Source organism: Chenopodium quinoa, unplaced genomic scaffold (assembly GCF_001683475.1).
Source record: "Chenopodium quinoa cultivar QQ74 unplaced genomic scaffold, ASM168347v1, whole genome shotgun sequence".
Classification (NCBI taxonomy): domain Eukaryota; kingdom Viridiplantae; phylum Streptophyta; class Magnoliopsida; order Caryophyllales; family Amaranthaceae; genus Chenopodium; species Chenopodium quinoa.
The window spans coordinates 640,079-712,167 of record NW_018742552.1 but is presented as its reverse complement, the minus strand read 5'-3'; the positions used below and the strand labels follow the sequence as shown (position 1 = coordinate 712,167).

Genomic DNA, 72,089 nt, shown 5'->3' with positions numbered 1-72,089 from the left:
AAGACCATCCGAAATGCATCAAAAATATAGGATTTTTACATGTAGGAAAAGCAGGAAATATCTTTCGCAACTACAATCGAAAAGATACTACGTAAATCGGAAAAATTAGTAGAACACAGAAAACTACCACGACGCGCAGGAACTGTCGCGCAACGGCAGCGTCTGTCGCTATGCGACAACTTTATAGCGGCGCGATAAATTTGTCGCTGCGCGACGAACCCTGTCTTCTTGCACCGAGTTCTTGCGACATCGAGTCAGGAGTTTGCCTTCTTATTTTGACCGATTCTAGTATTGTCTCGCCGGTTCTACTTCCGGATTGAGTTTTTCATTCTTTTCTTAACCCATATGTGTTCTACTTATGGCCTTAGCCCCTGGGAATTCACGCTCCATCCACCCTAACGAACGCTCCATGCAACGATGGGTGAATCCGAGATTGTGAATTCACCAAACCATGGAAGCAAGTCTAACTTGCGAGGTCCCATCCATCCACGCCAACCCTTCCAAAGGTAAGGCTTCCGCACGATGCATATGGACTCATAAACATGGACCCTCTTTTGACTACCTTAATCCTTGAAATTTAGAGAACTAGAGCCATGGTTAGGTTGCAAACTCATTGCATCATGTTGTGACTACTTGACTACTTGTGCATTCCTTACTTATGCATATCTTACTTGTGATTAAACTAACCTCTTGTATTGACTTGTGTTTGTAAATAAAGTCTTAACAAACTAACCAAGGACTAAAGAGGACTTTGTATAATTAATTGGTTAATTAATTTGAACTTATAAAATCTAAACATACTTGACTTAGAAAGACTATAGGCTTATACCTTTGAAAGAATTACCGAAAACAAATTAAGTTAACATCCCGTTATTCGGTGCAAAAATTCTATTTATGCCGCGAAACGCCAGTTTCATCGCCACGCGATGGTTCGGTTTCTTATTTCCGAGGCTTTATGTCGAGTCAAAATTTCATGAGTAATTAATTTAATGTATAACCAAGGTCTTACCTTAGTCTTTGTTTGAGTCTAATCACATAATTAGTCCATGGTCATTACATGAGTTTTGAGCATGTCACTTTCACTCACGAGTCAATGCACACACTTTGTATATGTCTTTCACCATGACCATGTCTAGAGTCTTGTGTGCGTTTTTCCTTCATTTTTAGGGGGGTAAGTCAGATATTATTCTCCCAACATAAACCAAGATTTCTTAAAAATTTGATCCCCATACTTGATTCCCAAAATAGGCACCCATTTTTTGCCTTTTCAACCCAATAAAAATGAGAGTCAATTAGAGTCAAGTCATTAAAAGAGTCAATGGTTTAATTTTACAGCGCTTGGTCAAGGAGAGAAGGGCGTTTAATCAAGGACAACACTTTCATTCAAGTACTACTCTTTGATAAACTGATTCGGCGCAGAAAAAAGTTCGTAATAATGGCCAGTCAAGAAGAATTTGAGAAACTTTAAGAAACTGTGAATGGACTTGCCGAGATGCTCAAGGGACTCACCACTCGAGTCGACGACCCTAACAAGCAAGTGTCAGTCGAAACCATCAAGCGCAGGGAGGATAGGTTGAGTAAAATCTCTAATGATTACAAGTACTTTGGGATAAGTTCTAAGGGAGTCTTAGTGGATAAGGAAGTTCTCTGCCAATGACGTTCCAAAATTCAAAGCTATCGACTATCCTTACTTCCATTTGAGGGCATTTGAAACAATCATGGAGATCAAGGGAATTGACAAGAAGGTTTCCTCTCACTCTTCCCACATACTTTCTCTTGAATCAGTATGCCAGCAATGGTTCTTCTTCAGGAGTGCCGAGAAGATCATTACTTGGGATTCTATTACGCAGGCTTTTATTGATAGATACAAATGTATTATTCAAATAGAAACTGATCATAGGGAAATTGAAATGCTTAAACAAAAAGAGAATGAAGGTTTCACTACCTTTTACAATAAGTGGAAGGAAACTTCCGCTAGGATGATCGAAGTTCCAAGTGAGAAAGAATCTGTAAGGATGTTCATTAAGAACCTCCAAGAAAAATAACAAAAGCATTTAAAATAGCAATGCAATTTAAATACTTTCAAAGCTGTTTACAACAGACGCAGTGAAATTGAAGATGATCTCGCAAAACAGAAAGTTGCTAACAATAGTAACAACAGTGGCTGGAAAGGAAAGAAGAACGACAATCCTTCTTCTTCCAAAAACACCCACTCTAGCAACAATGTTAGTACCTTTAATCTAAATGACGTTCTAGCCATGAATAATCAAGGGCAAAGAAAGCAATTTAGAAGAGAGTTCACCCCTATTAGGATGCGCTATGATACTGCCTTCGATCATCTTCATGCCAAGGGACTCATCACTCCCATTGGACCTATTCAAGATCCAGCACCTGAAAAGAGAACGCCTAGTTGGAATCCAAATCCACACTACAAGTATCATCAAGGTAGGGGTCACTCTATTGAAAATTGTTGGAAATGAAAAGAAGCTATACAACACTTAATTGATAACAACAAACTTCCAGTGTAATACCCCGTATTTTTATATGTATTTTAATTTAAATAAGTATTTCTTAAAGTATTTAAATAATTCAAAATGAATTATTTATGGTTTTTATTAATTTAAAAAGAATTATTTAATAATCTTGAAAATATTTTATTTTATGATTTGGAAATATTGGGGCATATTATTTTATAAATAGATAATTTTTAAAGTCAATGGTATTTAATGAAAGTCAAAATACTAGTTTTGTTAGGAAAGGGATCATAAAGGGTAGAAAAGGAATTTTAAGTAGGAGGGATATTGAGAGGGGGTATAAATACCTATCATATGCCTAAGGTGGAGTGCACCCAAAGGTAAACTCTCTCTCTCCTCTTATTTTCTTTTTCCCTTAATTTTTCCCCTTCCCCATTATTTTAATTTTATTGTTTTTAATCACCACAACACACACACACACCACACACCGGCCGACCACCAACACACGCCATCACCGGCCGGCGACCACCACCACCACCAGCCCTCGCCGGTAGCAGCAAGCAGCCATGGTGGTTGTGTGCACCGGTGGTGTTCAAAAAAAAAAATTATTATTGTTTTTGTTTTTAATTCAATCTAGCCTTAATCTAATTATTATTTTTGGGTTTTGTGATGATTTTAGGATGTTTAATATTAATTATTTTGTATATAAATTTTCAGTTTAGGTTTTGAATTAAAAAGCCCCAAATTGAAAACCCTAGGCTTCTAAATTATTGTTTATTAATGAAATTTGATTGTGGTTGATTAAAACTATTGAAATTAATGTTTTTAAACTTAATTACAGCAAGTTTATATGTTTTAATAATGCTGGAATTTTTATATATAAGCTATAATTGTTTCTTGAAAGGATTTTTAATTACCCATTAATTAGGAATAAAAGTAAGGGTTTAAAATTAAATTTCAGATTATTTAAGAGGGTTTATGAGTGATTTTAAGAGAGTATATATTGCTTGAAATTTGTGTGGAAGAGGTATTAATACTTCTTTGTAATTTTGATTTGTAAGAGACTTTTAAGTGATTGATTTTATTTAGTCGTGGCGATTTAGAGATCATATTCAAGGTACGATCGCGTACTTGGTAATTACTTGAATATGTAGAAGCATGCTAGGCTTTGTGTAATTAAATCCAAGTAGTATCATGATAGGTGTTGATTGGAATTTGTGGATTGGTTTGATGTTGGTGATTGAATTTGTGATGTATAAGTTATTTGTGATGAATTGGTGATTGGAATTAGTTATGATTGGCATGTTGGTTATATAATACACTTTTATTATTAGCATGTTAGAGAGCATGTGTAATTAAACTAAATGTTTAATTTGGTTTGGAATATGAAAAGGAAATTTTATTATGGTTCATAAATTTTTTATTGATGCTTTAAGCATGGGAATTGAGCTATCTAGTGTCTTAGTACACAAGAATGAATTATATTTGCGGTGCTTATGTGAACTTAAGGTGTTTCTAACACCAGGGGATAGGATTTGCGGCGCATTATGCGTTTAAGGTGTCTTTGACACTGAGGTAGATTAAGAAGGGTCCAACTATTAAATTTATGTGGTCACTAATTATTCAAGAATTAAATTGGTATGTTTGATTGCTTGAATGATTTACAATGTTTGATTGTGCCGTGGTTTGAGAGTCATCACCAAGTGTAATAATATGTAAACAACGTAAAGTGAAAGAGATTACGCACCAAAACTCTTGGAACGTATATACCTTGAGTATGAACATATGGGGGTGTTATGCGACTTTAAATTTGACCATAACTTCTACTGGGAGTACAAGACGCTGTATTTTCCTTTTTTTTATTATTATTATGCACAGGACGTCCAGTCACTTCATGTGACATTTGCCTACCCGGTTAGCTCTCGGTGTAGTTTACCTCAATTTATTTGAGGCAGGGATTTGGTTGGAAACCCGTTCGATGTGTAATCCAAAAAATTAAATGAACATTGGTGTTGGTCTAGTTAAGTATTGGATGTTTTGTATGCTTGTAAACAGGTTTTACACGGTAAGTTGTGTGATGTTAGGATGAAAGGATGTTAGTGTGTTTTATTACGCTTATGTACTCAGCATTGCTGATTGTGTGTTTGTATGTTTGTTTGGCCTTGTCTTTACCTTGGCTCTACGACGACCCATTTTTAATGGCGAGTAGTGGGGACAAGTAGAGAGAAGCTTTTTAGGTGATAAAGCGTTTTCATGAAGGGCATGAGTGAAGAGCGAATCATGCTTAATTCCCATAGGAATATGATGTGTTTTATTCGCTTTGAATATTATCTATTTTATTCTGCTCATTAGACTAAAGCAAAGGTTTTTAAATATCGTTTGGTTTTAAGGGCCTACAATGGTTCCAAGTTTTAGGTTGACTTTGTTTGACTTTCGTTTAACTTTTCTTTCGTTGGGTTTGACTTTTAAAGTTGACTTGTTTTAAATGGTTTTTTTAAAGATAGTCTTCCGCTGTGTGTGTCTTTGATATTTTCCTTAACCGTTTTCACAGTGGCGGTAATGTCTTAGAATTTCCTATTTCGTATTTTGAAAACGGAAAAATAGGTATTTTAACGGAAAGGAATTTCTAGGGTGTTACAAAGTGGTATCTGTGAGCTTAGGTTGAGATTTTATTACCACTAAAGCTAAAAACGTGTTTTAAAGTTTTTGTTTAAACTTGGACAAGTGCTTATTTAATTAAGTATTTTAAAATAGGGTTATTTTCACTTATTTTAATATTTGGGAATCGGAAAAATTTATTTATTATTTTTTAAAAAGGTCCGAATTTTTTTTTATTTTGAAAATTCCGATTTTTTTTAATTAGACATCCGAATTTTTTTTCGGGTGTCCGAAATTTTTTTTTAGTGGCCGAATATTTTGATATTTTTCGAGTTTATTTTTGAAAATTAATTTTAAAAGAAGAGTCAAAAATAATTTTTTTTTCTAATTTGTTCATTTTGCAAGAAAGCAAGGATTGAGGTAAGTATTATGTGTTAAAAGCTTTTAAAAGCATGTTGGTGAGCTTGGGTAGGAAAGAATTTGGGCATATAAGTTAGAATTAATCATGTTCTTGTATGCATTAAATTTTAAGTTGTGATGTTTGATCATGTGAATTGATTGGAAGCATGTGAATATATGATTAGAAATAGGAGAAATTGTTTTATTGAACATTGAACCTAATTCATGCAAGAACTGTATTATTTTATTTTCTTTGGGAAGGGAATTCTTTTCTAAACCTTTTCCTTTACAGGATGCCAATTCTTCCTAGCAATCTTTCCCAAATTGGTACTCTAATGAAGAAAGACTATGAACATCCGTTTGACTATGTCAACAAAATTCAAATATATTGTTCTCACATGAGCAATGTCTTAGGAGACAAGCACTATGATCTTCCTGATCGTGTTTCTGCTATGATTATTCATTGTCTTCCAAATGAACCCCCATATCTTGTTGTTAAATCAAATTTCTCTGATTTCTAGTTACCAGGGGACATTCCAAACTACTCTAAATATAAAAATTTCTATGGACAGTGGTACCCTGATTACAGATACTTGATTTCTTTCCTTGTTAAAGTTGAGAAAGATTATTGTCAGCACTTAAACATTCCATATCCCAACTACTACTATAATATTCCGGCAGAGAATAATTCCCCTTCCGCTAATCATCAGTCAAGAAGCTCTTTTCCCACTCAGGGTAATCAAATAGGAACAGGTGGAGGGCAAGAAGATGGAGAGATGATGCATGAGTAGAGTAACCAGACTGTTGATAGTTCCATTTTGGAAATTCCAAATCCCAATCCACCTCCAACTCCAATTATAATTGATATGTCATCTGATGATGAGGAAGATGAAGAGTTTGCCCAAGTAGAGCAAAAACCAGAGTCATCTGAACCAATGGAGGAAGAAGATGACCCTGAATTCGATTCTGGAAGCTACAAACAATCTACCAACAAGAAGGATAATGTTCGAAAGGGTTAGATTTTTGTAGTTTCTTTTCTTTTAGGATTCTTAGATTCATTTCCGCATTTTAATTATTTCAGTTCCAGTAAAGTAATAAGTGGCATGTCCACAGTGAGCCAGTAAACTTATGTAGTTGCATAAGTTATTTAAATTCATTTCATTTCAGTATTCCATTCATTTTCTTACTCATCAATTAAATCTCATTTATTTCCATGTCAATTAATTCATTTTATTGACAAATAATTAATTTCGTCCTCAAATCATTCATTTCGTATCACTACTCCAATAAGCCATTTCTTAATAAAAAATGTTCCAATAATTCATTCTAAACTTTGGGTATCCATGGGAATTAAATTTTATTTATTAATGTGATGCTTTATTAAATGTGTGGTTGGTTAGCAATCAATATTTGGTTGTAAAGCTGCAATTTTTGGGAATTTTACTTTCTGTAAATCCCAATTTGTTAGCTTAAATTTTAATGTGTATATGTCAAGGGTGTGAGTTAGATGGTTGAGTGTATAACTTGAGAGCTAGCCAAGACCGGTTATAGTAAAGACCCCTTTGTATTAATTCAGGCGAAGAAAGATGACAGGAGGGAGTGGTAACAACAACGATGGAGGAGAGTTAAGTGAAGTTGTGAGGCAATTAGCAGCTATTGCCCAACAATTAGCAAGGAACTCAACCAATAGTGCTGATGCTTAGGGAGAGCTGTTTAAGAAGGTGCCGCAGAGTAAGCCACCAACCTATAAGGAGAGCCTAATCCAACTATAGTGGAAAACTGGTTGAGGGAGTTTGAGAAATTGTTCGGGGCAATAGGGTGTCCAGAGAACTCGAAAGTAGGTTGTGCTACCTATTACCTTAGGGGTGAAGTTGACCTTTGGTGGCAGCTAAATGAGGCTACCATTAAGGCATTACCTGGATTTAGTTGGACTATGTTTTAGGAGAAGATTAGGGACAAGTTTTACCCTAGCTTCTTACAGAAACAAAAAGCTGAGGAATTTTCTAATCTTGCTATGGGGAATATGTCAGTTACTGAAAACTACACCAAGTTTATTGATCTGTCACGATTTGCTAAGGAGTCTGTTTCTACAGAAAAGTCTAAGGCTAGAAAGTTTGAGAGTGGTCTGACTACTGATTTGCAGTTAAAGCTGTGCGGTCAAGTATTTGAAACCTTGGATGAAGTGTATAGAGAGCTGCACACCTATATGCCTTAGAATTAAGAAAAAGAAAGAGATAGCTGAGATAGAAGGCAAAGAAAATAGAAAAGAGGTGGGACAGAATTCTGGAAATCCACAAGGTAACTAGAACAACTTTAAGAAGAAAAAGTACCATCATAATAACAACAACAATCGCCAAGGTGGATGGAACTTTAATGGTGGAGCTAGGAACTCTACCTAGGGAAAAAAACAGGGGAGCAAGGCATTTCTATTGCAAAAGGTGTAAGAACGACCACCCTGGAAGGGATTGTGAGGGGAATTTGGTTACTTGTCGTGCTTTCAACAAGTTAGGACATAGGGAGTATGAATGTTTCTCCAAGGATTCCAATCGAAACAAACAGAGCAATAATCAAGTAGGGGCTTAGAGAAACTTTCAGGGAAGTAACAACTATTTTGGGAACAAGGGGGCACAACAGAATGCGGCGTAAACCAACAATAATAATGGGAACAATCAACAGAAAGGTGGAGCTGCAGGAAAGTTGAATGTTATGAGTAGGCATGAGGCTGATTCCAGGAAAGATGTCATCACTGGTACTTTTTCTATTAACTCTATTCCTGTTAAAGTCTTGTTTGATTCTGGTGCAACTTTTTCTTTCATTTCAAAGGCCATTGTTTTGAAGTTATCAAACTATTTGAAAACCGTAGATGAGGTAAATTTGCCTATAGTTATTTCTACGGGTGGGGTAGTAAAGTATAACAAGACCTTTAGAGACGTGCCTTTTGAAATCAAAGTAAAAGTGTTTTTGTTCTCATTGAGTTTGGGTTGAGTGACTTTGATGTCATTTTGGGAATGGATTGGTTGAGCAAGTACAGTGTAGAGATTAGTTGTTGATCGCAGGAAGTGAAAATGACTACAACTGATAATGAGTTGGTGACATATTGGATACATGGTGAAACCAAGTGCCCAAGGATCATATTTGTGTTAAAGCTGGCAAAGTATATTAAGAAGGGGCATCCAGTGTATTTTTGTAGTGCGAGGAATATGGAGCATGAGGAGACAACTAAGCCAGAGGATATAGAAGTAGTGGATGAGTTTTTGGATGTGTTTCTAGAAGAAATTCCTGGAATTCCACCTAAAAGGGAAATTGATTTCACAATAGAACTAGTTCCAGGAAAAACACCAATTTCCAAGGCACCATATCAAATGGCACATGCAGAGATGAGTGAGTTAAAAGAGCAATTGCAGGATTTATTAGAAAAGGGTTATATAATACCAAGTGCATCACCATGAGAAGCGCCAGTATTATTTGTGAAGAAGAAGGATGGAAGTATGAGGTTATGTATTTATTATAGGGAGTTAAATAAGGTCACCATAAAGAACAAGTACCCATTACCAAGGATTGATGACCTATTTGACCAGTTGTGAGGCGCAACAGTGTTTTCTAAGATTGATTTAAGGTCTGGATACCATCAACTTAGGATTGCAGATGAAGATATTCCCAAGGCTGCATTTAAAACAAGATATGGACATTACGAGTTTACAGTAATGTCATTTGGATTGATGAATGCTCCAGCAATCTTTATGGACTTGATGAATAGGGTGTTTCATCCATTTATGGACAAGTTTGTGGTAGTGTTCATAGATGATATATATACTGGTGTATTCGAAGAGTAAAGAAGGACATGTAAAACATTTAAGGGCAGTTCTGCAAACACTAAGAGAAAACAAACTTTACGCAAAGTTCTCTAAGTGTGAGTTTTGGTTGGAGAAAGTAGCATTTCTGGGCCATTTTGTGTCCAAAAATGGGGTAGAAGTAGATCTAGCCAAGATCGAGGCAGTGAAAGGTTGGCCTACGCCAAAATCAGTGTTGCATATTCACAATATATTAACCTCCTTTACATAATTACATTATGCTATATATAGACACTATTAATTACATAAATATTGTTTAACAATTAGAATAAAATATTTAATGTTAAAGATTTTTTTATTAATAATTTAAATCCTAAATCACTATTATTAGTTTTTTATCTAATAGTTTAAATTACACTCAATTTGCTGATTTTCTTATGTGGCGATTGATTAATTCTGAAATAAAATGTAACTTTATTCATGGGTTAAGATAATGTCTTTGTATATATATGATATATCTTTTGTAGGATATTAGAATAAATTTTTAATGTGAAACTCTAATTTTTGTTTATTATTTAAATAATTTAATTTCTTAATCACTATTCATAATTATCTTTACCTGACTCATTAAAAATAAACTCTCAATCTGATTCTTCAATTTTCCGACTCATAAAAATACAATCTTAAATCTGATTCGTCCATTTTGCACATATGACAATTGATTTTTTTAATTCTAAAATAAAATATATGTCAATCTCATTTTTCTTGGTTAAAATAATGTTGTCTTTGCTTATGTGGTGCTCCGAATGCTCCCGAAAAATGTCTCCTTTATTTATATATATATTAGATTATTGATTAGTATTTGCTAGTCACCTAGCCCTGTAACCAACTATATATTTATGGTTCCTTTATCATTAAATTTGATATAAATACTGATTTAAACGAAGGAAAAAAATATATATTTTTTTTCATTATCAAAAACAATTAAACCTATATATATACGCTATCTCTGGTTTGTATTACATTCAACTTTAAGACTCTCGTGGACTCCAAGACAAAATTTGAGAAAGAAAGTTTAGGATTATATTTGCATGTGACTAGAAAAGAGGGATAGAGAAAATCAGGAGGAAGAAAGTGAGCACCAATTTTAAAGAGGAGGACCAATTATTGGAGGGGAATTTTTGTGGGGACCAAAAATCAAGAGGGAGAATGGAGACCAGTTTTAAAGAGAAGGGAAAACAAATTTTTTTTTTTAGAGGGGATTTTTTTGTGGGGACCAGCTATTTTGAGGGGAACTATTTGTGGGATATCGTTTGCTGATGTTTAGGAGTGGATTTGTGTTTCCCTCCTTAATTTCATCCAAATTTTTCCCAAATTAAAAACTTTCACCCTTTTTCATTTACCCTCCATAGTACCTCATTAAATTTGAATACACAATATAAATTCATTGTCAACCACGTACGCACCACATTGTCCACCATAAATTCTTACAAAACCAAAGAGAATATTCCAAACATGTCCTTTAAAATAGAACTTTAATTAATTTAGTCCTAAAAAGGGCCTTTTCCATTAACAGCATTAGCACCAGAATACAACAAGAGGGACAACAGCAAAAGGGAGAACAACTTCACTTCTTTCCTCCAGCCTTTTCTATCTTCATCATCCTTCCAAGAATCAATCTATTAACATCAAACAAAAACATGAAAGATTTTGGTTTTTTTTTAGTATTGACTATATTTTAATGGAGGAAGAAATGGGGCAATCAAACATAGATCCACTCACACAATTTGGCAACCAGCATGAAGAGACTCTTCAAAGGAATTGGCTTAAACCAGAAATGAATTTTGCTACAAGAAGGCTACTAAAGCTCCCTAAAGGAGCAAAAGCCAAACTAGCAAAATATTTTGGTGTGCACAAGTTGACCACCATAAGAATTTACGCAAATTTAATCAAACAAAGAGAACAAGGGGGAGTGGTTGATGTAAGGACTAAGAGTTTAGGAAAATAAGCCCAAAAACCAAGACAATTCTCAGATGAATGGTTGCAATCAGTCCCTCTTTGTTTGAGGACACCTGAAAGAAGCTAAGGTGGAGCTCTCAAAGTCAGCCATGAATCTATGCATAGACTGAAAAAAGGGGACTCTTAAGAACCCACACCAGCAACAATCATCCAAAACTAACATTAAACCATAAAGTAGCAAGGATCAATTGGGAGTTGTCACACATTCAGCCAAGAGAACCAATAGCATATCCAACATTCATCAATATGGATAATGTCATCAATATTGACGAGAAGTGTTTTTTATACTCCAAAAACAAGGAGGTTTTATCACCTTCATAAGGAAGATTGACCATTATAAATGTCAACATTCGAAACAATTTAAATTGAAGGCTACGTTCATAGCTCTTATTTCAAGGCCAATTACAAACACAAGTGGCATCATGACATTTGATTGAAACTACCATATTTTCTCTTTGTTTACTATCAAAGAACCAATAAGAAAACAACAAAAATAAAAGTGCATTTACCATGAAAACCAAAGCTGTCCAGCATGTCAATTAAGGCAGTGATCGAGCATATGCTAATGGAGATGGTGATTCTAACAATCATTGCAAAATGGCCAGCAAATAGAAGTAAGGTAATCTACATTCAATAGGATAATGCAAGGCCACACCAAATATCAAGAGATGATGAGTTCATGGAAACAACAACACAAAATGGTTTCAATATAAAATTGGTATACTAACCCCCTTAATCTCTTAATATGAATGAATTGGATTTAGGATTATTTAAGTTTATTCAATTTTGGCAATATCAATCATTCCTGATACACTTCCTTTTTCAGGGATGCTATTTTTATCATTCCAGACTTTTGTTTTGTTTTTGAAGAACGTTCTGAATCATTCTCCGTCCTTATCGATCTACTTGGACTTTTGTTTTCAAAACTTACGTTTCTCCAAAGTAAGTCAAAGTGAGGGCTTCTATAGACACCTGATTGTGTCTCCTTAAAACCCAAACCTAGTGATGAGTACCTTTCACGTCTTTGATTAACTAGTTCAGTAAAAAGTTGAAGAGTCTCGCGAAATACCCTTAAGCCTTGACCATATTTCTAACCTTACCTTAAATGTTTTAATCTAAAATCATTCATTTCGTGTCTTTAAACCCAAAATCATTCGTTTCGTGTCCTTTAAACCATTTTCGTGTCCAAACCTTAAAAACGTCCAAATCAGATTATTTTGGTCCATAATCCTGGTCCAATTATTGTTTAGTTGGATGGGGCTTGAAAAGATGTAATACCCTGGCAATTTCCTTCTTTTAAAATATTCCTTTTACTCTAAATAAAACCCTTTTTAGATAATAACCAAAATATTACCGCCACCGTGATAACGACTAAGACTAATTTTCAAATTCACATAGCGGAAGTCTAAAATATAAATCAACTTTTCAAAATAAAACTTGAGTTCACAACCTCAAAACAAAAGTAGAATTAAATCGTTCACAAGTTGGAACCAATTCAAATATGGACCTTTTAAAAACCAACTTAAAATAAGCATAACAATGTTAGTCCATAATCAATAAACCAATAATTCAAATTATAAAACTAAGAAAGCATAACAAGTAACTCTCTGCACTCATTCCCTTCATGCTCTTCATGCTTCAAGTACCTGCCACTTTCTCTTTATTTCAACCCTCTACTCACCATATAAATGGGTCATAGTAGGGAAAATCCAAAGGAAAGCCAAACACAAACAACAAAATTACGAATCAGCAAAAGCTGAGTACATATGCACCACACTAACATGAATAACCTAGCATCAATAAAAATAATTAAAACATTCTTGCCATATATTCACAAGTTAACTTACCTTTGACTCATAACTAGCAATATTAATTATTTAATAATTAATTTGGATTACGCATCGAACGGGTTTCCTTCCTTTAAAAATATCCCATTTAATATGGAGCTTCCAATTAGGGAGCTACCCCAATTAGCACCTACTATGTCACACTTGTGACGGAATTCCAGCGCATTAATAATAAAAAGAAAATACAATGTCCTGTACTCCTGTAGAAGCTATGGTGAATATAAAACCCCATAACTCCCCCTATATGTTCATACTCAAGGTATATACGTTCCAAGAGTTTTTGTGTGTATCCTCTTACACTTTACGTGATTTACCAATTTAACTTGTGATGACTCCAACCAATCAATCAAGAATAAACATAACAACATTCAACACGTACTTCCAATTCATTCTTTAATTGATTAGTGAGCACATACTATTTATTTAAAGTAAGGTTCCTTTCCTAGTTTTGTGCACAAAATTGCACGATTACTACCTTGGTGCATAAGATGCATGCACTACTATACTTTCTTGACTCAAACTCAACTTACATGAGCGAGTAAATAAATAAACTAACTTCTTGACTCAACACCAATAATAAATGGGTGAGAAATAAATTAATGAATCATGCTCAATAATTCTAATTATAGCTCTTTTAAACATACATAAGCCTTGCTTATTAAATTCATGCCTCCTTGATACATAAAAATAAAACATACTTCCATGATTCATACATATTAAACTTGTATCATGCTTCAAATAACATATTCTCATTCTTGTATAATAATTCATGCTCAACCAACATCAATTTCAAGCATATAATCAACCAAATATGCTGCTAATTCATTACTAAAACCATACTTCATAATCCTAGCATGATACTATGCATATACAAATATTCTTGTGTACATACATACCTTGAATAATGCCTAAACTCAGCCACACTCGTTAGAAATCACCTAGCTTCAAGCTTCCTATAAATAATTCATAACTATAATTAATCCACTATTCTCATAAATTTCGAGCAACTATAATACACTTTAAACCTTGCTAATCAACCCAATTTAATGACACAAAATCCATAAAACCTTTTCTTTAAGTGGGTACTTTAAATCCTTTCAAAAAGACTTAGTTTTTATGACTTAAATAAAATTCCAGCATTCTTATTTAATAAAAAACATCACTTTTAGACTAGGAAATCATATTTAAATCATTAAAACCATTTTCCCTTTTATGGGTAATCAAACCCTAACACAATAATTGAAAAGTAGTGTGTATAATTAAATTCCAACATTATATTGAGGCCTTTAAACTCTTTAAAAACATGTTTAAATCATTAATTAAACAATAACAACTAACCTAGGATCAAACCCTAACCATATACATCAAAATTCCCAAATTCTAGGGTTTATAAATTAGGGTTCTTGATTAAATAAAAATTTGAAATTTATATGAATAATTTAACATCATATACTCTAAATTAATACCAAAACATAATCAAAATCATGCTTTAAAAACAATAAAACACTAGAATTAAATTAGGAAGAGAGAAGTTTTTTTTTCTTTTGTACCAAACCGAAAAGAGGGAAGGAGGAGAAAGAAGACAGTGGCCGCCGGCTGCCGCTGGTGGTCGGTGGCGGCGTCGGTGGTCCGCTAGTGGCGCTGGTGGGAGAGAAAAAGAGGAGAGAGAGAGGCGTGGAAAGAGTAAGGAAAAAGAGAGGAAAAATAAAGAGAAGATTTTGGGGGTTTTGTGAAATCTAACAATTATGATTTTAGAGTGAAAAACCTTGAGGTTTTAAAGTATTTATACTCCCCTTTTAAAACAAAAACTCATAATTACAAGAGTGCTATTACTAAATCCTACTCCCCCTTAACTTATTCCTTTGGGAGTTGGCCTCTTAATTGTCCTCAATTTCCCAACAAGTTGATCTAACCATTTAAATAAAATAAACAATTCATATATAAAAATATATTATAAAAATACGGAGTACTACAAAATATCTTTCCAACGATGTATTATAAGCCCAAATCAGACTTAAAACGAATAAGTTATGGCCAAAATAATAAACTAAGCCCAAATCAAGCCCTACCTACGGCCCAATGATCATGTGGAGCGTCCAAATGCCTTAGACCAATCCTAAACTAATTAGGATTTATTGCAAGCTTCTAGAATCATCTGCAAGGTTATTTTCAATCCTAAATCCATTAGGAGCTTCTAGAATCCTCTAGAAAGTTCTAATTTATGCTTTTCCAAAAAGATAAAGATTTAAGAATTTGACTGAATACAACATCTCTTTTTTTTATAATCCTAATCCCGTTCAAAATAGAAGACGTACGGATATTTCATTAACCCACTTCTATTGGAAATCAAACTCCGCATGTATTCTTATCTTTAGAAAACCATCGCAGGACGACAGGACCATCGCACCGCGATGGACCCTGTCGTGTTGTGATACTCCTATCACCCTGCGATAAGAGCTATTCTATTCGGATTCGAATTCTAACCATCGCGTCGCGATTGATTTTGTCGCGCTGTGATACTCCTATCACGCCACGATAAAAAGAGTTTTATCCGATTCGAATTCTGATCTTTTCTGATCGCTTCAACATTCCTTTTTTACTTGAAAATAGAGGTCATTTTCCACCGTTTCAAATCAAGGACAACCACCATCAATAAGCCTTAGCTAGGATGGACAATACCCATCAATAATCACCTCAATCATCATAATCATCTCTTCTCTCTCTTGATCCCCATTTTCTTAGCCTTAGCCTAAACACATCCTTGATACTCTCCCAAACCAAACACAATACCTCCTTTGCAAGACTTGAATACTCCAAGTCATAGTCGATATTACCTTCGACCTTGACGTGAAAGGTTGATAGTTCTAAGGGTTTGGTCCCAAACCTCTATTTTAATTCTTGAGTAATAGAGTTTATTATTTTTTTTTCTTGATTTGACTTTGTTGAAGTTTACTAACATGTGTATTGTTTTAATTGTAAGAAGGTTGAGACATCAAAGTAAGTAATTTGATTACTTTACTTTTTGATTTTGGAGTAGAAATCATGCTTAGAATATTACTTTAATTACTAATATCATGTTAGGATGTTGATTATGATTTCTAGTATCATGTTGAGAATAACGCTTTGATTTTTATTTTATTAGTGACATGCTAGGAAATGTTATCAATCCATTTAGTATCATGCCTAGGATCTTGCTATTGATAATATTATGATGATATGGTTATGATGATGAATGTTAAGCTAATCATATGTTGCTTGATTATTCATGATAATTGTTATCGCTTGATCACGCACCTTTCTGCAGGTTTGAAGGGAATTTGTACTTGAAATCACGCCTAACAAGATAATTAATAATTTGATTTAGGCTTAATATAAATTTTAATTCAAGTGATCACCAATGTAGATTTGATTGTGCGTTAATAATCAATCAACGTATATTAAATATGCTTAGGATTAATTTGATGAATGTATGTTGATCGAAAAGCGCACATGAATATCATAAGAATTAAGTAGAGGCTGATTTAGGGTGGGTTCAATCTCTTTAAGTTGGATTCGTACCATCATCCTCGAACATCCAGTCATGGTTCCGGACCACTTTGGGGTAAGTGATCTCCGTGATCGTGAATGGAGTATAACCTTCACACCTGTGAACGGTTCAAAAGTTCCTAAAACTTGTTAGCGACTCTTTTATCTCTAGCTTCTTTCCCTTGGAGCGCCGCCATATCTAAAAGCATGAATCACAGTGGAGCTCAACAAGATATTGAGTGTTGAAAAATTCCCTACAATTTTTGGAAACTGCACTGGGGTGGATTTCTAGATTTGATTCCTAAAATTTATTTTGGCAATCGATTTAGAATGAGTTGATGAGACGAGATATTCATTGTGTGTGATTTTGATTAACATTGTGGCATAAGCATAAAAAGGTTTGCATTGGAAAGACCATCAGTAATGCGTCAAAAACATAGGAATATACACGTACGGAAGGCCGGAAATATCTTTCACAACTAGAATCGAAAAGACGCTACGAAAAATCGGAATAAAACGAAAATTGAAAATGCCGCATTGCGTCAGAACCATCACAGGATGTCAGAAACCATCGGCAGACAATAGTTCCATCGCACCGCGATGGAGCTATTGTTGCGCGATAGTTCCTGCCATCCAGCGATACAATCTAGCGACATTGCACCAGAATTCTATCTTCCTATTTTACCCGATTCTAGTAGTGTCTCGACGATTCTACTTCCTGATTGAGTTTTTTTGACTTTTCTGAACCCATATGTGTTCTACATATGGTTTTAGCCCTTGGGAATTCACGCTCCATCCACCCTAATGAACGCTCCGTGCAACAATGGGTGCATCCGAGTTTGTGAATTCACCAAACCATGGAAGCGAGTTTAACTTACGGGGTCCCATCCATCGTGCCAACCCTTCTAAGGTAAGGCTTCTGCGCGATGCATCCGGAATCTTAACCATGGACCCTCTTGGACACCATAATCCTTGACCTTAGAGAACTAGAGCCATGGTTAGGTGGCAAATCATTGCATCATGTTGTGACTACTTGTGCATCTCTTACTTGTGCATACCTTGTTTGTGATTTCACTAACCTTTATTTTGACTTGTTTCTTGTAAATCAATTCTAAATCAACTAACCAAGGACTAAAAAGGACTTTGCTTAATTAAATTGGTTAATTAATATGAACCTATAAAGTCTAAACTTACTTGACCTAGCAAACTATAGGCTTAAACCTTCGAAAGCATCACCAAAAACAGATTAAAATGATGATCTAGTATTGGCGCGTCAATTTGGTATGTGGCGCAAGACACTGGTATCCATCGCGCCACAATAGTCTTTTCGCACCGCGATGGTGCCAGCGTTCCGCGATGGTTTGACTGATTCTTTCTGAGTCATCGAGTTGAGTCTTACCACCATTATTAATCGGTTTAATATATAAATGAGGTCTTAACTTGGTATTTGTTTGAGTCTAACCACATGTCTAGTCACTTGGTCATGATGACATGAGTCTTGTATATATCCCTTACACTCACGAGTCTTTGCAAACACTTTGTACATTCTTTTTTTTTACATCATGACCATGTCTTAGGTCCATGCGTGGGTGTTCCTTTCCGTCATTTGAGTTGAGGGTCCATTCTATTTCTGGATTTTCCCATACCCTTCCACAATCACATATACCTTCCCACATACCTTCCATACATTACACACCTTACACTTTCCTTCATAAACACTTTCCACATACTTTCCTCTTTCATGCTTCCCCATACATATCATTAAAGGTGGGCACAGCCGGCACGGGCACGGCCCGGCACGGTGGCCCAGCCGTGGGCCGTGGGCGTGCCACGGACAGCTTTGTAATTTTCTGGCACGAGCCCGTTGCTAGCCCGTCGTGCCGGCCCGGCACGGCCCGTCGTGCCAACGGTCAAAAACAGCCATAAACGACTATTTTTGCAATTTTTCGGTTGGAGCAACGACCATAAACGGCTCTATTTCCCCTATTTCTTTCCCAAATTCCCTATAAATACCAAATTCCATTCACTTCCCAAATCACAAATTCACAATCTTCCTCTCTTAATCTCTTATATTCTCTAATAATCCTTAATCTCTTATATTCTTTAATAATTCTCTAAAATTCTCTAAATATTATTTCTTAATATCGGAAAAAATTAAAAGTTCGTAATCGTAATTAGTGGAAAGCGTTGAAGCACGATTGTAAGATCTAAACTAATCTTCAATTTATTATTGTTGTTATTGTTATTATTACAATTATTGTTAGTAATTATTATTGTTGTTATTGTTATTGTTATATTTGTTGTTATTAATTATTATTATTGTTATTATTATTGTTAAAATTGTTGTTATTAATTATTATTGTTGTTATTTTTATTATTACAATTATTGTTATTAATTATTATTGTTGCTATTGTTATTGTTATAATTGTTTTTATTAATATTATTAATTATTATTATCATTGATAATTATTATTGTTAATTATGGCATCGAACAACCCATCATCTAGGGGGAAGGGGAAAGGTCGACTTACCCGTGGTAGTAGTTCTAGGGAATCACCTAATCAAACGAGCCCCCAAATTCCGAATCCAGCCATTCCAACCAATGACCCCGGTAACGTCCCCTTAGGCTTTGAACAATTTAGGCACGATGGTACTTCCGGTTTTCAACCCTACAATATGCCCGGATTTCCACAATTTCCACCACCAAACCAATTTCCATAATTCGGTCAATTCCAACCAAATTACTTTAAACAACAAAAATTTTATTCTAGCTAAGGTAGCCAACAAACCCTAAATGTCTCCGGTTCTAATACTAACCAACCAACCCCCGATTCTACAAACACCCAATTCCCAAACACACATGAGGAATGGTTAACCGAGAGTGAGATGGTACTTGTCAAAAGCCGCAAAAGTGAGGTATGGCGTTATTTCCTCCTTAGTAGAGATCACACAAGAGAAAAATGTAAAACATGTGGTCATTCATTCTCGGCAAAATCCACATCGGGGACGGGACACTTAGGTAGACACGTGAAAAGTTGTGCAAAACCAGCTAGTGATCCAACCTAGCCAAAAATTTCCCAATTCCATCCACACGGCTTTACCTACAACTATGAGAGAGATAGGGATGAACTAGGGAAAATGATAGTACACGCCGAACAACCTTTTCTTTTCTCCGAAAGTGACCCATTTAACACTTACATTAACAAAGCATTACAACCCCAACATAAAAGAACCTCTAGGAAAACTGTTCGTTCCGCCGCCATGAAAAACTTCCTAGAGTACAAAATGCGGTTACTAGCCGAATTGAGTAACCTTAACTGTAGAGTGTCTTTGACTGCCGATTCTTGGGATAGTGGTTATAAATATCACTATTTATGTGTGACTTGTCATTGGGTACATGATCAATGGTTGTTACAAAAACGAATAATCCATTTCAAAATGCTGGAATACCCCCACACCGGTATTAACAATTCTCACCATTTAATGCAAGCAATAAATGAATACAACCTTCGATAAAATGATGTCTATGACATTTGACAATGCAACCGCAATGACATATACTGCTAATTATGTCAAACAAAACTTGACCGATGTAATATTAGATGGTGATGCACTTCATACTAGATGTGTTTGTCGTGTTCTTAACTTGTGTGTACATGATGGACTTAGAGCAATGGGTCCATACTATAACAAAATTAGAGAAGCTATTATGTCTATTAATAGCTCAAACATGAGATACCAAGAATGGAAGAGTTTTCTAAGACAACAAAAGATAAGGGCAATAAAAATCAAAACCGATTGCCCAACTAGGTGGAATTCCACCTATGACATGTTAACCAACGCAATTGAGTACAAGAATCCGTTGACAATGTTTTACAACCAAAAATTTCCAAACAATGCTATATATGAGGATGATTGGGCTAAATGTGAACGATATATGCAATTTTTACAGTTATTATATAACATGACATATTGTTCTTCTTCTGTTTATAATCCTTGTGCTCAAAACATTCTTTCAAATGCATGTTTACTCGCCTAACTTTTCGCTGATCATCGCAACCACTACTAGAAAACATTTAATCAACGACGGAAAAAATCCGTCGGAAAACCCTGAAATTCCGTCGGAAATGCCCATTTCCGACGGAATTCCGTCGGAAAGCACCCTCGGAAAACACTTTGTAGGAATTTCACGATATTTCGTCGAAAATTCCGTCGGAAAGGTCTATGCCGACGGAATTTCCGACGGATTATGTTCTGTCGGCGCTTTTGCTGACTTTAAGTGAAAATCCGTCGCAAGGTTCCGACGAAATTTTCCGTCGGAGTGGGATATGTTCCGACGGAATTTTCCATCGGAGGCAGTATATTCCGACGGAATAAAAGTAAATATAAAAAAAAAAAAAAAAAAACAGTAACCCACCCCATCCCACCACCGTAACCCATTAGCCACCCCCTTACCCACCCCACCACCGTAACCAATCACCCACCCCACCACACCACCGTAACCCCATTAGCCACCCCCTAAACCACCCCACCACCGTAACCCACCACCGCCTTACCACAACCTAAACACCCATGCCTAACCACCACCTAAACACCCACGCCTAACCCAGTTTACCCCACCATAACCCACCAACCCAAACCCACCTTACCACCCACCAAAAAAAACCCCTAACCCGTGAAAAAAAAAACAAACAAACAAAATTCATAACATAAAATAAAAAACAGAAATTAAAAATGAAATGAATAGATCTAAAATCAACACAGTCCGAAAATTAACAAAAATATACTTTGAAATTTAACAATTCGAAATTTAGCAAAAATTTAACTTAAATATACAGTTATTTCAAAAACAAAAAGTTATACATTGAAAATTTGAACAAAATAAAACTAGATCTAATTCTAACCAAAATTAAATGTAGATCTGTTTTGGTGTTGGTGTTGTCGGAGGTTGTTGCGGTGGTGGTGTTCTTGCGCGACCTTGATGTAGCCGGTGGTTGTTGCGGTGGTGTTCTTGGCGGTTGTTGCAGACGGTGGTTGTTCGTTGCAGTGGTGGTGGTATTTTGTGACTTCCGTGTTTTTAGATTTAGGAAGGATGAGAAGAGAAGAAGAGATGAGAAGAAGAAGAAGAAGAAGAAGAAGAAGAAGAAGAAGAAGAAGAAGAAGAAGAAGAAGAAGAAGAAAATTAAAGGGAAAGAAGAAGAAGAACAAGCGAGGAGGTGAGGGAAAGAAAGAGAAAGAAGAGAGGAGAGTGGAGAGAGAAGAAGAAGAAGAGGGGCGTGGAGAAAGAAGAGAGAAGAAGAAGAGAATTAGGTGGGGGGTGGGGTGCCGTGTTTTTAGATTTAGATTTAGGTTTGTTTTATAAAAATTTTTTTATTTAAAAATAAAATTCCGTCGGAAAAGGCCAAAATTCCGTCGGAAATTTCCGACGGAATTAAAATCCGTCGGAAATTTTCCTATGGATTTAAAAGCGTAGGAAATTAATATGTTCCGACGGATTTTTTTCCCTCGGAATTTAAAGCTTACGACGGAATTTTCCGTCGGAAGACATTTTCCGAGGGAATATTCCGTCGGAAGAGGTAATTTCCGAGGGATAAAAAATCCACCGGAATATTTCCGAGGGATTTTCCGTCGCAAGATATATTTTCCAGCGGATTTTTTTACAGACCAAAATTCCGTCGGAATATTCGAATTTTCCAGGGGAATTTAAGTCCGTCGGAAAACGGCCTATTTTTAGTAGTGAACCAAAGTGATTATGATCAGTATCTTCCAGCAATGGAAACAAAGTGGGGTAAATATTATAGTGAAATTCCTTTGATTTATATTTTTGCTTCCATATTAGATCCTAGGGAAAAGTATGAAAACACATTTATGTTAGTTGACATTTACTTTCAATGCATGCTTCTTGACGATGATGTAGAAAACTATAAGACTAATGTGAAGGATCAGTTTTTTGCTTTATATAGAGTCTATGAAGCCAAATATGGCACCGTTCCTCGCTCAGAGCCTTCCCAACCATCCAAAAACGTAAGTAAAAAGGCCAAACATTTATTTTCACAAGCTACTAACTTGATTTCAAGGTTTTCAGGTGATTCATCAATAAGGAGAACGCAAAGCGATGTATCGGAGTTGCAAATGTACCTGAGTTACGACTTCACCAAGGGCATGGACGACGATGAGATAAACAGCCTCGACCTCCTTGCATGGTGGAAACAACAAAGCACGAAGCATCCAACTTTGGCGGCAATGGCACGAGACATTCTTGGTATCCAAGTCTCCTCCGTTGCCTCCGAACGAGCTTTCAGCGCATCCGGGAGGGTTTTAGACGATAGAAGAACAAGTCTAAAACCCGAAACACTTGAAATGTGCGTGTGTTTCAAAGATTGGTTGGATGCGGAAAATCGATCACAAGACCGTCCTTACAACGACAACGACAACGATGAAGGAACCTCCGCTTCCGACCGTTCGGGTTCGGCTAGTTCCCAATCTATGCAACTAGCCGATGACCTTGAAGCCGAAGACGAAGACGAAGACACACAAGAAGAAGAAGAAGAAGAAGAATAGATATTTTTTGTATATTTTACGATTTTTATCATTATCAATATTATCATTTTACGATTTTTATCATTATCCAATTATTTTTTAATATCCTTGCACGACTTTTATCATTATTATCATTGTACAATTTTTTCAAGTAATAATAATATGAAGTATGCATTATTCACATCTAAAGTCCAATTTGCCTTTTTTCGTTAAGTTATAATTCGTAAATTAATATAACAAAAATAAAATTATAATAATTAATAATTAATAATACAAAAATAAATGCAATAAATAATAAACATTAAACTATAAAGTAATAGTATAAACTAAATATATATAAATTTAAATATTAAATATAAAAAATAATAAAACATAAATATTAAACTTAATTTATTTTAGAAAAATAATAATATAAGATTATAAGTTATAAACTATTAATAAATAAATAAATTTAAAAAAGAAAAAAAAAGGGGGAGGAAGGTAGCAGGCCAGCCCAGCAGGCCAGCAGCGTGCCAGCCCACCAGGTCAGCACGGCACAAGCCCGAATGGCACGTGGGCCGTGTCGTGTCGTGGGATGGCCTGTGACTTTGGGCGGGGCGGCACGGCACGTCCTCTCAGGCACGGTGGCCCGCCAGGCACGGCCCGCCGGAGCACGTGGCCCGCGGCGGTACGGCCCGGCACGGTGCTCACCTTTACATATCATTCCCCTCATCCACTATGATCTTTCCCCATCTATGCATGCTGAATCGAGTGTGATTGACAATGAGTGTCCATGATTTTCCTTTCTACGAAGCACGAGGCGGGCTTCAACGACAAGATTTCATGATTCTTTTCTTATTTTTTTATTTCCCTTCCTCAATAAGTCTAGCATAGGAACCCTTCATCTTTTTCTTAGATTTATATCATGAGTTTGATTTTTTTTTTTCCTTTTCCATATAAATAAAATAAGCATTTATTTCTTTGCATATGATCATTGCATTGCATTGCACCTAAAAAAAAAAAAACCATGCCAAGTCAAGCACAAGGTATACCAATGATTTAAGCCACATCATATCACCTCTACCCTTTCAAATATACAATCCGTTTTTGATAAACCACTTTTAGCTTCGTCTAACGATTGACCTTTCTTTTTTCATCCCATATCTACTTAACCTTGATATGGGATGGCGTGCAACTTATGCACTATTCAAAAAACCAAGTACAAAAGCTTGAGTGATTTTTACCAAAATTTTTCAAATAATAGAAATAAAAGCGTGCAAAAGGGCAAGTGTTCCAATGTCTTTGATATGAACATGTCTCGTATTGCGTCTCTTATCGAGTGCTTAGCACCGTGCCCGAGAAACATGTATGCCAAGTCAGTGATAAACCGCATGATTGAGATTGCCCACAATTATCTTAAGAAGATTCAAAAACAAATCTCAAATGAAAAAACAAAAAATGATAATAAGTTCAAAAGTGAGATACCTCAAGCATATAAATACCAAGATCAAATGCAAGGTTGCACACCTTGGGGGCTTACTTTGGGTCTTGAGCCTTTATCCTTTTTTCTTCAACCTTTAGCCTAACCCCGTTACAACCCTTAAAAGACCTCTTTGAGGTGTACACACACTTGTGCGAGGTTCGGTTAGAGCTATGTTCGGCCTGATTCCTAATGGATACGTAGGCAACCTCACATTGAGGTGCGGCCGTAATAAAAATGCATTTACTCATATTCACATTCATCATGATCATATCAAGGGATATCCGATGCTCATCCCTATCCATTTAGAGATATACTAAGGGGCTTGATCCCTACTTCATTAGCTTACCCAGCCTAAGAGTCACCATCATTTGGCTCTTCTCAAATTATTTTTTCCATACACTTAGCCTTTGCAGCCTAACTTGAGTGTCACTTTCACACACATCACAAATGTATAGCCAAATAATCCTTCCCTTAGGAACCCTTTGTCATGAAAACTTGATACAACCTTGAAGCATGCCTTGTCATCTTAAAATCATTCATCACTCATAATCATCATCGCCTCAAAAAGTTTGAAGTACTTAGCCTCCGTGCCTAAGTCACCCAAATATGTTTATCATCGAATCATCGATTGAGATAGTCTAGGATGCTACAATCCTTGCACCATGAGATACAACATCAACGCGCATACACTATTAAGCTCATTCAACATGCACCATCACTTGATTCATTCTTTTCATTCTTACATCTTGAGCAAGTTCAAAAACTTCATTTTTCACCAACACTCTACCTTTATTCATTTTCACGTCTTTCTTTTCGGGAAAAAATTGGTACCCTCCACAAAAAATGATGAAATTTTTTTTTTCTACATTTTCGAGTTGCACGAGCACAATCACCACACAATGCACACGCAAGTCATGCACATTGAGTCATCTCGTGTCACCACATCGAGTTGAGTCTACACACACGTGTCAAAACACATCGAGTTGATTTAAACACATTGAGTCGCACAATGAGTCAAGTACACCAAGTCTTGGGTAAACCTCAAGAAAATTACAAACTTGATCAAAGTTCTATAGTCCAAAATATAGATGCAGGTACACTGAGTCTCTAGCAGACGAACAACCTCTACAAAAGATTTGAGGCGATTTGATTGAGCGCAAATGAGCGAAAAGGCGTGAGCAACAGCAACGAAGCCGAACGAGCAGAATGAGTTTAAAAACTTTGATCTTGATTCTAGAGATGTGCGACGAAAACAACACAGCGCGATACACCCTAACGGGGCGCGACAGCACTGTTGTCGCGCGATGAAACTTGGCGTGGCACATCGGACTTGAGTTCATGTAGGTCGATTTGTTGGACGATAATTATTTACTCTAGCCTCGTGATGAGCAATTGATTCTTTCCAAAGTCTCGTGATGAGCAAATGATTCTTCTTTAGGCCTGGTGATGAGTAATTGATTTTTCTTGAAGCCTCGTGATGAGCAATTGATGAACAGAAGCCTCGTGATGAGCAGTTTACCAAAATCTTGATTTGATTGATGATCGGCCCGATTACTGTCACATTTGATTGATGATTGGAATGATGACAATCACATTATTGATTACTTATTGATTGAACCCACTTGAGTATTGGTTGAGTACATTTGAGTAGTGATTGATTATAATCACAAATTTCCTAAGATGGAAGATTCCTACAAAAATTGATTTGAGCTCAGTAAAATCTTGAAGAGTAAGGTTTTACAGTAGGAGACTATCACTTCCAAGGCATGAAGACGAGAAGATTTTGAAGACGGCTTAAAATGAAGTGGTTTTCGACAGCTCTCCCTGAGAATGAGGAGGTTGTCATCCTTGATTTGAGAAAATGGCTCAAGATGAAGTGGTCTTTGACAGCGCTCCCTGAGAATGAGGAGGTTGTCATCCTTGATTTGAGAAGATGGCACGAGGCGTATCGATATTCGACGGTGCTCCCTGAGAATGTGGAGGTTGTCAAACAAAACAACTTTGATTCGACAAGATGTCACCCAGAGACGTGTGCTCGGCAAACCCAGATACGCGTTTTCTTTAACTCCTTTGTTTGTAGAACTCACACTTTTTGCAGGTACCAGCGTTTAAAAGGAATGGTGTCTTCGAACAAGTGTATTATTCCAATAGAGGGTTCGAAATTAATTAGGGAAGCTAATTATTCAGTGAGGTCAAGTGATCAGAATGCCTAGCTGGAGCCACTTCCGATCAGTAATATTAATGTATAATTAATATTACAGCTTGCTCTTGATTGAACCCTTCGGGCCACACCCAATCATACGTGTAACCGAACCAAAGCGATGAATTAATTTGAAGGATTAAATGAGTCGATAGAGATTTTACGAACTAAGACGTCGGATTCTGAGCTTAGAGCTTCAAAGTTGAACGTCGAAAGTCGAATTGAATTTAGGAATTGACGAGACGAAAAAATTAGTTAAACAACAAGCCAACGCGCGTGAAAATCCTAGCCTCGCAATGACCTAGCCATACGAGGGCTAGGTGGGCTAGCATGGCTAGCCGAAGTCCTTGTCGCAAGGTGAGGCTTGGCCGTAAGCCCAGCATGCATTGCATGCATGGCTGGGCGAGCTGGCCAAGCAAACCATGCGGGCAAGGCAGGGCCAGGAAGGCCAGTCACACTATGCCGAGCTAGCTAGCAGCGCTAGCTCGCTAGCACAACAATCTAGTAGCGCTAGCAAGGCTAGCAGCTGTCAAGCTTGCTACACCTCGGTAGCTGCTGCTAGCACTAGTCGCTCAGCAACCCGCAAGCGCGCAAAGCTTGCTGGGCGTGCGAGCAACGCATGGGCCTCACTGGCTGGCCCATCCGAGCACAAGGGGCTGCCAACGTGGCGTGCCTTGTTGTTCAAGGATGAGCGGCCAGCTGGCCGGTTCCTATTAGGGCAAGTCATTTGGTGAGGAATGCCTTGGGGAGAAAGGGAAGGGTGGTCCTTCCCTTGTGGTCCTCACCTACTCCCTTTCTCTCCTTGTGACACTTGTTGTTTAATGATTGTTTTGCCTTTTTAATTTAATTTAGAATTAAATTAATTCATTCTTTTGGCATTTTACCAACTATCCCACATTGAAAGATGATGGGAAATCTTGGGAACAATTCCCTATAAATACCAAACATTAGGTATTGGGAATTTCACTTGAGTTTGTGAACTCTAAGGGATCTCCCAAAGTGTAAGAAAATTTTAGTTCGTAAATTCTAAGTAATTTTGGTTTAGCCCCGTCTAAGCTACGGGGTAGGGGCGGTAATTGAGGGTGTGAGACGTTGGAGGTCTTGCATTTACGGGGCTTGAAGTTTTCCAAGCCTGAGCTCAATAAGTGAGCGAAGCACGTGTCAAGGGTGAGCTTCTTTCTCTCTCTTATCTTTATGTGTTTGTGTTTTACTTATTTGCATGCCTTTTGTTATGTTGTAATTATTATGCATGCGATCCGGTTTTCAGGTTTTGTTTTCATGCGGTGTCGGACACCGCAAAACCCAACAAATTTAGGATCGCAGAACGTTCTAAATCATTCTCCGTCCCTATTAATCTACTTTGACTTTTGTTTTTGAAACTTACGTTTCTCCAAACTTAGTCAAAGTGGGGGCTTTTGTAGACACCAGATTGTGTCTCCCTAAAAACCAAACCTAGTGATGAGTACCTTTCACATCTTTGATTAACGAGTTTGGTAAAGAGTAGAAGAGTCTCGCAAAGTTCCCTTAAGCCTTGACCATATTTCTAACCTTACCTAAAATGTTTTAATCTAAAATCATTCATTTCGTGTCTTTAAACCCAAAATCATTCATTTCGTATCCTTAAAATCATTTATTTCGTGGCCAGACCTAAAAGATGTCCAAATAAGAATATTTTGGTCCATAATCCTGGTCCAATTATTGTTGAGTTGGATGGGGCTTCAAAAGAGCTTTCCAATGATATAATATAAGCCCAAATCCGACTTAAAATGAATAGGTTATGGCCAAAATACTAAACCGAGCCCAAAACCGAGCCATACCCACGACCTTATGATCATGTGGAGGGTCCAATGCCTTAGACCAATCCTAAACCAATTAGCATGTATTACAAAGAATCATCTACAAAGTTATTTTCAATCCTAAATCCATTATGATTCATTAGGAGCTTCTAGAATCCTCTAGAAAGTTCTAATTTATCCTTTTCCAGAAAGGTAAAGATTTAAGAATTTGACTTTGAATATTACATCTCTTTTTTTTATAATCCTAATCCCGTTCAAAATAGAAGACGTACGGATATTTCGTTAACCCACTTCTATTATAAATCAAACTCCGTACGAATTCTTATCTTTAGAAAACCATCGCAGGACGATAGGACCATCTAGCCGTGATAGTCCCATCGCGCCGCGATGGACTCTGTCGTGCTGCGATACTCCTATCACGCCGTGATAAAAAAAAGTTTTATTCTGATTCGAATTCTGATCTTTTTTTATTGCTTCGACTCTCTTTTTATTCTTATAAATAGAGGTCGTTTTCCACCATTTCAAATCAGGGACAACCACCATCAATCACTACTAGAAAAAAGGCAAATTTCGACAGACTGGTTCCAACGGACACAAAATTCCGTCGGAAAAAGCGAAATTTACGACGGATTTATGTTCCGTCAGATATTTCCGACGAATTCAACAAACCCGTCGAAAATCCGTCGGAAAATTTCGGGCTCCGTCGGAATATATGTGCTTTCTGACGGAATATTCCGTAGAAATATACAATTTCCGACAGATTTATAGTCCGTCGGAATATAATAAAAAAAAATTCTTTTAAAACCTTAAAATCCAGACCATTATATTTCTCCTCAGCTTTTCTCTTTCCCTCTCCGCCTCTTCCCTTCTCTTTCCCTCTCCTTTTTCCCCTTTCTCTTTCTCTCACCTCTTCTCTTTCCCTCTCCGGCTCTTCTCACTTTCTCAGTTACCAGATTTTTCTTTTTTCCCCTTTCTCTTTCTCTTTCTCTCTCCTCTTCTCTTTCGCCTCTCTCCTCTTCTCTTCTCTTTCTGGATCACCACCATAACTGCTTCACCTCCAGCCATGCATCACACCTTCAACAACCAGCTGCCGCTCAACAACAACATCAACAACCAGCCGTCGCGTCACCTCCAGCCAACTACAACATTAACACGGTTTTATATATTTCTTAGGTTGTAGATCTAGCTTTTTTTTCCCTTTTAAATTCTGATTTTAGTTAATTATCGATGTCATTGTAATGTTAATGTATAAATTTTGTTAAATATTTGTATATTTACATATTTCTTTGAATTGTTTTGGGTAATTTTCGTTGTTTTTTATGATAATTTTCGTTTTTTTTTTGGAATTTTTTTTTCTTTTTGGTTAAATTCTAGTGGTGGTTTCTGATTAGGGGATTTTTATCCGCCAATCACCGTCTGACAAGTGGACCAACCAGGTTCCGCCACGTGTCCTTCACGTAGGCCACTAGGAGCCTGCCACGTGTCAATCACAGATACGTCCTCTACGGACCAATCGAGGCACGCCACGTGTCCACCCATGCCAAATGGGAAAACCGGCCAACAAGGCCCAATCCTGTCTAGAGGCCCGGTCAGCCCTAGGTTTACCCTAAACCTAGAGAGTGGCACGCTTCTCAAGACTATAAATACTTAATTAATCCTCATTAAAGGGGATTAAGCAATTGAGAGGCAATGGATCAAGCAACTAATCTCACCTGAAGAACGGAACAGAACAGAAACATTACGGAACACTAATAACCGGCTAATCTCGCTAACAACGCAGATTACCAACACTAAACACTCTCACCTAGAGAGATCTTATTACTTTAATTTCTGTATTAATTACTCCTTAATCAGGTACTAACTTGACCGTTGGAGGCGGAGCTCTCAGGAGTCTCCGTTATTTTGCAGGTACAGGCGTCCGGTTCCAGTCTCGGAATTGTAACTCTCCCGCAGGACATCAGAAAACCCCGAAACATTTGGCGCCGTCTGTGGGGAGAGTACTTCAGAGATGGCATCCAAGTCTGTACCGACTCCTGAAGAGAGGCGTCCCCTAAACGACCCTCAAGTTCAGTCGGACCATGACACCGAAAGTGAATTTGAAGTTGAAACTCATACAGCTCCAGACGGGACCCTAAGGGCCCGACGTACCCGTCATACCGAAAGGAGGGAACGGGAGCATCTTCAAACAGGAAGCGAGCCAGCAGGCGCACCGCCTGCTCGGCAACAGCCGACTGATGGATCTGCTCCCATCACAAGGAACGAACTCATGACCTTCATGAGGGACTTCAAGGGAGAGATCCAAGAGTTGATCAACAAGAAGCCGCCTGCTTCAGTCAAGGAGCAGTCGGCCAAGAAACCTTCCACTTCACAGAAGAGGAAGCCAGTTCAAGGGCGAGAGGCGACTCCTCATCCTAAATCTAGGAAGCGGGAGCCACCTGCCCTTGATTTCACAAAATTCCGTTATCCTACAGGAAATAGGAAACCGGTTCGTCATATTCAGGCGGACGGGTCAAAGCAAACGTTCACAGATGCTCGGCTTCTGCTAGAGCAGAAGAAGAGTGACCGATTGTCAGAGTCGGCTTCTACTTCAAATTTTTAAGACAGTTTGCGAAATGCCTCGATGAGGCATACTCAGTCGTACCATGAGAGTCAGTCAGGCGGCACCTCCCGTCAGTCCGGCTTTCATAGTGCCCATGCGGTACCAAACTTACCATTTGTGCCGCAACAAAAGTATTTTATGCAGCCACCTCCATTTGGTGGACCTGCAGCAAAAAACGTCCAACCTATGGACTGGCAGCTACGGTTGCTTAGACTTGGTGAACAGCCGTCGGCCTTCTCCAAGGAAATTACTGAAGCCGCTCAGCCGGCCAAAGTAAAAAATGTACTAGTAGGCGCCTATGACGGCACTACTAACCCAGAAGACCATCTGATGGCATTCACCAACCTGATGTACCTTCAAGGGTTGGATGATCCCACTTGGTGCAAGTGTTTCCCAGCGACTCTCAAGGGAATCGCACAGCAATGGTTTGGCAACCTGCCGACTGGTTGTGTAAACAGCTTCAGGACGCTTGCTTACTTATTTGCCTCCAACTTCGCCATGAACATCCCTGCGAAGAAAACGACCCTTGATTTGGGAACAATTCAGCAGGGCGAGAAGGAGGGGCTTCGTTCTTACATCAGGCGGTTCAACCTGATGAGAATACAGATTCAAGGGTTACCGGATGAGGTAGCTTATACTGACTTTTTTAGAGGTCTCAAAGACGGGTCTACCTTCAAATTTGATTTAGTTCGAAAAAGGGTGGCGACTCTTCAAGAGGCCTTGATTGAAGCAGAAGCCTATATACAGGCGACTGATCTGTGTACAATAAAACAGTCGGATGGGAAAAGGTTCGACAAAAGAGAAGGACGACAGAAACAGTCGTCTAACAAAGATGAGAAAAGAAAAGAGGTCTGGGCGGCTGATTCCTCTAAACAGCCGGCCCAGAAAAAGAAAAAAGAATTCAAACCATACTCCCCAAAGTATGTGTTTAACAAGGATAACCAGTTTATCCTAAAAGAAATAAAGGGACGGTTCTCAATTGAGAAGCCGGTCCCCATGAAGGGTTCTGCAAACAACCGGAACCAAGATAAAATCTGTGCTTATCATGATGACGTTGGTCATCACACCAATGATTGCATCAGTCTCATGCGGTACCTAGACCGCCTGGCTGAGCAAGGTGATCTTGACACTTATGTCAAGAAATCTACGGGGAACACTTCCTCAAAAAAGCAGTCGGCCAAAAAGAATCAACAGGCCGACAGCTCCGATACAGATGATGCAGTCGTCTACACCATTGCAGGCGGCTTCTCAGGAGGCGGCCCCACTATTAGGGGCAACAAAGATAATATAAGGCGGTTAGATGTAAATTCCGTTCACCAAGAACGGCCGTCCAAATATACATTTCCTGAGATTGTCATCACTGAAGAGGATCTAGGAGGGGTAAGGGGCCGCATGACGACCCTCTCGTTATTGAATGTAAAGTGGCCAACCAGAGAGTTGGCCGAATCCTCATAGATACCGGGAGCTCCTCAGATCTCATCAGCAGCAAATGTCTGTCGAAACTGAAATATCAGACGGACTGCATACATCCGGCCTCCCACCCTTTAATAGGGTTTGGAGGAGGAGTCGTCCACCCACTGGGACGAGTAGATTTACCCATTCGCCTGGGCGAAAAAGGGGAAGGACGACACATGGTAGTCCGGTTCCTAGTAGTAGAGGAACTCTCGGCCTACAACATGATTCTGGGTCGACCAACCCTGAATAATTCCAAGGCTGTTATAATCCCGTCTCTTATGCTGCTCAAGTTTGAGAGGGATAATGGAACAGTCGGCTCCCTAAGGGGAGATTAGAGGATGGCCCGAGAGTGCTATCTCTCGGATGTCAAGCCCACTGTTATGGCCACTGGGTCAAGTGGAGAAAAAACAGACCTTGACAATGTCAAGGAGAGTGCGCCTGTTCAAGAAACAGGCGACAAAAAGAGAAAGGCGTCCCAGACAGAGTCCGCAAGAAAAGCAAGAAAATAGCAATCATTGGCAGAGGAGCGTCCGGATGAGTTCCGCCCTCAGCCGGCTGGTGAGCATACGGACCTGATCTTAGACGACTCACGTCCTGACCGAACAGTCAAAGTTGGGACGACTGCTCTGAGAAACCTTGGTGACGACTTTTACAACCTATTGAAAGAATACAAGGACATCTTTGCATTTGAAGTCCATGAAATGCCAGGCATTAGTCCTGATCTGGCAGTACATAAACTCGCTGTGGATCCGAAAAATAAGCCGGTACGGCAAAAGAAGCGGAACCATGGCGAAGAAAGAAGTCAGGCGGCAGCCGCCGAAGTTTAAAAATTACTTGATGCAGGGTTCATTCGGCAATGTTACTTCCCAGACTGGGTTGCAAATGTGGTACTTGTTAAAAAGCCGAATGGCACCTGGCGAATGTGTGTAGACTACACAGACTTAAACAAGGCGTGCCCCAAAGACAGTTACCCTCTGCCTAAAATTGATAATCTGGTCGACTCAACAGCCGGCCATGCCTTGATGAGTTTCATGGACGCCTATTCTGGTTTCCATCAAATTCCCTTATGGAAGAAAGATCAGGAGAAGACGGCCTTCGTCACTGATCAGGGGTTATACTGTTACACGGTCATGCCGTTTGGTCTTAAGAATGCCCCGGCTACCTTCCAACGAATGATAAACACTGTGTTCTTTGATCAGATTGGGAGAAACGTCGAGGCATATATTGATGATATGATTGTCAAGACTAAACTTCAGAAAGATCATCTGACGGACCTCCGAGAAACTTTCGCCACACTCAGGCGGCACCATGTCATGCTCAATCCCAAGAAATGTGTATTTGGAGTTGAGTCTGGGAAATTTCTCGGATTCCTTATCAATCAGAGAGGAATAGAGGCGAACCCTGAGAAGGTGCAGGCGGTCATTGACATGCAGTCGCCTCGTACCATCCGAGAGGTTCAGAAGTTAACAGGTTGTCTGGCGGCCTTGGGGAGATTCCTAAGCCGATCAGGCGACAAATGCCTATACTTTTTCCAGGCAATTAAGAAAAAGGCAAGGTTTGAATGGGGGCCGGATGCTGAGGCCGCCTTCCAGAGATTAAAAGTTCACTTGCATTCCTTGCCGAGGCTGGTCAGCCCTTTGCCCAAAGAGGATCTCTACATGTACATGGCCGTCTCTGATCATGCGTTAAGCGCTGTTCTCCTTGCTGAAAGGGACGGCTGTCAGCACCCGGTTTACTTTGTCAGCCACGTACTGAAAAATGCCGAGTTGAGGTATCCCCTAGTGGAGAAATTTGGTCTTGCACTCTTCATGGCTGTTAAAAAATTGAAGCCCTACTTTTTGGCACATGCAGTCGTCGTGTATACAGACCAACCTATCAAGCGGCCTCTTACCATCATGGAGTCGTCAGGACGAATGATCAAATGGGCCATAGAAATACAGAGCCTCGAAGTTACTTTCGAGCCTAGAAAAGCAGTGAAGGGGCAAGCCTTTGCTGACTTTATTGTAGAGATGACTCGTCCTCCTGACTCTCAAGTTCCAGACCAAGTATGGAAGGTATATGTGGACGGAAGCTCTACTTCAAATGGTTGTGGAGCAGGCGTCGTATGTCAATCTCCAGAGGGCGACAGGTTCGAGTATGCTCTACGCTTCAGTTTTCAGGCTTCAAACAATGAGGCGGAATATGAAGCTTTACTAGCCGGGATCCGCATGTGCAAGGCGGCAGGGGCAAGAAAAATAGACGCCTGTTCTGATTCACAATTGATAGTGAGTCAGTACAATGGCGAATACGAAGCAACCCATCCGGCCATGATCAAGTATTTACAGGCGGTCCGACAAGCAGTCGGCTCCCTTGAGGATTTCCATCTGATCCAAGTGCCGAGATCAGAAAACAACCAGGCGGATGCACTGTCAAAATTAGCATCATCCGCCTCCTCCGATACTCCTCGAATTGTTTTTTGGGAAGTAATGGAGAAGAGAAGCATCGAGGAAAACCCTATTGGAATCCTAGACAGAAGCTCAACCTGGATGGATTCAATCAGGGCATATCTGACAAACGGTACACTGCCGGATGATCCTCAACAGGCGGCAGCACTGAAAAAACGAGCCACCTGTTTTGAAATGATTAAGGGAGAACTTCACAAGAGGGGGTACCTTCAACCCTTCTTAAAGTGTGTTACTCCTGAAAAGGGACGAGAGATACTAGATGATCTTCACTCTGGTTACTGTGCTTCTCATATAGGTGGTAGGATGCTTGCTCAAAGGGCAAGGCGGCAGGGCTACTTTTGGCCTACTTTGGAAGCAGATGCAATGGAGATGGTGAAAAAATGTGACAAGTGCCAAAGGTTTGGCAAATTAATTCACCGTCCGGCTACTGACCTCACTACCATTCACAGCCCACTACCGTTTGCTAAGTGGGGCATGGACATTCTGGGTCCATATACGCCTGCTACAGGCGGCAGAAGGTACATACTTGTTGCCGTTGACTACTTCACTAAATGGGTAGAGGCGGAGGCTGTAAAGGGAATCAAGACGAAAGATGTAATTTCATTCATTTGGAAAAACGTCATCACTCGGTTCGGGGTTCCCATGTCTATGGTTTTTGATAATGGTCCCCAATTTGAGACGCCTGTTCTCAAAAGCTGGTTGGGAGACCAAGGAATTGCACACTACTTTGCATCTGTCGGCCGTCCACAAGCAAACGGCCAGGTAGAAGCCTTTAATAAAATCATCTCAGACGGTCTCAAGAAAAAGATTGAACGAGCAGGCGGCCTATGGGCGGATGAACTACCGCATGTTCTCTGGGCCATTAGGACGACTGAAAAAGGGGCGACTGGAGAAACTCCATTCCTCCTAACTTATGGTGCGGAAGCTGTTCTTCCAATAGAACACTACGAGCCGACTCTTCGAGTAATGCTATATGACGAAGAGGCAAACTGGGCAGCCATGCGCCTGGCATTAGACTCACTTCCTGAAAAGAGGGGCAATGCTGTTTTGCGCCATGAGATCTATCGCCTGAGAATGACTAGATCATACAACAAAAAAGTACACAGGCGTCCACTCAAAGTAGGGGACTTTGTACTTAGAAAAATGGAAGCAGTTGGTAGGGCTAATGAGTCTGGCAAACTAACTCCCAACTGGGAAGGACCCTACCAAATCTATGAGGAAGTCAGGGACGGTACCTACCGTCTGGAAACACCAGACGGACAACCGTTGCCTCGAACTTGGAATGTAGATAATCTTAAAAAATATTTCTTCTGAATGATGTAAAGTAAAGAGCTACTTAATAAAGTTTGCACTTACTATTCAATTTTGTATTACGAGGGGCATGCCGTCTGTACCTTTACAGTCGGCTACTCTCCATTGAGTTTCACTTTCAGAGGGGCATGCCGTCTGAAACTTTACAGTCGGCTACTCTCCATTGAGTATTTTACTCACAATACTTAGCTAAAAAGATTAGGGCCTGGCCGACCCTGTGCCTAACAGGCGGCTACCCTTCTTTTACTTAGCACCTACGTTCACCAAGAACTTACCAAGGCTCCGGCCGAATGATCAGACCAGGCGCCAAGCCAACTGATCAAATCTACAAAACTAATACGACCTGTCCCAACATCATAGCAGGCGTCCGACGGCATCCCTCCGGATGAAATTCGTCGCAGAGAGCAGCTCCCTTTTGGGTGGAACATTGTTCTATAAACGAATTACACGGCACCTATACGACTGTCCCCAAGGGCAACCACGTAGCCGTTTTTGAGACAAGGATAACTCTATCACTAACCAAACCAGTGGTAGCAGTTGACATCTGAGTCAGATGACCGCCTGTATTACTTGGGATAAATGCAGGGGGTACCTATTGAGTTAATAGCCAACAAACATTGGCGAATCAAGGGGTCTAGCCGGCCTACGCCGCCTGGTACCTCTACTTCTCAAACAAAAGTGACGGCGACTGAGTAGCTCCAACGTTAACTCATAGTCACTCCTTCAAATTTGGTATGGAACCTAAAAGGTTTGAGTCGTCCGCCTGTTTTAAACAAACAAGGGCACTCAAACCCCTATTCCTACTAGGTAACCTATTGAGTTAATAGCCAACAAACATTGGCAAACCCCTATTCCTACGCCGCCTGGTACCTCTACTATTCAATCTAGAGTGTGACGAAGACTAAGTAACTCCTATGTTAACTTAATAGTCACTCAAACTTAGTATGGAGCCTAAAAGGTATGAGTCGTCCGCCTGTTTTTAACAAACAGGGACTCTCAACCACTACTCTTGCTAGGTTAACAAATTACGAGTTAAAAGCTAACATTGGCAATAAAGGGAAACAACCGGTACCCGCCGCTTGTTATCCTACTTACTTAATTCCTTGGCGACTAGGTAATACTATTTACTTGGTCAGACCACTTTCCTACTTGGTTAAAATTACAAAAAGACAGGCACGTCTGCCTAAAAAGGATCCAAACAAAATAGTTCGAATACCGATTGAATAAATGGCCGACTGATCGTCTATCCTGGAAACAGACAACCAGTCGTCCAGGGGCATAGGCGGCGTACTTACTATTTGTACCTGTCTGCAACGTTCGGCCATGTACAACAGTCGGTCTAGTGAACAATGGGATATTAGATATGGAATACTTAGACAAATTTGAAGCAAAACAAAAATTTGATTAAAAATAAGCCGGTCATTAAAGACCAGCAAAATATTCAAAGCCCCGGCCCCCTGGCCGGGTAAAGACAAAGTAAACGGCACGCAGGCCGTGGAAAAAATACATTAAGCTTAAGAAGGGGGCAGTTCAGTATTAGCAGCTGCCGCCTGGTCAGCACTCTTCTTGCTGGACTCGGCTTCAGCTGCATCCTCTTTTGATGCCTTACCCCCAAGTGGCACAAGCGCCACAACCGGCTCTTCCTCCTCCTCCAACGCATCTCCCAACGCCTCTTCTTCAGCAGCCGCCAGGATCTCTTGATTATATGTTTCCGAACACTGGCGGTACGTTCTTTCCCATGAGGCAAAGTCGGCATTGGGGAACAGGCGGCCCCAGGTCATGCGCTGGATTTGAGCGGAGTCTTCCACCATCTCCCGGACGAGCTCTTTCTTCTCTTGCTCAGCCTTTTCCGAGAGCTCTTGGGTAAGACTCTTCTCTTGGCTCACCAGGCGTTCTTTTACGTTGGCCAAGGATTTCTCCATGGCTTCGTAAGAGTGCATTTTTTGGCGAAGAGGTTTCAGCTCGGCCTTAAGATTTGTGATGGTCGCCTCCAGCTCGTCATTCTTCTTCTGGGCCGCCTCTAACTGAGCCCGAACAGCGGCGGTAGCCTGCGCCTGATAATAAAGAATATCAATGGTCAGTACTTCATTTTGGGCAATTTGAAACATTGCCTTATCACAGTTGGAGGCGGCCATAGCTTTTGCAGCCTTTACCTCTTTGTTTTTTCCGATCAATCGGCTTGCGAAGGCTGTTAACTCGGAGCAGGGCCTAAGTAAAAAAAAAAAAAAGGCGTTAGTTTCCAAACAAAAAAGATAACAGGCGTCCTGGAACTCAAATACTCAAAAATATGCTAATTATACCTCAGCAAGGACCCCTGCAATCCCATCAAGGTCAAGGGTGCCGGCACCCCTGACCGCCTCCCTTTCAGATGGAGGAACTACTTTGATCATGGACTTGGCTACCTCAACCAAGTCAAGCCCCTGAGGGCCGGCTGCATCAAGCGTAAAAAAGCAAGTTAGACCTAGTCAAGAAGGAAGCAAGTGTAAAAATTTTTACAAGTAATTGTCCATACTTCTAGGCGGCCCCGCCGGGGTTTTAGAAGAAGTGGCCGGCTGCTTCTCAGCCGCCACTGTTTTCCTGGAAGACCCAGGAGAGCTTGCAACAGTCGTCCTCCGGGCCTTGTGGTCCGGCTGTTGCGAGGAAGAAGCTCTTGGAGTGCCCGACTGAAAATAAAAAGAGTTAGTATATGCATAAGACAACTCTTAAAAGAGGAAGAGTTTTCGAAGCCTACCAAGGGTGCCCCCTTGTTGGGGGAGTCGGTACAAGACTGTTGCATGAGAGAGGCCCGCAACATGGCCGCCGCAGTCTTGGATGCTGTTATTTTACTCATGGCGTCAGCTGCAAAAAATAAACAGCAAAGTTAGTAAAATCCCAAGTAAACAAAGTGTGAAAAAACAGAGTATTTGACAGGCCGGCTACCTCTAGAGCACCGACTGCTGAGGCCATAGGCGGCCAAAAAGTACTCGTCATAGAGCCACTTGAAGCTCGGGACGCAGTTTAGGGGTACTTGCTCTCGTACCCCTGAAGTAGAGTTCACCCTAGTCTCTACTTTGAAGAGTCCTTTGTCTAGGATCTCTTTTTTAGCCTTTGGGGGAACAGGGGGCATGCTGCGGCCGCCTGCGAGAAGAGGCGGATCCCTATTCCACTTGTTAAAGCGTTGGTTCAGCTCCGTGTCTGAACCCTCGATGATAAGGAAGGTGTTCCGCCAATCCTTCCATTTGTTCGCCTTACCTCTCGTCATGAGGTAACCCCTATGGCTTGTTAATTGATACCAGCCGGTACCTCCCGACTTAGGGGTCCGGCTGAGATAGTTCATGTGGGCGAAAGCCTCAAAGTTTGGCTCCACCCCGTACATTTCGCACCCGGCCACATAGCCGAGTACGTTTACCCAAGAGTTGGGGGCTAACTGCCATAACCCCAAATCTTACCCATCTAAAATCCGCTGAACAGCCGGATGTAATGGGAAGCGCAGTCCAGCTTTGATGGCCGCCACATAGCAGCCAAAGCAGCCGTCATCATAGCTGGTACCAGCCGGCCAGACGACAGTGTCTTCTGGATCCGGCACGAACAGTAAAAATTCCGGGCCCATTCTGTGGTTAGCTATAAAGCTCTCCACTTTGTCTTGCATGGTTGCGATCCGGCCCCGGGGTACCGTGCAGTAGTAAGGGGTGTTTTCCTCTCTGAAAGAGGCGGACGGCTCCGCCCAATTGTCCCCCTTCTCAACTGCATGAGAAAGCCTCGCCTCTTGTAGGCGGCTGTTTCTTTCTTCTGAGCCTGGAGAATTGTGGCCAGAAGAGCTGGACTCGGACTCGTCCTCTGACGAGTCCGAAGAGGACGACTCCTCCCCTCTCCCAGAGGGGCCCGCCTCCTCTCCCTTAGAAGGAGCAGGAGGAAAATTAGACATATCAACGGTCAAATGGGAAGGGACCACCTTGACCCCTCTCTCAGAACTGTCGGCTTGGCAGTCGCCTCGTTTCACTTCTACATCTGGCGCCTGGTCAGATGTTTCACTAATGAGCACCCTTTGGGAGGAGCCGTCCGAGTTTGAGATCATAGCAGTCTTTTTTGTTCTGGCCATCACGTTCTGCATAGACACAGATACAGTCGGACTTTGTATAAAGGGCAAAGATGGGTCCAGAAAAGGGCAGGCGGCACTCCTAGTCCTAGTTTCAGCCGTCCCCGGTGACCGGCTGATCACTAACTTAGGTCGTGTCGTGTGCTTCCGTGGTGCCATTTCAAAAAACAAAAAGAAAATTAAGAGTAAGAGAACTGAGTTACCTGAACGAGTGACGGTTGATGAAGTTCTGGAAATCCGGTGCAGTCGGCTTGTCAGAACAGGCGGTAGGCAGAAAAGGTCCGAAATGTCAGAGCAAGTTCAGGGGTCCGAATGTTTCTCGCAAAGTTCTCAAATGTGAAAATGACCGAAGTCAGCACTTCCTTATATAGGCAAAGTGAGAAGGCAAAGGGTCGCTTCCAAATTCAAAATTTGGGCGGGAAAATCTCTCGGCGGTTTGCAAGGTGACACCTGTAGCAGGTCGTCGCCTGTCACCGTGCGACACCTGTCACAGGCGACACGTGACCAGTCACGTGCCACCTGTGAGGGGCAAATGATTAGGGGATTTTTATCCGCCAATCACCGTCTGACAAGTGGACCAACCAGGTTCCGTCACGTGTCCTTCACGTAGGCCACTAGGAGCCTGCCACGTGTCAATCACAGATACGTCCTCTACGGACCAATCGAGGCACGCCACGTGTCCACCCATGCCAAATGGGAAAACCGGCCAACAAGGCCCAATCCTGTCTAGAGGCCCGGTCAGCCCTAGGTTTACCCTAAACCTAGAGAGTGGCACGCTACTCAAGACTATAAATACTTAATTAATCCTCATTAAAGGGGATTAAGCAATTGAGAGGCAATGGATCAAGCAACTAATCTCACCTGAAGAACGGAACAGAACAGAAACATTACGGAACACTAATAACCGGCTAATCTCGCTAACAACGCAGATTACCAGCACTAAACACTCTCACCTAGAGAGATCTTATTACTTTAATTTCCGTATTAATTACTCCTTAATCAGGTACTAACTTGACCGTTGGAGGCGAAGCTCTCAGGAGTCTCCGTTATTTTGCAGGTACAGGCGTCCGGTTCCAGTCTCGGAATTGTAACTCTCCCGCAGGACATCAGAAAACCCCGAAACAGTTTCGGTCTAGTGTGGGTGGGGTTTTGGTTGGGATGGTTTCGGTTTGGTGTGGGTAGGGTTTTAGTTGGGGTGGTTTCAGTAGGTGTGGGTGGGCTTTTGGTTGGGGTGGTTTCGAATTGGTGTGGGTGGGGTTTTGGTTGGGGTGGTGGGTCTATTGGTAGTGGGTGAATTGTGGTGTTGGTGGTGTTTTTGGTGATAAGGGTTGGGATTTGGTTTAGGTGGGGGTTTTGGTGGGTGGTGAGGTAGGTTAGGGTTGGTAGGGTCTGGTGGGTTAGGGTTAGGTGGGTTAAGGTGGTGGGTCTGTTGGGTTAAGGGTTAGGTGGGTTACGGTGGTGGGCCTGGTGGGTTAGGGTTAGGTGGGTTAAGGTGGTGGGTTACGGTGGTGGGTTACGGTGGTGGGTCTGGTGGGTTAGGGTGAGGTGGTTTTTTATTTTTTTTGTTCAGCATTTTCCAACGGAATTTCCGCCAGAAATTTCCGACGGAATTGAGTCCGTCGGAAGTTTCCGACGGACCTTTCCGGTGCTGGAAAACCTTTTCCGACGACTGAATTCCGTCGGAAAAGGTCGTTTTTCCTACAAAACATTTTCCGACAACCAATTCCGGCGGAAATTCCGTCGGAAACACGTTTTCCAACGGAAAACAGGGTGTTTTCGACGGAATTTTTCCGTCGAAAATGGGTTGTTTTCTAGTAGTGAATAAGCCTTAGCTAGTATCCATCAACAATCACCTCAATCATCATAATCATCTCTTCTCTCTCTTGATCCCCATGTTCTTAGCCTTAGCCTAAACACTTTCTTGATACTCTCCTAAATCAAACAAAATACCTCCTTTCCGAGACTTGAATACTCCAAGCCATAGTCGATATTACCTTCGACCTCGACGTGAAAGGTTGATAGTTCTGAGGGTTTGGTCCCAAATGTATACTTCAATTCTTATTTAATTGAGTTTATTATTTACTTTATTAATTAACTTTCTTGAAGTTTATTAACGTGTGTATTGTTTTAATAGGAAGAAGGTTGAGGCATCAAAATAAGTAAGTAATGCTTAGAATATTACTTTAATTCCTAGTATCATGTTAGGATGTTGATTATGATTTTTAGTATCATGTTTTTAGGATAAAGCTTTGATTTTATTATTAGTGACATGCTAGGATTTGTTATTAATCTGATTAGTATCATGCCTAAAATCTTGCTATTGATGATAATATGATGATTTGATTATGATGATGATTGTTGTGTTAATCATAATGTTGCTTGATTATTCATGATTATTGCTATCGCTTGATCACGCACCTTTCTGCAGGTTTAAAGGGAATTTGTACATGAAATCACGCCTAACAAGATAGTTAATAATTTGATTTAGGCTTAATATAATTTTAATTCAAGTGATCACCAATGTTAGATTTGATTGTGCATTAATAATCAACCAACGTAGATTAAATATGCTTAGGATTAATTTGATGAATGTATGTTGATCGGAAAGCGCACATGAATATCATAAGAATTAAGTAGAGGCCGATTTAGGGCGGGTTCAATCTCTTTTAGGTTGGATTCTTACCATCATCCCCAAACATTTAGTCATGGTTCCAGACCACTATGGAGTTAACGATCTCCGTGATCGTGAATGGGGTGTAACTTTCACACCCGTGAACGATTTACAAGTTCCTAAAACTTGTTGGCGACTCTTTTATCTCTAGCTTCTTTCCCTTGGAGCTCCGCCATGCCTAAAAGCATGAATCACAGTAGGGCTCAACAAGATATAGAGTGTTGAAAAATTCCCTACAGTAAGACATCATGCTCCTATTATTCTAATTATATTATTTTCATTATGATTTTGATGTATTAATTGTTATGTTTTATGGTTAAATTGCTTCCAATTCAATATTATTTGTATATTCTATTGTATTGTTGATCACCTTTTGTATGCTTAGTGGGAATATATATGTAATTCAAAATCACGACTAATATGATAATTTGGACGACCGTTTTAATTAGGTACCTTTAATCTTATTGTTAATTAAAGTGATCATTAATATTTAGACTTTATGTGTGCATTAATATTCAACCAATTTAGCTTAATCTATTTTGGAGCAAATTGAATCTTTGTTTTTACGCATTTGAGATCGCTGAAAATACTTTTCATTATAAGAATCGAGTAGAGGTTAATACGGGCGAAGTTGACTTCCATGACTCACTTCGTACTATCATCCCCGATCCTTTTTTGTTGTTCGTAACCATATGGAGTTAGTAATCTCATGGATTATGAATGGGGTGTAACCTTCACGGATCAAATTGTTGTTGCCTTTCGTTTGGTCCTTTTTCGTGGTTGCCTTTAATGATCCGTGAATGGTTTACAAGTTTCTATAAAAACTTGTTGGCAGCTCTATATTTTTATTGTTCCCAATCGTATAATGTCAAATCCCACTACCTATGATTGGCAAACATATTCACCACATGCATAAGTAAGCGCGCTTTGATCGGCGCCTACAATGCTACACAATTATAAACTCACAATCAGAACAGCCTCGCTACTTCAATTGTGCAATGCAAATGATATATTTCCAATTTAATACTTCAATTGTGCAATGCAGATGCTATACAACCATATGCATCCTCGGAATTGCATGCAATGATATACAAGGAGAAATAACTAAATCCAATAGAAAGCATATTTCACTTAGATGGTATTCAACCATAATGCTAATTGAAACTTTTATTTAATATCAAGATACAATATTTGACAACTTAAAATAGTAAATTCACGAGTCAATAAAACACACAAATTGAAAATCAAAATTGTTTTTAAGATACACTAACCTCGGCAATTTAACTACCCCTAACATCACTCCATCCATCAACAAAGTGCATTTTCGTTCAACTTCAACTATGGAAATGGATCAATTTTAACTTTCAGATCAAGAACAATAAATTACCCAAACAACACCACAACACTCAATTAACTAATCTCCACCTTTCCTCTACGCTTCGTTGCACAAAGATTTTACCATAAAGTATGAACTTGAGAGGAATTCTATGGCAAATTATTAAAATAGAGGATTTTATTTTTAATCCAAGGAAAAAAAAATTAATTGTATATGTTGATAGTGCGAAAAAATAAAATCTCGCTTAACCTCAATTATTTGGCTGAAAACACAAAGAAACATGCAAACTTTAACTAGGCCCCATTGCAAAGCTGTCTTTTTTTTCCCACTTTTTTTTTTTATATTATTTTTTATTTTTTTTTATTAAATAATACACTAATACCCTTAGTTGAGTTCTCTAGGACTCAAGTTCTTAGAGGCAGAGAAATTCTTGCACCTATAGTGGCGTATCTTGAGTGCTTGAGGTTCTCCCATGGTGGCTGCATGATAAAGAGGATAGGGTTTTATCGAGGAAGAAAGGGAAAAGGGGGTTTTATAAGAGAGGGGCTATGACTTTTGGAGGAAAAGCTTTAACCATGGTTAAGTTTATTTTTTTTAATCACCCTCATTAATGTCATAAATAAGATAAAAATCTTAATTAAGACTATATCTAATTAAAAAAAAAGGTTATTACCGTTTCAATATATCACTTTTACAGGATTTTTAATGAGAATTATTCCAAAAAACTAAAAAAAAAAAGAAATAGATGAAGTGTTGCAATTAAAATAAAAAAACCCCGAGGGAGTAGTAAAGAAAAGGAGGCTGCCAGGTTAATCACAATGATAAACATTTTTGGTTTATCAAATGGCATTTGTGTAATTATTTTGCTTTGAATATCGTGCAACATAATTGTTTAATAATTTCTTAATGTTTTCACTAGTTGTCGATTACATACTATCTAGACCCCACTTCAACGACGTTAACCCATGAAAAGAAACGGCGTGAATGCGAGTTAACTTCTAACAATATACAGATTTACTTTCATCCATGGAGTGAAATCATTTTACTGGGTGCTCATGGAAAGTTATCTCAACATTAGTGAAGACTATAGAGAGGGAAAATGAAGAACGAGGTCCCTTTTTTTTGATGTCGTATTTGCTCTTTGATCATAACAAAACACAAGGTTATGTTAAATTTCGTTACCCAATGCGTTCTGATACTCATGGAGAAGTTATCTCACGTGCTTGAATTAGGCGAACATCAAATATACCCAATTCCTTTCAATTATAACTTCTGATATTGTTGAAATTATTGATTGATTAAACAATTATGCAAACACAGTGCATGACAAACACATACAGAGTGAACTGGTAGCATTGAAAAGAAGAAACACTTACAATTTTTGAATGCTCGTAAATGAGGATAAACAATTACAGCCAAACCGTGACGAGCCAACGAAGATCATTGAACCAATGAAAATAGCAGACAACAATGAAAGTTGGATACCGTCAATGGTTGTTCTTGAATCTTTTTTTTAAAGGTTTAGCAAATAACCCAATTTGAAAGGAAGACTATAGAGCTCACAAAATGCGAATTCACAAAAGAGAGAAAAAAACATAAATGAACTAACATCTTCATCTAAACGATAACCGATATCTACATATCCACTGACGACGTAAAATTATTGGATAATGCCAGATAATGCCATTTACTAATTGAATATCATCATATACATTTGTACCTTAACTAGACAAAACAACCCTTGATAACCCACTCAGAATTACAAAAACAACCTTAGATAAACATTTTTTATTAGCGTGATAAACTTGTATTTTTCTGCGAGTTAACATGTTTGGACAAACTATAAAGCGGAATAAAAATAAAAATAAAGTGTAGTGTGGTTGTGGCCGTTAACGTCAGCCAGCAACAGTGGTGAGTTGAAAGAGAGTAGTCGACTGGAGAGAGAAAGAGAGCGAACGACGAAAAACAAAGAAGCAACCCAAGATGTTTTTGAGGAGAATTGCAAGGCCATTAATGGCGAAAGTGAAGGAAACAACAGGGATCGTAGGTCTAGACGTAGTCCCAAATGCGAGAGAAGTTTTGATTTCTCTCTACACCAAAACCCTAAAAGAGATCCAAACTGTTCCTGAAGATGAAGGCTATCGCAAGGCTGTTGAGAGCTTCACGCGCCACCGTCTCAAGGTCTGTGAAGAGGAGCCTGATTGGGAGATCATCGAGAAGCGTCTTGGTTGTGGTCAGGTTGAAGAACTCATTGAAGAAGCTAAGGATGAACTTACCCTTTTATCCAAATTGAATGGTATGTTTGTTTGTTTCTTTGTTTGTTTTTATCTTGATTTTGTTTACATTGATGAAATTTTGATTTTTGATGAATTTATCTTTGATTTTGATTGGAACCCTAGTTTATTTGAGGTTGATTTTAAATGGGGTGTGTTTAAGATCTATGGATTGAATGAAATGTCGTCGAAATGGGTGTTTTGTATCGCAAGATGTGTAATGGATTCAGTAAGAAGGTTTTATTCGTCGCTATTTTCGGCTGTCGATTAGGAATATTGAGCCACAAATTAGGGGTAAGAGGAAGAAATGAGGGTTGGTTTTGTGCATTATAGTGTCAATGCTAACCTGATAGTTAGGTTTAGCTCTTATGTGGTTAATTATCTAATCTTTTGATTGCGACGGATTGGATTCTGAAAATATAGCATTTTGGCTTTTGTAAATCTACATTGAATTATGGGGTTTATTTCACTTTCGCCTCTTTTTAAGTAATCCATCAGTCTTAGTGGAGTTCAATTATGAGCTTCATTTCAGTGGTACTATATTAGGTTCTTCAACGGAATGATTTTCTTTCATCAATCTCCGTGGTGTGCAATTTGGCATGCTTTTTGATCTAGCATTTTGGTTTATGCACATAAAGTTAGCAATATATTATATAAGTTGCTCAAAATCTCACTAAGTTATTTGTTGATTATAAGTTAAGAATACACGTGTGGTAGTCCATATGTATGGCGAGAAAAGCAATCATGTGTGACGTGTTTGAGACAAAAAGGGCTTTCTTAATTGCTGTGGCCATGTAAAATTTTAACAGGCTATATATATAGAGTCTGTGAGTTATGGACCCACATATGCAACTGACTTTGGAAAGTAAAAAGGAAATTAAGGTTTATAATCTTGTCAAATTATGAGACAACGAGACTAGATTTCTACTTGTTTCACCCTGATCATTAGGCACTTATTCAATGCTTGGGATAGCAACTGGCCTTGTTCTTGTTCACTACTATGCTTTGTCTCCAATAAACACACATTGAACCTACTTCTTTGCATTGTTGACAATAGTAAAGATTGAAAATAGCTCGTTTTTTCTCCTTTTCAATTATCATTTCACTGCTTGAGTTGTCGACCCACAAATGCTGCAAATGTAGGAATTGAAGAGTGAATGGTAGATGCTACTGTCAATGGGTCGTGAACATCTATATCTGATTTTCTTCACATTTGACTCTTAATCTTAGGCACTTTTGCAATGCTTGGGGATAGAAAATGGCCCACATAAATATTCTGGTCAATTTCTGAATCCCTTCCTGCTGCTTTTTGATAAACACACTTTTGATCCTTTGAATCATCTTGTCAATTGGAATATCCCTTTCATTAGTCGTTAAGTGCTTCTCCTTCAGTCTTTGATAAGTTACTTCCAGATTCAAGTCACGTTCAGTAGAGTTTGGACTGGGAAGCACCTTAATCTGTATACAATAATAGCAAACCATGTATTATGTATAGGCACTTGGGGTTAGTGGTCATGCTTAGGTGGTCGTCACTGCCATCTCAATGACATATTTTTGATTCAACTGAAGGACCTTGGTGCATATAGATTTTTCTTCTTTGTATAGTAGTTCAACCTATTATATAGGAGAAGTTATAATGTTGCATGCATATTTTTTATTTTGCATATACTTGCTTACACATATGCCCCTAATAACATTGACATTTAAGCAGTTCATTCTGATGAATTCTTGGAATTGCCTTTTAGTTTTAACTACAGATGATTGATGTTGTTCAATGTAACTGCTTTTTCCTCATAATTCCAATGATTTCCATTCCTATATGAAATATGATTTCAGTCTCATTTTGGATGTTATTGCTTTATGACACTGGTCACTGAGTGAATGGCACTATGTGAGGTATACACTTGTTGAAGTGATTCCAGTGTCCTCATAAGTTTTGTGGGCCCACAATGAGCTGATAACTTGCTCAATTGGTCTTCCCTTTGAAACGCATCACTCCTTTCCTGTTTCCTTGCTAGTCAAACAAAGATAATAAGCGCAAATTACCTATTATATCACTTATATCAGTTATAGGGGTCCTTGATCAAAAAATTACTTAAGTGCAAAAAGTGTGCTCAAATTTCTAATGACTAATAGAGTCTATTGTAACTAAGTTGATTAAGAATCTCTCATTGTTTTCAATGTGATAAGTCCTGATAAGAAGTGGGTATTCTGAGCAATATCCCAGGTTGTTACTATTGTATATATTCTTTTTCTAATGAGGATATTTAGGCATTATGCTGTGATATATATGTGCATGACATTTGAAATTTTTTTTTAAATTCTGTATTAAAATATATCTTTACTATAAAGGTTGGGTAGAAAATATTTTGTAATACTTAATTATATTTTTATAATACTAAATGTTAGATGATATGAAATAACCAACAAAAACCAATTTTCAATCCAAACTTCAATGTTCAAGATGTAATTTGAGAGGGAACAAATAACAAAGATAAACTTATCACATCAATCACCAAGTTTGATTCAATAAGGGTTTAATCAAAGCCTAACACAAAGTAGGGCATAGATTAGAGCATAAATCACATAGATTTCAATAAGCACAAAGATTATGAGATCTCATGAGATTAAAAATTAAGCAAAAGTTATTCTCAATAGCAAGCTTAGCTCTATTTAAAGGCTTTACAAATAAACCTAGAGTTCTTGAATTATACCCCTTGGATTACAAATGAAAGGCCAAGATTAAAAGCAAGCTAAGAAAAACAAAAAAAAAAAAAAAAAAGCCCCTACAAAACAGAGGCTCTGGAGCACTCTTTCCACAGGGTTGGAGCGGTCGCTCCGCTCCAACAGAGCAGTTGTTTCAAAACTTTGCTAAATATCCCAATTCTGGATGGAGCGAGTGCTCTAAAAGGTGGAGCGGGCGCTCCAATGGTCGGAGCGAGCGCTCTAGCGGTTCCACGTGGAAACGCTTATAATTTCTTCGTTTCTCGCTCAAATTGGGCATGAGACCTATCATTGGAAAGCTCTTGGATTCTATTTTTGTCTCTAATTTGAATCACCTGAAAAATTGCTTGTAACGAAGAAGATATAGCCATTTGAAGTTGAGTAGTCCATTTTTGATTAAGTACAAGCCTCTCTTTTTCATCCTTGTTTCCATGCTTACATCTTCCACCATCTATTGTAAACTCAAGACACAAGGATTGCTCTTATTCACCTAAACCACATCATAACATAGAGAATTCATCCAAAAAGTTGATTGAGCTATAAATGCCACTAAACATATCATATAGTCGTATAACCCGTAGGTTTCAAGGACGCTCCCGCATCATTAGAAGTCTAACTAATGGTGCATATGTTGTAAGAAGATATAATTTATTAATTATAAGACTTAATTATATTTAGTTTCTAAAACATTAAAGAATGATGTAATGTTAGGTTGTTGGTTATGTTTTCACTTTTCATTTCAAGGGTCACGTATTCGATACTTTGTAGTGACAATGTTTATTTTTTTTAAATTAGGCCCTTTGCATAAGAGGAGATATATTTAAACATTAAACTTTCTCTGCACTCTTTGATATATTTAGTATAGATTCTAATTTAACATATTTTTTTAGCTTGTGTTCCTCGTGTTTCATGGTCATGCTTTAAATGTTGGTCTGTCTAGGTAGGGAGAAGTTTTGAGAAAGAGTAAGAACCATGTGCTGATGTGCATTAGGAATTTAGGTGTTTCTGATCTTATTTCTCACTTAGTCCTAAGTACTTTTTTGCAGGATAGTAATTCAAGGTGCGATTTTAAAAATATATATTTAGGCAGAGATGTATGCATAAATAATTAATTGTTTAAATTTTGGTGATGGAATCTTCAGTATTGTAATGCTTATGTGAAATTGGTGTTCTGTAAGTTCTAATATAGTTTAGTGCATTAATTTATTTATTTATGTTTTCCAATCGGAACCTATGCTGCCCAGACTCAGATTTGGGTGGCATATTAGAGTAATCCGACACTTCGTCACGACAAGACACCCAAATATATAGTGACTTTATGTGAAATTTTATAAATTCTGGAGTATACACGACACTCGACACAGTAGGGTATCATATTTGGAAACAATTTGCCTTAGTATTGTAGAGAAGAGGGATGAACTCACCTACATTTTTAGCACGCTACTGTTTATGTGGTGTTTTGTTGGTGTTCCCAAAATTGCTCTTATGTTGCTTGTCAAAGGTAGTAGGTTATTAGAGCATGTCTAGCTTCCTCTAAGAATATATTTATGCTTTTTACTTTATGGTTAATTGGATATATATGCACAACGATACACAAAATTCTTCAAGAACAAATCAATAATTACCTTAATGTTATCTACTACCTCAGTTTCATATAATTTGTGCAACTTTTGCCAGAAATGGATGTTACATATTATTTGCAACAAATGTTTTCTTTTCTTTTTAGGTTGTCATTTCTCTCTCTCTCTCTCTCTCTCTCTATCACACGTTTCCATATTTCTTACTCCATTTTACACTCAAACAAATTTCCAAAGTTGCAAACAATATGAAACGGAGGTAGTTTAAGATTTGATGAATGTTATCTTCATCATTTGAGTACAAGGTTTATCAAAATGATACTAGTGTGCAAAGTACAAACTAGCTAAAGACTATAAATTTTATTGTTATACATGACCCACCTTTATATTTTCTTTTTATTTTATCATTTAACAACCTTGAATATGCTACATATTCATCCCCCCCCCCCCCCACAAATGGCTCCAAGGGTTGAGAAGGAATGAGAGAATTTTATTAGTATTATGTATGAGCGTATCTCACTCAAAAGTGTGAATGAGTATTCTTTAGGATGGTTCAGATTAGAATATCTTACAGAAACAATTTCATTTATCTTATCCGTGACTTCAGATTCTTAACTAATCAAATAAAATTATACAATAACCTTATCAGCAGAGATTTTGCTGTGGATTTATTGAGGGATATTTTCATGAGATGGGTTCTACAAGTATTCCTTGAAACAAATGTCAAAAGTTTCCTTTATATCTCATCCTAAGAGCAACAGTAGCTGCTCCTTTATGTTTTTCTTGCGTCATCCTCCTTTTTCTACATGCTTAAACTCTGCCAAACCTGTTCCCATGAGGCAACGATAAGTTCTTTCAATCAATGGTCATCTATCTGTCATTCTTTTTCCTTCCCCTGAGAAAGATTTGTTGAGCTTTTTGTTGCCTTGCTGAAATAGCCTTTTTTTAATTTACCTGGATATTAACTGCTCATTGCTGTCAGCCTGTCATGCTTGCCAGTGGATTTGTTTGGCTCGTTGCTTGCTCAATAAAGCATATGTGGATATTATCGTAGACTGCTCGGTTCAGGATTAGGGAGTGAGCAGGCCAAAGAGTACACATTTGATTGACATCTATATACTAGGTTGTACTAGGCAAAATTAAAAATAGTGCTCAGCACAGTAATACATCGTTTTTATTAGTTGTGGCCATTTGACTTTTGCACTATTCACATAAGTTACTTTGACTATCTTATGTGGTTCTATGTAAGGGTTATGTAGGATCTTGAGATTTGTCTTGATTACTACTTTTTAGAAATTAAGTTTTTATAATTTCTATCTATCTAGAATTACAAATATTAATGACTGAAGCTATGCATTGACAAGCTTTTAAATTTTGTAAAAATGTACTACTATAAAAAAATTGAGGAAGTATTTCAATTAGGTTAAGTAATGAAAATAAGATAAAAGATTAGTATTAGGGTTGACTTTGAGTTGGTTACTAAATTATAAAATTGACAGTTATTTGGTCTCATCTTGGAGTAGTGAGACAAAAATTTGAGTAGAGTGCTCTTGGGAATGCCTATTGAGCTGATGTCTTCCTGTTCGTTGCATAAGCATGCAACTTGTTGATGCTGGGTTCTTAGTGGATCATAAGAATCACGAACTTAGCGTACATTTTGGTTTGCTTTGACCAGGTACAGGGTTGATTATGAGTTGGTTTCTATTTAAGAAAATTGACTGTTATTTGGTCTCATTTTGTAGTGGTAAGGCAATGTACTCATAAGCATACAGTCAAGTAGAGCACACAAGTAAAGAAAAATTGAGAGCCTTCCTAACTTCAAATACTCTTCAACTTGCAACTGATGCCCTAGCTGCATAATGAAAGTTTTAATTGGATTTTGTAACAGTTTGTCTTATTTAAGCATTGTGGTTTCTACAGGATTAAACATCCTTCACTTGCTACTTACCTGATCATGGTTTTGCATGTTTCTTTGTCTGTTCACTTTGACATTCTCCTGGGTTATATGGGTCTGCATATTGTGTATTTAACATAGTTCTAACCTGTTGATTTTACAGAGTGGAATCCATGGGGTGTTGATGATGACTATGAGTGTGAGGTTATTGAGAATGACGCTCCAGTTCCAAAGCATATTCCATTGCACCGGCCTGGCCCTCTACCCGAGGAGTTCTACAAAACGATGGAGGCAATTGCTTCAGAACCTGTGAATGAGCCAGTCATTACAGATGGTGGTGATTCAAAGTCAACGAAGCAGGATGCTGCCTGATCATTGCTTTATTTTGAGTTTGCTGCATATTTGGCTGTTTGGAGGCCAAATCCATATGTTCTATTGTCTTTGATCTCTTCAATGTAGCGAAAGAAAATTATTTACTGATCTGACAGGCACAATCTGTTTGTTTCAATAAAATAAAAGTTTAGGTGCTTTGTCCTCCTTTTGGTATGAGTTGATGGCACTAGACGATTGCTTTGTATGCACAAAGCCTTATTTTTGATGTGTTGTTCAGATGAATGTGTACTGAGCATCCGACTCTACCAATGTTGTCAATTTTTTTGTCTCATCAATATCATACAACCTGATTTAGATTTTCTTACAATAGCTATACATTTTCATCTTAATTATTTTTTTCTTTCAAGTTGGAGGTGTCCCTCCTACCTCTTCCTTTGCTTTTCCCAACTTTACCGTCAATCAACTTATTACGGATTTGTTTAGTTCATCTTATTTTTCCTTATCTAATCTAATTTCAGCTCTTTTTTTTATTTTTTATTTTTTTATATTTATATTTTTATTATTATCTATTTGTCAAAGAATTCTTGTACTCCCCCCCCCCAAGCTGGGCTCAACCCAACACGGTGCACGGACTAGCATACTTTTGTCCTTTTGTTGGCAATCATTATCCTTTTGTGATATTATATTGTGAGCAAATGACAATAATAATACTAATAATGACAAAATAAATATTATCCAAACAATATTTAAACTATTAATGACAATATGGTTTTTAGTGTTTAATCAATATGAATTCACTTTTATGGTACTAGTTATCTCTACTCTACTACTTATATATCATAATGAATGCTCTTTTCAAGTTTAATGCCCACCATCCTTCGCTATAATAACTGTCTAATAAGAAAGTTTTGACCAATACCTGAACTTAGTTAGCAATGGAACCTCCATAGCTAACCCCAACCCTGCCTTCCTTAGATCAACGGATCTAATTTGTTTCCTACCTTAGACCGTAATCTCTACTTAAACAAGTTATATTGTGTTTTTGATGAACTTTTAACCAGATAAGTAATTCATTTGAGATATAAAGTTCAAGAGGATAACGTTCCCTCCGCTCTTGAAAGAAATTTTTTTATTTAATAAGGAAAGATTACAACACTCATATCTTACAACACAAGCTGAAAGCTTAAATAGACATGAACTGAACTAGAGTTTCTCTACTTTAAGAGAGATGGAGAACCAATCTGTCTCTTAAAGTGAGTAATTTTTCTACAAGACTCCCTAATGTTTTCAGAGAAATGCTCTAACTAACTCCTTCAACTTTTTTTTGTCTTCTTATTTTACCATCCTTTATATAGCAAAGGATTCTTATCTTCTACTGACACTCATGACTCCGCAAGTTCATAAGAACCACTGCTTTTACAAAGATATTTTCAAAAGAAATACAGAAGATAAAAAACATGGCTACAGTAGATTGCATGATTGTTATTGTGAGATCAGGAATCCATTATCTCGTCCATCATCATGTCCTGTAGACCATCTTCACTGTCTTTACTATCTTCATAATGGACATACATGGGATTATCATCCTTTATGCCGAGATATTTAACACATTTGACAGCATAGGATTCGTCCCACGTCATGAAAGCTTCAAACAAATACTCATGTCTTTCGAACGATAGAAATTTTCCACTCTCAACATCTTCTAAATATTTGTAGATCGACTCAATATTGTTTATGTCATCTACTAAATATTCTCTCATTTCGTTTGGTGCTACATTTGTTGTATTACCCACATGGAATATAACAGGAGTATTGTCAATTCTTTTTATAAAGTCATTGAGATATTGCGAGATGTAGAAAAATCCCAGTGCTCTGGCTTCAGTAGGATTTTTAACAGTCTTCTGACGAACTAGTATGGGATCTTGGCTACTAAATGCTATTTTCACAAACATTATCAAATAATGAGGGGGACAAACTTTTCCTTCTATAACTTCAATATTCGCACATTGCACCCTTGCTTGAAGACTTTCTTTCTTGTCATCACAAAACCTTCGGACCTTATTGAATGCATATTGTTAGAACTTTGTAAGCTTTGGAAAGAATGAGTCATTAGGAGTAGGGAAATCATAAAAGGCATGTACCATCCCATAATCCCAAGCTTTGTAATATTTTGATGAATGGAGCATCCCGATTAAGAGGATATGGATTAATGCGTAACGACACTACCTTAGAGTTTGTAGGAAACTCTACTCGTTCTCCACATAGATCTCGCACATCAAAGAATCGACGGGATCTTGTTACTACCAGCTCATACCATGTTCTAAAATCATTATCTCTTATTTTATTGAGTATTGTATTTTGTAAATCATGAATGAGTTGAAATAAACATCAATAGCCTTTGGACTGCTCAATGACAGCCCTTGATTAAACCATCTCGTGATCGTTGTTTTGCTGAAATGATCAAGCCTTGCATTAAGGCCCAACTGGAGGGTGAAACCCACTCCATTGCTTTCTCTGTTTCATCAATGAGAGTTTTTCTCTCTGCATCCATCTTTTGAAGTTGGTGTGTAGGAGGTTTATGTGTTTCCTTGAGCTTCTTCGACATTGGCTATTTCTCTGGTCAAACTGTCTACCAAAGAATTCTTTGATCCTTGAATATGTTCAATAGTAAACGAAAATTGGTTAAGCCATAATTGCCAACATAGGAGTCTCCCTTGCGCTTGCATATTAGACAAATTCTTTTTAACAAAACCAAGTATGCCTTTGCATTCAGTTCTAATTAGAAACTGCATTGGGGCTAAGAAGATTAGAAACTTCTCGATCCCTCTTATGACTGCAAGGATTTCCTTTTGCACTGTAGGATAATTTAACTCAGCTTTATTAAAACTTCCGCTGCTGCATCTGCAAAGTATTTCTCCTTCTTTTATTTTTAACACAGCACTCCAGCGCTCATTACTAACATTTGTTTCAAGGATTAAATCATCTTCACTAGTAGGAAGGTTAGCATAGGAAGATATTTACACATAGTTTTTAAATCTTGACCAATTTTGCTATCATTTTTCTTCTAATTCCAAGTTATTTCTTTCTTGAGTTTTTATTGTAATGGTTTCCTTAATAGAGCAAGATTTTCTATGAAATCGGAAGCATAGGTTAAACATCCTAGAAAACTTTCTAGTTGTTTTCTATCTTCAATTTCATCTAGCAATTTTTCAATCTTTTCCAGGATATGTTTTGGTAAGATTATTTGTCCTGCTTTAATTTCTAATCCTAGAAACTCAATTTCTTGTTTAGCATAGACACACTTATCTTTTCCAAGGATTATACCATGCTCAACACATTTTTGAGTTACAGATTTAAGATCATTCTTATGTTGCTCTAAATCTTTTGAGAAGATCAGAATATCATCTATATAGACCAAACAACAATGATTGAGTTCTCTTAAAATATTATCCATTCTTCTCTGAAATATTTGTGGAGCATTTTTTAATCTAAAAGGCATTACTAGCCACTCGTAGTGTCCTTAAGGGGAAATAAATGCAGTTAATGGAATGCTTTCTTCTTCAATTTTAATTTGCCAATAACCACTTTACAATCCATTTTATAAAACACAGTGTATTCTATTGAATAATACTGCTTTATTAGGAATGTAATAGCCATCAAACACAGTGTTATCATTTGGCTGTTTATAATTAATGACCATCCTAGCTTTACCTCTTTTATCTTCTGCATGATTTTTCACCATGAATGCTGGACTGTTATGAGGACTGTTGCTATTCCTAATTAACTTCTTATTCAACAATTCTTTTATTTGCTCATCAAATTCTAATATATCTTTGTAGGTATAAACCATTTGTCTTACTCTGATAATCTTATTAGGATTTGTTAAAGTTATCTTTGCAAATGCCTTATCCTTTTCCAAATGTTCTAATGGGTTTTTTTGAATATAATTTTTCAATAATTTTTCTTGCTGCTTAATTATCAGATCTATTAATGATGATTCACACTCAGAAATTTTAAGTACAACCTCTCGGTGTGTAGGTGTAACCCTATCACCACGCTGGCTGCGCGTGAATTCCATAGTCCGATGAGTATAAGCCTTTGTTATTTTCTGTATAGAAACAGAATGACAATTAATTGTAAAGATGATTTGATCAATAGTTTGAGTGCATGGAGAGTATAGTCTTTAAAAGTTATTTCCTATTATCATATCATGACTAGCCTGATCAGTTGCCCCTAAAATAGGAATAATACATTAAACACCTCCAATTTCTATTGGCAATTCCTCTATTATTTTCATATGCATCATAACACTGTTATTAGCAATTCTTACCTGCATAGGATTTTTAGCTTTTTTCAACAAGAGTTCTGGAAATAATGACCTTTTTCCAAAATATGTAGAACAACCACTATCAATATATGCACATAATTTATATTTATTATAATCTTCAAATGCACATATCAATTGGAATATAAATGCTATTAGGATTAGTACTGGATATTTCATTATAGGCTTCTATTTTCATATTAACTTCATCTTCATATACTGTTTCACTCACAGTTTTAGTCTTATATCCAATTACCTTTCTTTTTTCAAAAATAGGATTATTTGGATCCTCATTTATCTCTAAATTGGAACATGAACCAATATCAATACTGTTTAGGGTAAAAAATACCCCAACACATGGTGCAATTTCATAGTGACACGTGGCCCAATTAAAGGGCGACACGTGTCCATATAAAAAGATGACACGTAGCAACCCTAAGAGCACCTGAATGAGAGAAAAGGCCTCCTTACATCAGGAGGCCCAAATCTCGAGAAAGCCGCAAAACGACGCCCCCAAAGGACACTAACTTGATCGTCGAAGGCGAATATTCCGTCAATTGAAATATTCGTTATTTTGCAGGTGTCCAAGACCGTCCTGCTATATTCAAGACCTATATCCCGAGGCATTCTAAAAAACCCCGAAACATTTGGCGCCGTCTGTGGGGATACACGTCTGAAATGGCTAAAGATGGTCATGTTGGGTTTCGTAGAGTCCGACTCTACGGGGAAGAGAAACCCGCCCAAGACCCGCACACTAATTAAAGCGACTAAGCATGAAATCACTAATTAAACAACAATTAAAAGAGAGAAAGAAAAGACATTTTTACCCTTGGCGCGTGCTTCGATCGAATCCCGAGCTCTTACTTCAAAACTCGAACCCCGCAAATGCGAAGGTCTCCGACGGCTCGTACCCACGAACCCGACCCAAACGATGCAAGTCCCGAAGGTTAGTCGGGACCCGACCAATAAAAACTAGAGTTTTACGAACTTAAGTTTTTCTCACTTTTTTAAGGAGATGCCTTTTTAATTCCACTCAAGTGTTCTTCCAAAATCCCAAAACCTTGGTATTTATAGGAAAATGAACCTTGAATTCCCACTCTCAATCAATGTGGGAGATTTGTAATTTTCCCATTTTATTTTAATTAAAAATAAAATAAAATTGCAATTCAATCAATAAGTTACAAGTGTCACAAGGAGGATGAGAGATTAGGTGAGGACCATTTCCAAAGGGGGGACCATGGCCTTGCTCCCCAAGGCAAAGCTCACATACTTGGTCCCCACAAGCAAACCAGCCCTCCTCTCCAAGTGGCTGGCTGGCAGCCTGCCTTGGCTGCCAAGGCTGCCAGCTGGCGCCTAGCACCAAGGCTAGGCAGCCTGGCCAGCCAGCTAACACACACACGCACAACAAGCCCACATGCGCAGCCAGCCAGTGTATGCGTGCTGCTAGCGAGCCACGCATGCTGGGCACTGCTGCTATGCGAGGCACAGCGTGCTGATGTTTGCTAGCACGCACGCACAGCCCAGCATGCCTAGCACGCTGCTGGCTAGTGCGTGGTGCTTGCGATGTGCGAGGCACAGGGCTGCTGCCATGCGATGCCGAGCACACATGCTGTGCAGCGATGCATGGCCCAGCTTGGCTAGCAAGCATGCATAGCGTAGCACGCTGCTAGCGTATGCCATGCTTGCGGCTAGCGATGGCTAGGGATGTTGCGTGCCACTACCTAGCATCACACATAGCGCAGCACGCTAGCGATGGTGCGTGGTTGCGATGGCTAGGCATAGCCTAGCACTGCTCGCAAGCATCGCAACGACTAGGCTTACGGCTAGCATTGCGAGGGGTCTTGCCTAGCCTAGCACTTACATGGCTAGGCCAATGCGAGGCTACGACTAGGCTCGAACTTGTAACTTGATTGATTTCACGTCTCGTCGAATTCCAAATTCGACTCGACTTGCGACGCTCGGTCTCGACGCTCTAAGCTCGATATCCGAAGTCTTTGTTTGTAAAACTCTGACGACTCATCAAATCCATCGGATTGATTCGTCGTCTCGGATCGGTTGTTCGATTGTGTTCGACCCGAAGGGTTCAGTCAAGATTAAGCTGTAATAATAATTGTACATTAATATTACTGATCGGAAGCGGCCTCCACCTAGGCATTCCGATCACTTGACCTTACTGAAGAATTAGCTATCTAATAATTCTGAACCCTCTATCGGAATAATACACTTGTTGGAAGGACACCATTCCTTTCAATCTCCCACTTGTCCTTCTGGACAAGTGTGCAAATTATGTATAGCCCTTTTCCTATGTCGCTTAATGTCTCTTCATGAACTATAAGGTAATATTCTTCGTCATCCTTATTACGTCCAGAAGTGTTTCTCAATTCCTAAGTTCGACTGTCAATAAACAGATAATTTCTAAAATCCATCTGAGCACGACCATGCATTTTCACAGTCTCGCTCTTCGAAAGGCCTTGTAAACAACAAAGACATATTCCCTATTGTCAATAGGGGGAGATTCCCAGTCTTGTACATTAAGCTTCCCTTACTAAGAGGACCTAGTCGCCTGAGTGTTGTCGTTATAATCCCCATTTACGGCAGACTTTTGACAACATCAAAACGATTAGTACTCAAACAAGAGAACTTGCAATACTCATGGTCGAGTAAAAAGGTTCTGACAGCTATAATGAGAAATATACTTATGACGATTTGATATCTCTTAAAGTATTCTCATAGGTCTATCCGGTATAGTTCCAAACTAGTACCTGTGCAAATGATTTATGACTATCATGTCCTTGTAGCACAAGAAACGGTGCTATAAATCATACTACACACTAATCTCAAGTGGTCATTAATCGTCCATCGTTTAAATGACCTCGATTAGGGATAATTTTTGATTAAAATATTCAATGTTCATTTAACATGTGTTTCTTTATCCAAGACATGGTCTTGATACCCTGTTTTGAATATTCTCAAAAATCGAATGGACTCATTATTTAATTTTAAACCACAATTAAATAGATATGGAGTAATCATAAATTTGTAGAAAAATTAATTGCTCCAAAATCGAATGGTTTAACATAGTGTTTTACATTAAGACATCGAGTTTAATTAAAACATCTATACAGCGGAATCAAACCTAATATCCAATGTGCTTGATTCCCATTGCCTCAACGTGCTTGTTATGCTTCACTTGAGACAAAGGTTTAGTCAGAGGATCGGTTACATTGTCGTCCGTTCCAATCTTACAAATTCTGATTTCACCTTCGGATTTCCATTCCCTTATCATGTGAAATCGCCGCTTGACATGTTTGACCTTCTGATGTTCCCTTAGCTCCCTGGCCTGAGCAATAGCTCCATTGTTATCACAATAGAGGTCTATTGGACTCTTGATTGAGGGTACAACACTAAGTTCACCAATGAACTTACGAATCCAAACTGCCTCCCTAGCTGCTTCCGAAGCTGCCAAGTATTCGGCTTCAGTTGTAGAATCTGCAGTGGTGCTCTGCTTAGCACTCTTCCAACTAAACGCTCCTTCATTAAGGCAGAATATGTACCTCGACTGCGACTTGGAGTCGTCTCTGTCAGTCTGGAAGCTCGCGTCAGTATAACCTTCAACAACCAACTCATTACAGCCACCACAGACCAGGAATTTATCCTTGTTCCTTTTCAGGTACTTTAGGATATTCTTGGCCGCAGTCCAATGCGCCTCTCCTGGGTCTGATTAGTATCGACTCATAGCACTCAAGGAATACGATACATCCGGCCTAGTACATATCATGGCATACATGATCGATCCAATAAGCGAAGCATATGGAACCTGACTTATTCTCTCTCGCTCATCTGGTGTCTGTGGACATTGTTTCTTGCTGAGAGTTATGCCATGGGACATGGGTAGGTGCCCTCTCTTGGCTCAATCCCATCATCCTCTTAGATCTATCCCTATAGATCTTGATGCCCAATATGTAATGTGCCTCTCCTAAGTCCTTCATTGAAAAACACTTTCCCAGCTAGTCCTTTACAGACTCTAACAGTTTAGTGCTGTTTCCAATGAGTAATATGTCATCGACATAAAAGACTAAGAATGAGATGTCACTCCCACTGACCTTCTTGTAGACATAAGACTCATCAGGATTCTTGATAAAACCAAACTTACTAATGGCTTCATCGAATTGCAGATTCCAACTTTTGCTTGCCTGCTTTAGTCCATAAATGGACTTCTTAAGCTTGCATACCTTCCTAGCATTGCTTGGATCAAAAAAAACCTTCCGGTTGTGTCATATACACAGTTTCTTCCAAAATCCCATTAAGGAAGGCGGTTTTGACATCCATTTGCCATATTTCGTAATCGTAATATGCAGCAATCCCTAGGATTATCCGGACGGACTTAAGCATTGCAACTGGTGAAAAGGTTTCATCATAATCAACTCCGTGAATTTGCCTGTAACCTTTTGCCACCAGTATAGCTTTGTATATAGATACATTTCCATCTTTGTCTGTTTTCAATTTGAAAATCCATTTGCAACCGATAGGTGTATAACCTTCGGGAAAATTAACCAAGTCCCAGACTTGATTTTCAGACATGGAGTCCATCTCGGATTTCATGGCCTCTTGCCATTTAGTAGAGTCTGGGTTTGTCATAGCTTGTTTGTATGTCGCTGGCTCATCTCCATCCATAAATAGGATGTATTGATATTCGGTTAAGACAATACCAAGGTATTTGTCTGGTTGAGATCTTGGCCGTTGCGACCTACGCAAGGTAATAGGTTGAGCACTTGCATTGTCGGTTTGACTCTGACCAATGTCAACAGCTGCTTCTAAAGCACTTTGATTGTCAGTTTTTTCATGTTGGCTTTGTTGCTCTACCTCTCGAACTTCGTCGAGTTCGATTTTCTCCCACTTGTCATTCTAGAAAGGTGTTCCTTCTCCAAAAAGACACTATCACGAGCAACAAACACTTTGTTCTCGGATTTATTGTAGAAGTGATCGTCGAATTCATGGCTCAAATACTCGCCACCTCAATCCGATCGAAGTGCTTTTATTTTCTTGCCAAGTTGATTTTCAACTTCACTCTGAAATTCTTTGAATTTCTTAAAAGATTCAGATTTATTCGACATAAGGTAGACATAACCATATCTACTATAGTTTTCGGTGAAGGTAATGAAATATCGATAACCTTGCCTTGCGGGTGTACTCATTGGTCCACATACGTCCGTATGTATTAGACCCAATAAGTCACTTGCCCTTTCTCCCAACTTGGAGAATGGCTGCTTTATCAACTTGCCTAATAGACATCCTTCGCAATTTTCAAACGACTCCAAGTCGAATGAGTCAAGAACACCTTCTTGAAGAAGTTTCTTGATGCGTTTGACGTCAATATGGCCAAGACGACAATGCCACAAGTAGGTTAGATTCGACTCGATGGTCTTAGCCCTTTTGGCGGTATCATTAATTTGTCTAAACATATGCAATTCTATAGAACATATAAACAAGACATTTTTAACAAACCAACTATTGATTAGCCATTGATTTAAGTGAACTCAATTAATCATCGCAACATTTGAAATCCTAAACATGCACCTAACATATCATTCACATATATATAAGAACAATTATTTATAGAAAACATGAAATAAGATGCATTTGGCAACTAGCATGACCCCTTGAAATCTTCAAATCTACAAGAGTCTTCATCTTGGTTCGTCTTCATAGAAACGCCGTCTTTGAGACATCTTTGCCAAAATAAAATTACTAGCTACTACGACTAGGATTAATCTAAATATTAAGGTACAAAAATACGCAACGGTACGCAGACCGTATTTAGATTTACAAAAATACATAACGGATCGCAGTCCGTATTTACTATCCTAATCGGGCCCCACTAGTTGCCATTTTCACGAAATGTGAAAGCATCAAGCACAACTCATGGAACATTTAGAAATGGAGGCACATTCAACACCTCTAGAAGAATATCGGTTCACGTGTACTATGACTAATCCAAACGAGATTGATCACATAACTTGTTCTGGGAAAATCTATCAAACACAACCAAATGAATCTTCAACCATCCAAGGTCAAACTCAAAATCCAGCACCACCTCCACTTGAGGTAGAGGATTCATTGGTTAAACAACTTCGCCAATCTAAGGCGAATGTTAGCATTTGGGAACTCCTAAGTACCTCTAAGGAACATAGGAATTCTCTAATGAATGCTTTAACTGCTTTGTCTGTGAGTACGGACACAACTCCTGGGGATCTCGTTAGCTTGCTTACTAGCGAAAAATCAAATACTACAAATTAAATAATAAAACTACTTAGACTTACTCGACCATGCCAAATATAGTATGCAACGTGACCACGAAAACTCTTTAGCAATTCGGGATTTGTTGGGTCACTATCAATTTAATCTTACAACTCATTATAGTCTTCAAGGAAAACCTGTCTATCACCCCCAAATCGCCCATGCACCTCAAAGTTAACTCGATAACTACTCATTTTCGTACCAAATTGTTTTTTTTTTAAAGTGGCTCATCCTCCTCCTCTTCCTCTCCTCCTCATCCTCATTGGTTAGAAAATCTATTTTTGACATTAAACCCTTTCCCTTCCTAATCCAAGACGGAACTTCTGAACTCATTTCACTAGCATGAACGGATTGCTGAATTGTTGTTTCAAAAGAATCCAAATATTCTTGTTCCCCTTTATTTTTTTCACTGTATTTAGGTCTAAATTTAGGATTTTGCATATTAATTGAAAGAAGTTTGCTCGTCTTAACACGCTTAGCCCTATTGGATACGGTAGGACGTAGTCGTGGAATAAGAATATCCTCATTGATATTAGCACTCTCTTTTGACTTCTTACTTTTCGAACATCCACCTCTACAACCTTGTGACATTTGAAAAAAATAGATTATAATAACTAAATACCTACAAAAAGGTACCATCACCAAAGATGCCAAAAGATATTACCGAGTAAAACATAAATAATAAATAGATGGACAATAGAAAACAAAGAAAGTTGAATTTAATACCTATCACGATCTTGGCTTTCATATAGGCATTATTAGTCGAAAATCAAATCATGCTAAACTATATATTTATATAATTCCAACATCTCTACAGAGATGTTGAATGTTGAATGTTGAATGTTGAAGTAGAATGTGAATGTGAATTATACTATACTTTGGCTAATGGAAGCAAGTTGAAGTTGAATGTGATTATTCTATACTTTCCGAAGATCCAGCAAAATACTTTTATTAATGAGGTTACATGGACTTATGTTTGCTAAAACCTCAAAAAGTTTGATAAGGTTATAAAGATGTCTATCTCAGAGCAAACCTCACCCCTCTTAAGCTCATTATTTCTTAAAGGAAAAATTGATAAAAATAATCCCAACTTTTGCCCGTTTGCTCAAAATAATACTAACTTTGAATTATTTTTAAATAATCCGAACTTTAGGGGTCATTCGCTCAAAATGGTTCCAACCGGTCACCAACCTGTTATAGAAGGTTTAGGTGACACGTGTCACCACATGAATGGTGGAAAAATAAAAAAAAAACTTAAAAAATATTAAAAATAAAAAGAAAAACTTAAAACAAATTTAAAAAAACTAGCCCCACCCACAACCACCTTCCCCACCACCAGCTACGACCCTTACCGGAATCCCCCACCTCCGCCGGCACCCAGACCCTTCCTCCGGCGTGTCGACGCTGAAGCTCCCCTCCCGTACCCCCTAAATCACCTAAACCCGACCCCAAAACCCCTACAATAACAACTCGAAACCCGTAAAAACACCCAGCCCCACCGCAAAACACCACAATCGGCCCTCCCCCACCCTCGAAACCCTAGTCGAGGGTGGGGGGCCGATTGTGGTGTTTTGCGGAGAGGTTGAGCGCTTTTACGGGTTTTGGGTTGTTGATAATGGTGGTTTTGGGGTTTCGGGTTTAGGGGGGTATGGGAGGCGGCAGAGCTGGCACCGGCATCGACACGGGGGAGGGGAGGCTTGGCGCGGTATTTTAGGGTGGGTTGGGCGGTGGGAGAAAGCCGTCGGAAGTCCAAGGTGGTGGTGGGGGTTGTCGTGGGTTGGGGCTGTTTTTTGTTTTTTTTTTTAATATTTAACCAATCACATGGTGACACGTGTCACTGAAACAAAAAATAAAAAAATAAAAAAACCCTTCTTTAACAGGCTATCGGTCACGCACTTGGGATCATTTTGAGCGAATGACCCCCAAAGTTCGGATTATTTTGAGCAAACAGGCAAAAGTTGGGATTATTTTTAACAATTTTTCCTTTCTTGAATCCATTTGCTGGGCATGGCAATACACTATCACCTTTCTCAATTTAACGACTCAATTATGCGTAGTCTTGATCTATAATCATTGAAATTCTTATACTTTACAATCCCAAATTCCCCAATTCTTCAACAAATTTCAATCTATTAAACTAATTTTAATTGGGTTCTTCCAATATTAATGATTTTATTAATACCCGAATTAAAATAAAAAAATCAAGCCACTTCATATGAAAAATTACAACTCAGAAAGAATAGTCACAAGCTTGTCAATTTGGGCACAATTGTACGATCTAAAATTTTTCAAAATCATATAGCAAATTTACTTATAACCATTTATACAACAATTAAAGAATAAATTACAACAATTCATGAATAAATTAAACAAAAAACAAACCTTAGAGCGGATGATTTATGAATGGTGAACAATTTCTTCGTCTCTAGGGCTCAGATTGAAGGATTTTGAGGGATTAGGGATTCAAGAGGTAGAAATTGAGAATGAAATGAATTGAAAAATAAACTGAAAAAAGAGGGTTGTTGAACATGAAATAGCAATGGTCATTTTTTTCAGTCTTTTAATTTTGGAAAAGGGTATTTCAGTATTTTTATTCTATTAATATCATTAATTTATTTCTGCATTTAAAAAAAAAAAAAAAAAAAAAAAACCAACTACATCATATTTAAATGCATTGTTTAAGGCTTACCAAAAAAAGAAAAAAAAAATCCTATCAATAATTTTTATCTTGAATTTTCTTTCGCTGCAGTAGCACCATGTTTCAACTGCAAGCCATAATTTGAAATATCTCACCACCAGCTATACGAAGAAAATACAAGTAATTTATGCTCGTCTCCTTACTCATCAGTCACTGGTTATTGCGACTCCGAGTTTTGGCACGTTGCTTCTCAAAGTCTGAGAGACTGATCGAACTTCTGAAATCCTATACAAAACACACAAAAGTGATCTGAGAATCAGCTGGTCCAATATTCAATATAGCAGATGGGTTGTGACAATATATTTCCATGAAGTAGCATGCAGACTTGTACTTAATCCAACCCCTAAATCCATTGCATTAGGTGCCAAAAACCTTTGCGTTAGGCCTAATGCAACGGCCATGTACCGTGGCATCTGCTGGCATTGCATAGACCTAATGCAACGGTAAACTTATAGCCGTTACTTAGCTATACATCTAATGCAATAGCACCCTATTGGCCGTTGTATTAGCCTATTAGGTATATTTAGCTAATGTGATGGCCATATATAGCTAACACAACGGCCAAATTTCTAACACAACGGCCATAATAATATTAATAATAATAATAAATAAATATATAATTAAATAAATAAATAAATAAATAATAAATAAATCTCTTTAAGACAATTAAATCAAAATTTTATTAATATAAACTGAGGATTTGTACATTGTTACCCTTAGGGAAAATTACAAAACTACATGTCACTAATTAAACTAAGACAAAAATATCTAAATTAAATCATTGAGTGTTCTGTCCCATTAAGTCTTGCCATGATGTATGCACAGCACACTCATATGATCAATTCAGGCATTCTGTTTTCTAGGCTCCATTCTGATAGCGGCCTCTCAGCTTCAACTACTTACAAAACTTTTTTTGACAGTTTTATCTTCTCCATCTTCATTGTGCTGCTTTCTTCTCCATCGTTTAGATAATTTTACCATCTTGTGCCTTTTTCCCAAGCATGATTGCTTTTGCTATGCAATAGTCCACGTCAACAAGCATATTCCACTTTTATCATTAATGCTTATTTGAATCCTGCCATTACAGACTACTGATTAAAAAAAAAAAAAAACAATTTCCAACATAAAAATGATAATATGATGTTTATCAAATTAACTATACAGAAACAGAGCTATTCTCTACTGTAGCATGTAAAAATGCATAAAAATAAGAAATGGATAGCCTATAATTCTGATTTCAGTACTAATTCCAAAAATAAACCCTATTTGTCATTAAGATTCATAAATCAGCCCTGTGATGAACAAGCAATTAGCTGCTACAAACCAGGCAAAGTTCAAAAGAGCACATCACAACAATAACTACCAACACTCAAATCAAATCGTATTCTTTACCAGCATTCTTTACGAATGTTATCAGAACTAAACAAATATATACTACCAGCCTCTGTATAAACTATCAGCATTTACCAGACCCGTAAATCCCTTTCTTTAACAAAGGTTTACAGGTCACCAGGTATATAGTGACAAGAATACAAAAACACAAGGGGGCTCACAGGAAGCAATCTCCAGCCTTTACTTCTGCACTTATTGCATTTGGACTCAATTGCTGTTATATACCTCCCATATATCTTGATCAGAACATGAACACAAGTTTGGGCTTGGTTGATTATCTAAAAATCTGAACTCTTTGAATTACATGAATGACAAGCTTATGCAAGGAAACTTTAGCACTCCTGTTGTCCTGACTGAACACTAGAAAGCCTTAAAATATGTTGCTTCTAATGAAATATCTAAGAATTATGATACGTTAAGATCAAGGTTCTCCTATTTCAAACTTAGGCACGACAGGCTATATGAATTTACAATTTTAAGCTAGAAAGGCCTCATTTAGCTTGACCTATAAAACAATTTGAAGGATAGATACCATTTGTTATAAAGGTTAACTTAGCTATTTTATATGGTACCCCAAAATCAAAGTTCAGAGTAGCATCTACCCCACTTTACTAAATACAAATGCACTTGCGCCATTGTTCGCATATCTGTTAGGAAGGCTAGTAGAAATAGTGCTTTCCTCAAATCTTAAAAAAGCACACAGTACTTAAGGACTAAAAATTTAATATTAGAACTACATAAACAAGAATAAGATTAACTAAGCCAAACCATTTATGGGATGGTTTAAATGGACAATCCTACCAAAGAGGCTACAACAAAAAAAAAAAAAGAAAAAAAAAATGAAATTGCATTAAAAATAATATAGGCTAACCTGGAGTATAAGACATTTAATATTGGAACCTTATAAACTCCCTTGCTGAAGTAAAAAATCAACAAAATGAAGCTCAATTACTTTATTTTTCACACAGATTTCACCCTTCTTTGGCTTTTCTACGTTTCTGCATGCTCCTACATCTTCCCACTTCAATACCTACAAACACCATTATCATCAACTTCGGCAAATAAATGTAGCATCAAATATGTGATCATGTAAATGAAAGACAAATGAGAACTAATGTTATAGCATCTTAAATAGCATATAAGAAAAATAAGAGCTGATACTCGCAATCTTCCTGTCATAATCAACAAGAAAATTAAATTCACAAGTAAAAAATTTACTTGTATATATATAAGAGTATGATCATCTGCAAAGGCAACAAATTTTTAGTTATCAACCACTACCACCACAAGAAGAATCCCTCAAAATGAATATGGAAATGATTGTCCCACATGGAGAATTGGCCAAGTATTTTCCACATATAATTATAAATTTGAAAAACTATTATAAATAGGACACCAGTTACTCGTTGTCTCAACATTTTCCAATGAGATTGATGGAAAAAAGTTCATATATTAAACACAGAAATTACATTTCAACATTACATCAAATTAATAATGAGTTCATCTAAAAGAGAAGGTATGTAATTTGTTCAAATCTTGCCCCCATTGTCCTGAAATGATAGATATCAGTAGCCTTTGTCAAGTCCAATAATTCCCCATAATGACAAAGCAGCTTAATTGTGACTTTTAGCTGATTCAGCAGACGAAGTAGTTGGTTACCAATCTACCATGTTGTAGCAAGGGAAAAGAGTTCATTGCATCATATGGTATTATAAAAATTTATCATCAATAACCTATAGCAGAAATAAGGTGAATTATTTGACGAACCATTAAAGTCTGCAAAATAAAGAACGATTAAAAATGCATACATCAGGCAAATTCAACTTAGGTGTGAGGAGATTGAAAACCCTAACTACATAATTTTGGGCCGAATAGAAAATTAGGACCCTAATTGCATAATTAAGATTAAAATAAATTGAAGGAATTGGCTTACACCGTGGCTGAGCACTGTCATTTGCCATGGTCTGAGCGCCGCCATTCGTCGTGGCCTGCGCATCCTTCGCCGTGTCATGGCTTTAATTGAATATTAAGTGCAGAACCATTAATTATTTGTGAAAATTGGAGGAGCAATTAGGAATAATTCTGGAAAAGGGAGAAGATTGAGTTGCTTTGTGAAGCAATTTAGAACCTTGTTGGGATGAAAACCGTATTATTTTCCCCAAAACCCAAAACCTGTTCTCTCACTTCAAAACCCTCTACCAATTGTCACGTCTGCCACCGCAGTCTTCTTTTCTGTTTTAGGTCACAAGCCACTAACCACCAGAGCTGAGCCAGCTACACTGCTTATGGTTGAGATGACATCAGCTTTGAAAGGGGAAGAAGATGCACGTTTCAAGAGAAGAGAGAAAATATGCTGATATTAAATAAGGGGTTTTGAAATTTTGGGGAAAAATATGGGAGGGAAACTAATTAAAACTACGCACTTGTGTGATACTTTCATGACCGTTGCGTTAGAATACCCTAACACAACAGTTTTGAGTGTGTTGTGCATTAGTGTATATCCGTTACGTTAGATAAAGCTATTGCAACGGCTATAACATAGATGTTGTATTAGACCTATCTATTGCAACGATATTGTGCGTAACCGTTGCATTAGCTCTATATTGACCGTTGCATTTGATTAAAAATGTAGTAGTATAATGTAGGCTATGACCACCAAGATTACAAAAATCATGCACAGGAACCTTAAAAACTAGGGAGTTTAGATGTGTAATGCACCGGCATCTCATATTATAGACACACAAGCACCCACATTAAAAACCATAAGTTGAATCAACTAGATCCTAATTGAAAAGTCCAAAACTCTCACACACTGTCATAACCAGTGACAAAAAGAGCTAATTACACAAAAATATGCTAGTTTCCTGGAATCAACACAATTTTATTTTAATCACCCATTCTATTAATTAGATCACAACTCATTTTTATCAGATGAGATTAGGGGAGGGGGTGGAGGGCAAAAACAAACACTAAGTAGGAGTAAAAGAAGAAGAAACTCATTTTAACAAGATGCAAACTAACCTGGAAGTAACTCTACTGCATGAACTACAGCCGCACCAGCAACACCAAGAGCAGCAGGGCCATACGTAGTGAGAGCATAGTTGTGTACATGATGCAAAAAAGCCACCTACAATGTAACGAGAAAAGTAGTAAGCAACGTTGCAAAGCAAGTATTGATCCAGGTACAAAACATGCAGTAACAAAACAATGACTTAGTAGTTACTATAACCTTTAACACAGCATAAGACTTGTCACGCGATGCAGCTTATACAGCTCACACAAGAGTTCAAAGCCAGATCTGAAAGATACCATCACATCAGCAAATTCAGCAGCAATAACACTAAAAAAAGGATAACAAAACGCTGCAATACCTTAGTGTTGCATATTAGCATCTCTAATCGTCAACCATGAACAAATAGTCATATAACCAAATCAAAACAGTAGCCAAAACAGCATATTGAAACCCCCTAAAATCCCTTTCATATAGACCTTGATAATCCAATTCTAATGCCAAAAAAATACAAGCCATATACAACAAGGAGCCTTATTAAAATCTTAGTAATAGCAGTAAAAGAACCCCTTTAAAACAATTAAATGAGACACCAAAACACCATTAAAAACAAGCATATGTAACACAAAAGATACCCATTTTGTACAAGAGCAAATGGAAAAATATAAATAAGTAGAAAACACAACCAAACCCATGTTAATTAACACAGCTTAGTGTTGTCAGTGGTTCAATTTGTTCGAAATCATTAACCAGGATGGACAAGGACACAAATCATCCACGAGAGAATAAGCAACTTCAAATGTCTCGCTTCAGATTAAGCTTGATCGAGCTTTATAACAAAGAGATATATTATCTTTATAGAGTTGATGGAATCAATTCTAATTGGTCACATCTTTTCAACCAATAACATTCAAGGCACTTGAAGTGGGAAACATTAAAAACAGAGAAAAACTAGTGCTCACATTTCTTGTCAAGTACATAGAGAGTTAAGAAGAATCAATCCACTATAAATCATCTAAGCTTC

General features: G+C 38.2%; 1 protein-coding gene and 1 long non-coding RNA gene across 2 annotated transcripts in view; one reads left to right on the top strand and one right to left on the bottom strand.

The window, feature by feature from the left end:
- The first annotated feature begins 46,395 nt into the window (after positions 1-46,395).
- LOC110720268 (probable NADH dehydrogenase [ubiquinone] 1 alpha subcomplex subunit 5, mitochondrial) lies at positions 46,396-53,705 on the top strand. Its single transcript, XM_021899270.1, has 2 exons — positions 46,396-46,839; positions 53,175-53,705. The coding sequence occupies exons 1-2, from the start codon at positions 46,527-46,529 to the stop codon at positions 53,381-53,383; spliced, it is 522 nt and encodes a 173-aa protein (XP_021754962.1). The 5' UTR covers positions 46,396-46,526; the 3' UTR covers positions 53,384-53,705.
- A 13,623-nt stretch (positions 53,706-67,328) lies between these two features.
- The window catches only part of LOC110720267, a 5,565-nt gene continuing 804 nt past the window's right edge, over positions 67,329-72,089 (bottom strand). The window contains exons 2-5 of the long non-coding RNA XR_002511299.1: positions 71,285-71,353; positions 71,077-71,182; positions 68,927-69,085; positions 67,329-67,738 (exon numbers count right to left, since the gene is read on the bottom strand). This is a non-coding gene — a long non-coding RNA (uncharacterized LOC110720267). The remainder of the gene's footprint in view (positions 67,739-68,926; positions 69,086-71,076; positions 71,183-71,284; positions 71,354-72,089) is intronic.

What these genes read in the sequence shown, in the direction of transcription:
- LOC110720268 (XM_021899270.1), top strand. Translation starts at nt 46,527, where the DNA reads ATGTTTTTGAGGAGAATTGCAAGGCCATTAATGGCGAAAGTGAAGGAA. An exon ending in CCTTTTATCCAAATTGAATG is followed by an intron (nt 46,840 to 53,174) that starts GTATGTTTGTTT and finishes TTGATTTTACAG; the next exon opens with AGTGGAATCCATGGGGTGTT.